The sequence below is a fragment of the Myxocyprinus asiaticus genome, chromosome 10, assembly GCF_019703515.2.
Source record: "Myxocyprinus asiaticus isolate MX2 ecotype Aquarium Trade chromosome 10, UBuf_Myxa_2, whole genome shotgun sequence".
NCBI classification, from domain to species: Eukaryota; Metazoa; Chordata; class Actinopteri; order Cypriniformes; family Catostomidae; genus Myxocyprinus; species Myxocyprinus asiaticus.
Genome location: NC_059353.1, coordinates 14238922 through 14311010, shown reverse-complemented (window position 1 = coordinate 14311010; position 72089 = coordinate 14238922). Strand labels below are relative to the sequence as shown.

The following is a 72089-nucleotide window of genomic DNA, read 5'->3' as shown; positions in this document are numbered from 1 at the left end:
CAAACAAATTAACAAATATAATAAATCAATGTACAATCTAGGTAGCCTATTTCATCTGATGCTTGTTGTTCACTATCTAGAAGGCCTGCTATATTTTCTTATAAGTTTACTTGCAGAGGACTGCTGTGAAACAAATCAAATATAAAATCTTTTGCGTTTAAATGTATTATAGCTACGCCGGCTTTGACTTTATTTTAATTGGAGTGCAGAATTTTACACAATTAGGCCAGATAGGTAAAGATCATTTTACATTTGTATAATGAAGTCAGCTGAAAAGTTGAAAAGTCTCTTTCGTTGAAATTGTTCGGCTTTATTTTTGTAATAAATGTGAATAAACTATGAAACTTTGCTTTTCGTGTTGTTAGTCCCCACATAAAGACAGGCCTTATTTTTAAAAAAATTAATTGTATTTTTATTAATTTCTTTATTTTATTTTATTTATTTTTTTTTTTGAGGGGGAAGGGGGTGTGCATAGGCTACTTAATTTCTACCCCTTAGTTAATGCTGAAATTATTCATGCTTTTATCTGTCTGTTGTTTGCATTGCTTTATCTGCATCTCTCATTTTCATGGCCGCAGCTTGTTCGGCGTTCTGATTTTTCTGTTTTCCTGCTTTTTTTAAATTTTTATTATTATATGCCCCCAGGTAAAATATCATACCCAGTTATAATCATCAGAAAAACCAGTTCAGCTCAATATAAATTCGAGATTACTGAATTATATCAACTTCCTCTTCAGATAGAAGATCTCGCTTTTATTCGTATGTTGACATATCCAAATTAGACATAGCAAATTGCAGCGCCTTGACGTGATCCCTTGGTTTCGAGACTCAAAAGCTGCGCACTGAGATCTGTCACTCTCCCGAAGGATATCCAATGAGCATCAATCTCGCAGAAACTTCCTCGCGGTAATTGGGTGAAGGATGTGGATGGTGTGCGCACGCGGGGGCTGAACGTAAACATTCGCGTGCTCTCGCGCTCAGAAAGAGAGAGAGAGGAACAGAGCGCGCGAGGACAGTGAAAGCTCTCCATTGCGCGTGCATTAATAGAGTTGTGTGCAGCTGAATGCATTGAAGATTAACGTCAGTTGGACTCTGTGAAAGGAAGAAATATGATTACCAAGACTCAATAAGGACAACAGAGAAGTTTACAAAGGAGCATTTTTTTTCTGTTAAGCCTCCACATCAAGTCGAAGTAGCGCGCGATGGTGAAGTTCTGTGTGGGATTTGTTTAATCGTCACGTGAAGTTGGTGTGAAGAATCCGGACTTTTTACATCTCTGTGATCGTTGTTCTTTTTTTTTTTTTTTTTTTTTTTTTTTTTTTTGTTTTGGCCAATAAGATAATGACACTAAGAATGGAATGCAACTGAACATTGTAAAAACAACTTCCAATAATGTGGATTTCTACGTTCAATGTACTTCTTTCTCCTTTTGCTTATGATAAAAGGAGGTTCTGAAGGATTACTGTATTATATATATATATATATATATATATATATATATATATCCATCTTGTGCTGTGTTGTCGGTGGACCAACTCAAAATACCAGGCATACTTTTCCAGTTTGAATAATTCATGAAACAGAACGTGCCTTCTAGGGGTTGGGAAAAAAGTTAAGACGACACGGGGAGGGGAATAATAAGTAGAATTGTTCAAAGTGGTGAGGGGGATGGCCACAGCGGCTTCTAATCCTTACCTGGCCAGCAATAGTATTCTCTCATCAGCCTCCATCGTGCATTCGGAGTCCGGAGGTGGTGGCATGCAGCCGGGAAGTGCTACCGTAACCTCGGTGTCGGGAGGCTACAGAGGAGATCCCACGGTCAAGATGGTACAGAGCGATTTCATGCAAGGAGCCATGGTAGCCAGTAACGGGGGGCACATGCTAAGCCATGCCCATCAATGGGTTACCTCGCTGCCTCATGCTGCTGCCGCAGCCGCCGCCGCCGCAGCCGCCGCCGCAGCTGCTGAAGCCGGCTCCCCGTGGTCCTCCAGCCCTGTTGGCATGGCTGGTAGCCCACAACAGCAAGATGTCAAGAACAATTCAAACAGGGAAGACCTGCACTCTGGCACGGCGCTGCACCACAGACCCACGCATCTTGGTGCTCACCAGTCCCACCAAGGCGCGTGGGGTGGCAGCGCAGCCTCGCATATCCCTACCATCACCGGAGGGCAACAGCAGTCCCAGCAGTCTCTCATTTATTCCCAGCCCGGTGGTTTCACGGTCAACGGGATGTTGAACCCCACCGGGAGTTTGGTCCACCCTGGGTTGATGCGAGGAGATTCTCCAGAAATGGACCACGGGAGCCACCATCATCACCACCACCATCATCAGCAGCACCCTCACCACCATCACCACCAGCACCACGCGGGAGTGAACAGCCACGACTCGCACTCCGACGAGGACACGCCGACCTCCGACGACCTGGAACAGTTCGCTAAGCAGTTCAAACAGCGTCGGATCAAACTGGGTTTTACTCAGGCTGATGTCGGTTTAGCACTAGGAACTCTTTATGGAAATGTCTTCTCCCAGACCACCATTTGCAGGTTCGAGGCCCTCCAGCTGAGCTTTAAAAACATGTGCAAACTCAAGCCACTGTTGAACAAGTGGCTGGAGGAGGCCGACTCCACCACGGGCAGTCCCACCAGCATTGACAAAATAGCAGCCCAAGGCAGGAAACGAAAGAAGCGCACTTCCATCGAGGTGAGCGTAAAGGGAGCCTTGGAAAGTCATTTTTTGAAATGCCCCAAACCCTCTGCACAGGAGATCACCTCGCTCGCAGACAACCTTCAGCTGGAGAAAGAGGTGGTTCGGGTCTGGTTCTGCAACCGAAGGCAGAAAGAGAAGAGGATGACGCCGCCCGGGGTCCCTCAGACGCCCGAGGACGTGTTCACCCACACCGGCAACGTGAGTGCAGACACACCGCCTCCGTCCATGGACTGCAAACGTATGTTCACTGAGACCTAAAACACATTATTTTATGCACACTTCCAGTAATTGGACGATTATCACCAAAAAAAAAATAATAAATAAAATAAAAAAAAATATATTCTATGTTTTGTACGAGAGAAACTAAACTCAAACCCAAAACGCATCTTTAGAAACCTGCCTTCTTATCCTCCAATGTCCCTAACGCTATGACTGTGTTTGCTCTGTGTTTCAGGAGAGTTTTGTGATAGAATACTTAAAAGGTGCAAGTTTGAAAGATGAGCCGGACAACAACTACAACGTGACAACTACGAGCTCCTATGGCCAGGAGATTCTGGTGCACTGACACCGAAATGATAACAAACCCAAAGCCAACGTAGACTTTATGAATTCCCTTTAAGGGAAATTACAAAAGAACTCACAAGGACATGGATCAATGCAGACAAGCATTAAATATTAAACAGTGGAAGAATTTACCCCAGGACGCGCAGGAATTATATTACTCATTTGAACAAAAAGGAATTGTCCACTATGGGAACATTATGTGCAACGAATTACACCTTTTCTACTTCATAGTATTTTTGTGGACCACACTTCTGTGACTAGCTTTTACACAGAGAAAACTTAAGAAAAACAATTTGATTACCCTAAAACTGCACTTATTCTCCAATTTCAGCCTCTCCCTGTAAACACTTTTTGTTGTTGTTTGGCTAAATAATGGTAGATATTGCCCTCCTGCTTTTTCCAGGCAGAAGTTTTTGGTGGGTTTTGATAACACGTCTGTGTACATTTGGCAATATGGATGATCTGTGTTGATTTAAATGATTTGCTTTATATTTTTCACTAAAATCAATCTTTCAAATAGTTTCTGGAGCAATGGCAGATTTGTTGCGCAATGTGATGACTTTCAACCTAGTAGCATTTCTTGTAGGCCTTCATCGTTTCCCCCCTGCCATATTAACTATTGATTATATTTTATACTGTTAGTATCACACTTGTTGTTATATACAGAATTGTACACGAACACATTGACAAAGCTGAAACACACCGTTCCTCGTAATTGTTATTTAAATTCACTATACTCACTCAGCGAGAGGTGAATGAGAACAATAAATCTGATAGCTCTCAGATGCAACTGTGAAATTGTGCAACTTTCTTTCTCTCGTTCTTTTATCAGCGATTTGCTTTCTAAAACTACATTCAAAATGTATGATTCATATTCGTTTGATTTGTTCTGGAAGTGTCTAGACAAATAGTGACACATTGAGTCTCTGGAACATGTACAAAGGGAAGGGGATCTCTTGACCCTTGGCCTGAATATGTTAGTTAGAAAACTTCCCAAATGTTTTCTCATTTTAATATCTTATTTCTTTAAATATTATTGAGGTTATGCGTGTAAGCTTTTCTGTGTATGCTTTCGGGGGTTTTTAAGAGAGAGAGAGAGAGTAAGAGATAAAGAAGAAACATAACCATGTAACTGTTAATACACTATATCTGCTATAAAAGGCGGGTTTCAATAAAAGACTTCACGTCGTTTTTGTAAAACAAATAACGTAGCATAACGGACTTGAAAAAAACAAAAACAAAAAAAAAAACTTTTCCATCAGATTTGCCGAGACTCCAAATAGTCCGGGTGGACGATGTCCCAAACCGGCATAGAGTGGTACTGTAATACATTATACCCGTTGACATGCATTATACTGATTTCAGATTTTTGTTTCCCCTTACTGAATGAAATATAGGCCTATACGTATATATATATATATATATATATATATATATATATATATATATATATATATATATATATATATATATATATATATATATAAACGGAAGCCTTCTTGTTTTAAGACAGTTGTTATTAGCGATGTGGTTTTTGGCCTTCATAGACAAGCCATTTACCGCAACATATATATACATACATACATACATATATATATATTCGGGCAAACATATTTTATTGTTTAGTTTGGATGACAGAAGTAAATAGCTGAAATAGGCTATCTAAACATAAAAACGAACGACAAAATTGCGTACGCAATTATATAATTCAAATAGGCCTTCTAAATATTATATTTAATTGGCGTGACTTCGGCAAACCAAAATGTATTTTGTAAAATTAATTCTTATTTGAATTTGAAAATTGAAGCCTAGGCGTCCTGCACAGCGAGTGACGTAATTTGGAATCCATTCCGTGCGCGCTCTAAAGCAGGGGTGAATTTGTATGCATGGAAATTCGTATGCCTGCCACGTAGCTCTCTGAGTGCAAAAGGGCCTAGATCCTTCCATCAGATTGCAATGTAAAAGCGTGCAAAAACGACGGTGTGACTGAATTGCCTTTTTTTGAAAACCGGCCGTTTCTGCTGGGGAAAAGCAGAACTATTGACCCTTTATTTTCATCAAGACATGTTTGGCTATTTCTCCTATTTTTATTCATTTCATATGTTTGAAACTGCTGGGTTTGCACTCTTTTAGATTAGGCGCAACACTAACCTTACAGCTGAACGACGCTTCTGTTGAGACTTGGGAAAGCAGCAGCAGGTTTTTTTTTTTTAATTTTTAATTTTTATTTTTTATTATTATTATAATGAAGAACTTTTGTGTGGTAGTGACTATTCAGACAAACACACGGCCTTTCTCTCGAAGATTTAAATTTCGCGGATGATTTACCGTACAGCCGTTGCGTGGCAACGAAATTCAACCTGTGGTCATAAGCACGCGCCCCACCCTTCATGCAATATAACCACATTTAATATCATTGTTTACGCACACAGAGTAACTGACTAATACTGTTGTAATGCACTGAGTTTTTGTCAAAACTGTTATTAAACATTTTACTGTTAGTACCATGTGCACTATTAGTAATGACGGGAGCTGAAAATACAATAGCCTAGCAATAAAATAAACTTAAGGTTAATTAATAGGCTGCTGTATTTATTTATTGAATTTTAAATACTAAATTTGCATGTGCAAATTTAAAGCAATAATATATGCACAATTGAACTATATTTTTTGTAAAACTAGCCTATATTTTCAAGGATTCCAAAGGGAAACAAAAACATTAGCTAAAACACTCGTGTCCGTCAATTTTGAGCAGAAGTAAATATATAAATGAAAGACATTCGGCTGCGCATTCTCAATGACACTCTCAACTGTTATAATAGTTGCCTAATGATTCTTATTGGCGTGAAATGAGAGAAATGCGTGGATTCAAAACAAAGGCTATTTCGCTGAACTTTACAGTATCAAAATGATGGACACATTTTTCTTCAACTTTTAGGCCTACCAATTTATTTAGCTATTATTGTTAGCGTCTCTGAAAATGTAAGGTCACAATACATGCATGCTAAAAAAGTAAATAAAAATAAACAGTGTGTATACCATATAAATATATTAATATTTCAAACAAATATTTTTTTCTTTCATATTATTTTCTTCTTCTTCTTCTTCTTCTTCTTCTTCTTCTTCTTCATTATTATTATTATTATTATTATTATTATTATTATTATTATTATTATTATCATGGAAATACAAAAGTTTTTATTTCCACATCTTTTCTATAGCCTATAGGTATTAGTTAATTCTATATATTCTTTGTGGGCTGATGTATATTACATAGCCTACGTAGCCTATGTAATATATTAGCTATCTATATTAGTAATAATAATGATGTCTTGAAGTGTTTATTTAGAGGACTGAAATCTAAATTTGCTCAGTAATTATAGTGAGTGCTATTATAGTTTCTATTATAGTGAGTGGCTGAAATACATTTGTAATTTTTATTTTTTTAATGTATCTAAATATTTTTGAAATAATTATAGACACGCAAACCGAAGAGTTGATATAGGTACTGTATATGTTCCAGACAAGTGAAATCCTCTCTCATATTTCTTTAGCGCCATCTTTTGGAATTCCCTCAGAGCAGGCTATCAATCTCAGTCCATTTTATGGATAAAATATTAAATGAACATTTGTAGACAACATTATTTAACTAATTATTACTAGAAAAAGCTGTGCCTGAGTTGGCCTAAATTTGCTGTGAGCTATGTTTCCTTTTTATTCAACTGATGTACTTAGAATTTACACTGATATTAATAACTAAGGTTAACACTAAGCTTTGAAAATCACTTTGAAAAATAATGAACTTCTTTTGTTTACCTGGTTTCCACAAATGAGAGATTTCGAGAGAGAGAAGATTAAAATGTGATGTATTTATTATTATTATTATTATTATTATTAAAAAGTTGCTTGATATCTCCAGCCTTTAACCTTTTTGTTCCGTGCAAACCTGCTGCTCACCTAACTGTGTCTCACTACACACCATAACATTTTATTTTCTCGCAATTCCCATCAGACCGATAGACGTGGTCAAACAATGTCTGAGGCTGTAGAAGACGACTGGATTATTGGCCAAAGGACCTTCACTGTCACACACCTGCTGCAAGCCCATGGCACGCTGCCAGCTGAGGTCAGTTAGCCCGCCAGGCACATTATTGATAGCAGTTGCCAAGGTGACAGCATGTCATAGCCTGCCTATTGAGTAGTACGGGGGCATCGCTGCCTCTGACCAGTCCCTGAAACTTCAGGAAGTGGAGACCAAAAGCACGCATTCTAACGCTTAGCAACAAACTGACTCTACACATGGCAAGGGCCATATCCCTAAACTCTATTATAGCAACATTACATCTGGTGGCCCGATATGTGATTCTAAGTGAGTTTAACACACTTTTTCATAAGACTTTCACAGTCCGGAAGGGCTTTGAATTACAGTTAATTCTATTTGTAATAATCATGACTATATACATGCAAAACTCATGTTTTTGTGTGAGTGTGGGATAGAGAACGTAAGATAGGGGATGAACAGAAATAAAAGACGTAAGTAGAGAACAAGAGGTGAAAGGTGTTCCCGCTTTGTTGTAGCTATCACATTAACTGGAGGATGTGAAGCAGAGGGGAAATAGGCTGTGGGCTCTGTGGTTTAATAGATTACTTACAATTGGACACAGGTATTTGGAGTTAGCCATTATACCCTTGAGGCCCAAAAGAAGGAAAAAATAAACAGTACATTTCAACAAAATCTGCTACTGCTTCTTATTTAAACACCTTTATGTTTTTATAAAACAAACATTGTTAAATTGCATGCTTAGTGCAAAACTGTTTTGTGTTTTCAAAATGTGCGCACTACGACTGTGAACATTTGCACTGGCTTTTTTTCTTACGTCTGAAGAACACTTACACATTATCACATTATCAAATGTCCTTTCAAGCATCAGCTCTTTTAAATTCAACTCATTGTAGTCATGGCACAATTTGTTAAGGTCAAACCTTTGTCTGCAAGGATTGAGTCAGAATTGTATTGAGGTCGTCAAAAAGCACAAAGCCATTTCTCTTCAAGGGAACACCTGAATTTCAGCTAAGCTCTTAGAGCCTCAATCTCCCTCTGAAAGAATGGGAAAAAGTGTAGACCTAAACCCATTGAATAAGGTCTCAGCATTAGAAAACAGCCTAAACAGGGCCCTCCTGAAATGCTATTACAGTATGCACCTCGGCCCGTCACGGAAACTGATTTCAAAATACACAAGTGGCCTGTTCGACGAGTCATTTGGCAGCTCAAGAAAATCATCCTCAATGCAAATTCAGGATTGTTTGGACTTAATCTTCTATTTTCGAAAATGTCATCCATAGTAAAAGGATTCGATTGGGATGGCAAATACAAATCGTCACTTTAGAGAGATTTCTCCTTGGACCACGACATTATTATAACTGACAACAAAATGGCAAAACAACAAAATCCTTTCATATATGAGAGGATACTTTTCACTTTCTCTGTGCTTATATTTCACTGTACTTATCAGTATTTAGAGGGGATAAGTGCAGGAATTTATGTTGTTCAAACCCTTCCAAACATGTCACATACGACGTAGCAGAGAGTTTGCAGGCTGAAATAAAAGTAGCTAATTGATGCAATACACCAAGGACATAATTATCGCTTTGAATAACTGGCGGTGGTTTAATTGCTGGTAATTGTTCTCCAAACCTTGTTCAGAAGGGATGAACACAAGACTGTTATTATGCATCATGTGTTAATCCTGCTATTCTAGCTTAGTCATTAGGGCTTCTGTTATCAAAGCACCATGATAAGGCAGGCAGAGTGGGAAAAATATCATACACATTCACACAATCTACACTCATAATTGGGACATAATGCATTATCATACAGCCTTCCACCTTTACTAACCCCAGCTAAATGCAAACGGAAACAAACAGAAACTTTATGCCATCCTTTTTCATTTATTCTCTCTTCTCTTTACTGTCACACACACAGACTCCAGTGTAAATTCTCAGTCAGATGTCATATTTATAACAGTGGGGTTTCTGTTATCCTTTGTTTGCTGTTAATTATTGCCACATTGCAACACCAGACTTGGAGCTCCACAGGAAACAAACACTGATTAACGTGATTGGGCCTGCTGAGAATTGCAGTCCGGTTGAAGTGTGTTGATTGCTGAACTGTTCCCACCCTCTCACTCCAGCAGTCTTGCCCTCTTGCCCTCTGAGACTTGAGAGACAGGTCAGTGGCAAATACTTCAAAAGATGTCTAGGGTTCGCATAATGTAAAGTAACCCAAGAACTGAAGTGCTCATAATTGTTCACGCTTTTGAAATTAAAATGAGAAAGTCTGTAACATTTTAACAGCCACTACAAAGATGCTTAAGATCAAATGTTTATTAAATTAAATTATTTTAAAAGGACATTTTCTTAAGTTCTTTTTATTTTATTTTATTTTTATTTTAATTGTAATCTCTTTTTTTATTATTATTATTTTCTTAAAAACGTATTTCAGTAAGTGAAAAAACAGATTGCACTATTTCCATTCAGACCTTTAATACACAACACATTGATCTCAACCAGTCGTTTGAGACGTATTGTGAATTATGTAATATTGTGAGGATGCATTTAAAGATTTAGCTCTCCCTTCAATGTTATAAGGTTCAAAAGATCCAAACAATTCGATTTTCTTTTTTGAATTTTGTGTTTTAATTAAATGGTTTGAAAAAAAAAAAATAATAATAATGATTTGAAAAAAATAATAATAATGGTTAAGTTTATTCAAATAATTTAAAGCAGAGCATATCTAAACAAATAAGACAATAAAAAGTAATGGCACAGCTCATTAACCCTCTTTTTGCTTTGTTATTGGTTTAACCTGTTTTAAAATTCCAGTTCAGCTTAATGTAGATTGATGTGGAACAGGCTGCAGTATTACTGTTTTATATTCAAACTCAGTACTTTGGTTACATGGGGAAGAGTGGGAGAGGAAGTCTATGTGGCTCTTTCCTGCCTCTTTCACCTGCTACATCTGAAGAGTGCAACTAAAACATGTGTGGATGTAAGTGTATTTATCTTTGTGTATCATTTATTTCATTTTTATTTATTTTTTATCAGCAATGAATTCCTTTCTTTAAACATTAGAGTTTTTGACTGAACATGACAAGATGCAGTAGGGGGTGGTGTTATTGATAGGGTTGGAAGTTTTGACCTAAAGTGCTTGAAGTGCATCATATTAAAAGCTGACCTGCAAATATAGCCATCGTTTGTATTGTTCTTATGCCGCTGAGTTTTAAAGTGATAATTTCTCAATCTTCACTGCCCCCTACTGGTTTTGAATTTGGAAAGAGGCTTCATTTCACAAGATCTAAATTATTGACGTGATTTATCAAGATTAACACTTCCTAAACGTGCACTACACCTTTCTAGATTAACTACAAGTAAAGCAGTTCCTCAATGACAACATCTACTTTTAACTGTTCAGCAATACATGGCTGTTAGATGTAGTATACTTTATAATTATTAGATTGTTTCAACAATCTTTTGAAAATGAAATATATCTGTTCAAAGCCACTTCAACATATGTAGCACTGCAAAACTGGATTTGTAGCAACCCGATGATTTAAAGCATAACGGTTAAACCATGTTCTTATAGGCCAAATAACAATATCTGTACAAGGATTTGTATGAGAGGCTATGCTGAATAAATTACATCTAGGCATGAAAGGAATATTCAGAGTGATTTTATTATCCACGACTCAAACCACCAAATCTTTTACAGAATGGGCAATGCCCAGCGAAAGAGATTAAGCCACCAGATCACAAAGTGTTACTAAATGATTCAAGTTCAGCACAGTGTAACAACCACTACAGCCAGTGCTCGAATTGATTCCAGTCTTATGGGGCGTCCAAAAAGTGAAAGTTAAAGTGGAGATTGACTGAGCAGGGAGGAGAATTTGAATGATTTTATACATATGTATCAAAATTACAATTAATTACAATTAATTTGTTTAGGAGTAAAACTTTTTTAATGGGGAAAAAATACTGAGTACACCTTTAAATATTGATCTTTTACTCACCGACACCTATCATATCGCTTCTGAAGACATGGATTTAACCACTGGACCACTGGATGGATTACTTTTATGCTGACTTAAGTGATTTTTGGAGCTTCAAAATTTTGGCACCCATTAACTTGCATTGTGTAGACCAAAACAACTGAGAAATTCATCTAAAAATCTTCATTTGAGTTCAGCAAATGAAAGAACATCATACATTTGTGATGGCATAAGGGTGAGTACATGATGAGAGAATTTTCATTTTTAGGTGAACTATTTCAAGTCAGGGTATCTGCATATATCAGCATTTCAAATGTAATACCTTTTAATACCCTTTTCAAGACCTATACAATTATTCACATACTCTGTTCCTCAGTGGTGGAAAGCGCTTCCAATAGATATCAAATATATATTATACAGATATCACAAACATAGTTGTCTTTTGTTCCCAATTGCATATAGACTGTGTTTGATATGTACAGTTTTACTCTTAAAATTAATCTTTAATTGTTTATATTTTTTGTAAAGCATATGAATATAAAAGTTAATTTCAATGTGAGACTTTTATTTTGAAAGCTCAGGACAGCACCAGTTACAGCAATATATATATATATATATATATATATATATATATATATATATATATATATATATATATATATATATATATATATGCACATATTGTGACATGCTCCATCATTTGAGTCAGATGTAGTTTTTTGGAGTAACACAATTTTAGCCTCAGCTTTCAAATGAAGTCAACTTTATCTCGAAATTCAAACAATAAATTTTGTAATAATAATAATAATAATAATAATAATAATAATAATAATAATAATAATAATAAACTTTATTTATGTAGCACCTTTTATAACATAAAATGCAGCTCAAATTGCTTTACAAGAAAAGGGTATTAAAATGAAATACAGATAAAAACAGAGAGATTAAAAGAGAATTACAGGTAATAAAGAACATCTGATAATAGTAATACCAAGTGTGAAATCTAAAAACCAATCAAAACAAATACAAAAATATCAGATACGTTTTTAGCTGCTTCCTAAAATTATCAACAGATGTTTCTAGTCTAATATGTGGTGGGAGTTTGTTCCAAATCCTCTGTGCATAGCTACAAAAAGCTGCCTCGCCATACTTTTTGCAATTTTTTGTGTCACATTTAGCAAGCCAGTGTTAAGCGACCTAAGTGGGCGGTTTGGAACATACACCGACAAGCAGTCTGAAAGATATGAAGGTGCTAGATCATTTAGGGCTTTAAAACAAAGAAAATAATTTTAAAGTATATCCTCAGTATTACAGGTAGCCAGTGCAAAGATGCTAAAACTGGTGTAATGTGTTCTCTTCTCCTGGTTTTGGTTAAAATTCTTGCTGCTGAATTTTGAACGAGTTGCAGCAAATCAATTATTATTTTTTATTTATTGCATTTTATTTTTTGGGTAAACCAGAATAAAGTGCATTACAGTAATCGTAGCGTGAATATACAAAAGCATAAGTCAGTGTCTTAGCATCTTCCAGAGAAAGGTAGGGTCTGACTCTTGCAATGTTTCTTTAATGTTTCGTTGCTGATGTGACTTTAAATTCAGTTCAGAGTCGAGGATAACACCCTCAGGTTTTTTTTAAAAAATTTTTTTTACTTCAGGCTTAATCTGTAGAGCCAGATTTCCAAGCCTGCTTAAGATTTCTTCTCTCTGTGCATCTGTACCAATTATAAGAACTCCTGTTTTTTCTTCATTTAATTTAAGAAAATTGCCTCTCATCCACTTTACAATGTTAGAGAGGCAATTTATCAAAGGATTTAAGGCCTCCTTGTCATCTGACGCTACAGATATGTATAACTGGGTGTCATCTGCATAACAATTAAAATTTACACCATAGTCATGAACAATTTCTCCAATCGGAAGTATATAAAGGGAGAATAGTAGCGGACCAAGAACTGAACCCTGAGGAACACCATGGAGAAAAACACGCTTGTCAGAGACATGTTCACCAAGGCTAACAAAATAACTTCTGCCAGTGATGTAGGTATTAAACCATTTCAGCGTGGTTCCAGAGAGTCCAATCAAGTCTATTTTTTTATTTATTATGGGGGGGGGTACCTAATGCCTTGTGGGGAGTTAAGTCATTTATTAGCTTCAAGCTGAGGGCAAAGATGTCTGCATATGTCTTTCAACCATGCAAACAACCTACAAAAGGGCAAGAATAATTAACCTGTGCAGCCACCAACAGGCAGGTGTCCCTTCAGTGGTTTGTTAAATGTTCCTTGAAAGGGATCGGCCACCACTCTGCTTCTATTCACATCTGCAATTACAGAGCAGAAATATTGCCCCTAATTGATATGGTTTCGATTTCTCGTCACATCAAGTCATTTTCTCCCTTTACCCACTGGCTGCTAATGAATGGACTCCTTAGGAGGGGGCGTGTCTTAGTGAAAGTGACTCCAAGCATGACTCTGCCAGATGTATGATGGCTGGGAAAAGGGACAGTGTTAAAACAGCAGGAGGTGTAATGGCACCTCAGAGCTGGAGAGACGGGGCACCTGTCCATTAGGCCCCGTGAGGGTGGAAGTGTTAAGTGGCTGGGTTGCAGTCAAACTCTAGAGGGACAGTTGTCATAGAGATGCAGCTGTCAGCCAGTGTGAATGAGTTTGAGAAGTGTGGCTGTGGTGATGAAGATAGCAGATTAGATGATGTAAAAGACTGACTAATGCCTGCACCTCACTTCATTTTCAACCACACCTGAGAGAGACATTTGTCTTCTGATGAGGATTGTGAAGAGAACTGATAAATGAGTACCAGATGAGGACAGATGTAAGTGTGGGATTTTGGATTGCCTCTTGCTGTTGGATAAATCTCCAATATCTGTCCTTGTTTGGACTAGACCATCACATTTAGTGGACCAATTTCTCTTCCGCCTCGTGCTTCCAATCTACCTTTTCATGCCTCTATCTGCAGGGTGCCAGAACAATTGCAAAGGCTATCTTAGCTAATACAAATATAAACGTGTGCTATTTTGTACACAAAGAAAGAGAATGAGAGAAAGACGTGGAATGGGAAAATGTCAGGAACAGTTAAAGTGGGGTTGAAAAGTCTGAAAAAACTTGTGAAGCTGCTTCTATTTAGCATTTTTCTAATTTAATACAAATGTTTTCATAAAAATTATATTATCAACATAAGTTATCTTATGATTTGAGAATGTCCCAAAGAGCATTTAAGTTAGGGAATCTGACCTTTTAAAAGGATAGTTCACCTAAAAATGAAAATTCTCTTATCATTTACTCACCCTCATGCCATCCCAGATGTTTATGACTTTCTTTCTTTTGCAGAACACAAATGAAGATTTTTAGAAGAATATTTCAACTCTGTAAGTCCGTACAATGCAAGTAAATGGTGGCAAGAACTTTGAAGGTCCAAACAGCACATAAAGGCAGCATAAAATTAATCCATATGACTCCAGTAGTTAAACCCATAACTTCAGAAGCAATATGATAGGTGTTGGTGAGAAAAAGATCAATATTTAAGTCTTTTTTTTTACTATAAATTCTCCTCCATGCCCAGTAGGTGGCGATATGCACAAAATAAGAAGAATATGAAAGTGGAGATTTATGTAAAAAAGGACTTAAATATTGATCTGTTTCTCACCAACACTTTTCATAGCACTTCTGAAGATATGGATGTAACCACTGGAGTCATATGGATTACTTTTATGCTGACTTTATATGCTTTTTTGGACTTTCAAAGTTTTGGTCACCATTCACTTGCATTGTATGGACCTACAGAGCTGAAATATTCTTTCAAAAATCTTTGTTTGTGATCTGCTGAAGAAAGAAAGTCATACACATCTGGGATGGTATGAGGGTGAGTAAATGATGAAAGAAATTTCATTTTTGGGTTAAATATCCCTTTAAACAAAGGAGTTAACAGTGTCACAAATTTGCCTTATTTGATTACTGACCTAGAAATAGTGCAGAATCTTACATATTTCATATTCACTTTACAGTTTAACTTTTCTTTGTTTGCATTTTTCAAAATCCTAAAACTTTCTGTTTATTTTCAGATTTTAATGGAATTTTAAATCACAGATTTTCAGTGTGGATTCAGACTTTTGACCCATACTGTATTTTCTCCGAAATAATGCACTATGCTTAAACAGATTCATTTTAACATATTGCTCCTTTTTCTCTAGGATGTTTTATAGGCACTATACGTGAAAAAACATCATATAAGAAAAAAATTTATGAGACTAACAGCTCTCTGAAAAAGAGTCGATTAATTGCATCCCTATTCATTCATATATTCATTAATCCTTCAGTGCACCTGTATCCATTTATACTGAAGAAAATTCTTGTGTTCCTCAAATTCACTTTTTTGAGTAAGGAGTGGCGGATTAGAGCAGCTCTGTTGAAATGGCATTAGAGCAAACAACTGAGAGGTAATTGACAGGGAGATGAGCTCTCGTAGTGCCACTGTCACTCTGCGTGATCAGCATACCTGTACACCAGCTCCGAATGTTGAGTGTGTGCTTGACGGGCATATCAGACTGCTGGATTTGATGCCAGTTTAGGCAAATGTGCCTGCATCCTATCCTTCATAGTCCTCTCACACACAGGAAAGAGTGTATATTATTAGTGTTATTTACACCTAACACTATATGAAACTGTATCTGATTTCCTTTAGAATTTCACTCTTTGAAATCACCCTGGTAATTTAATGGCTTGACAATGGCATGCAAATAATTAGTTTGAAAGTAACCAAAGCTTTGGGGGAAAAGAAGCCACTGAAATTGACAAAAATGCTATACAAAAAAATGCCAACATATTGAATTCCTCTATTTATGTCCTCTTATCTAACATTTTATTTCATAATATTATTTTACAGGTCTGACATTGTAGTGACCTTTATCTGTCAGATATCTGTTCACTGTCTCAAAGTCAAGTGTTGTTGAATGTGCAGCTAATATAAGGACTGTGTGTGTGTGTGTGTGTGTGTGTGTGTGTGTGTGTGTGTGTGTGTGTGTTCAGGTATATATGGTTTACGAGGACTATTTATATGCTATAAACGTGGTTTATGAACCAAAAGATGTAAAAAATTAAATGTTGTTTTTTTTTAAATGTAAAAATGCAGAACATTTTCTGTGAGGGTTAGGTTTAGGGGTAAGGTTAGGGAATAGAATCTATGGTTTGTACAGTATAAAATACATTATGGCTATGGAGAGTCCTCGTAAACCACAAATACCAATGTGTGTGTGTGTGTGTATATATATATATATATATATATATATATATATATATATATATATATATATATATATATATATATATATACATATTTATACTACATTGTGTGGACCAAATGTCCCCACAAGGATAGTAAAACCTGAGATCACCTACCTTGTGGAGCCCAGCCAGCGGTCCCCACAAGGGAAATGGCTTAAACATAATAAACAATGTTTTTTTGAAAATGTAAAAATGCAAAAAGGTTTCTGTGGGGGTTATGTTTAGAGGTAGGGTTAGGGTTAGGGGATAGAAATTACACTGTGTAACACATTTTATTAGGGTGTTATTTCCTAATTGCTTATGCCTCAAAAGTATAGAACATGGCTATTATTCCCCACAAACTTTGCTTTTGTGACCAGGACAGTGATATTTTGAAATGTACCTATTTTCCAGAACATTCCAGATACAGTTGCAATCGAAATTATTCAACCCCCCTGACCAGCAATACATTCTGGTGATGTGAATTAAAACACATCAACTAAAACCTCAGTAAACAGTCAAAGTAAGTTTTTAATACACATTTGAGTGATTTTGAGAACAAAGAGTTCAGTTTACCCAAATTTAAAAATAAAAAATGACTAATTCTCTCCACAGATGTCATGTAAAAAATATTCAACCCCCAAAGTCAATCATTTGTGGAGCATCCTTCATCCTTAATAACAGCAAATAAATGCTTCAGGTAAGTGTTCTCCGGCTTCAGACACATTTCTCATGAGCAAAAGCTTCCAGCTCATTGACATTCTTTGGTTTCTGTGCTGCCACTGCTTCCTTGAAATCCCAACAAAGGTTTGCAATGGGATTTTAAAGATGGACTGAAAGGGCCATTTAAGGACATTCCACGACCTATCCCTGAACCAGATTTTGGACAACTTAGATGTAACCTTGGTGTTATTGTCATGCTGGAAAGTCCAGTGATCACCGAGCTTCAATTTACACACTGAAGGCATCACATTTTTCATGCAAAAATGGCCTGATACCTGAAAGAATCCATGGTGTCAGTCACATAGTCAGGATAGCCATTTCCTGCAGGCACAAAACACCCCCATAACAGGACTGACCCACCTCCATGCTTGACTGTGGGGATGGAGTCGTTCTTGTCATCACCTTATCATCTTACTCCAGATGTACTGCTGACGCTTGGGTCTAAAACTCATTTTCAGTTTAGTGTCATACGTCCATAAAACCTTCTTCCAGGACTCCACAGGTCTTTCCTAATTACTTCTTGAATATTCAAGTCAACATTTCCCTTGGTGAAGTTTTGCTTTCTTCCACACCTCAAGAAGGTTGCTGTTTAACCATATTTAAAAAGTCTATGAATGGTGCTGCCAACTTTGTCTATTGGAAATTGAAGTGCCTTGGAAATGTACTTTTAGCCATGACCTTTCTTGTGTAATCTCCTCTATTAGCTTTTGAGCTTATTTTTAATTGCATTTTTTGCATAGAAATACATTTTTGCTTACAATGCTAAACTTAAATTTTAAAACTTAAATAAGTGCCATTGCAGATTGATGACTTAATTTTGTTTTAAAACAATCACTTGTATAGCCTTACATATTTAAGAAACAGCTACATGCAATAGGGGTTGAATAATTATGACATGGTATTTTTAGAAAAATTCTACTATTTAGAAATATTAGGTTATATATTTACACTATGACTTTGAATGTGTCACTCAACTGATATAGATGTAAAGTTTAAAAATTCTGGGTCATCAGAAAAGCTTATCTTTATAAATCCTTACTGTCTTTGGGGGGTTGAATAATTTCGATTGCAACTGTAGATTCAGTGCTGAGTAAACTTGGAGTAACTTCTAGAACTTTTTCCAGTAATATAAATAGTAGTATAAATACAGGGGCCTTAAGCCCACCAGTTCAGTTTAGTTCCAGCTGCCTAAGTGGATACATATCTGCATTTTTCTGAGACGGTATCAAGAGGCTGCAAGCATCCAGCAGATGCTATGTCTGTGGCCAATTTATCAAGACAAGAGCAAAAAAGTACTACGTGGAAGCATCTGCTAAGATGTGTGAGGCCTACATGGCATATTTCGGCATGCCTGTCGGGGATCAAGACAAACCCTGGGCACCTCATTTCAACTGCGAGCACTGCAAAAAAACTCTGGAAGGTAAGATGGGTAATTGTTGCTCAGAATTTTATGTTATAAATTGTGTTAATATTTTAAATTGTAGAAGTTTTTAATTTTAAAATGTTTTACAATTTTCAATGTTATTGAAAAAATATATCATATATGAAAAATGTTGCAAGAATCTCTTACACATTAGTCATGGGTGAAATAAATGTATTTTTGTAGGATGGTACAGAGGGGAAAAGAGAGCCATGAAGTTCGCTATCCCAAGAATTTGGCGGGAACCCACTGACCACTCAAGCAACTGCTACTTCTGCATTGTGGACCCTTCCAAACGTCGGACTGGCAAGAATGCACCTGCTATCACGTATCTTGACCTTCCTTCATCCGTCGCCCCAGTGCCACACTGCCATGAGCTCCCCGTACCCACTCCTCCGGAGAGAGAGCAGCCATCTTTAGAAGAGAACAGCAAGTCAGAGATCAAGGAAGATGTTGTAGATCCAGATGACAATTTCAGAGGTGGAGCTGAGGAGAGAAACCCATACTCCCCAACCAAAAAGACCTCAATGACTTGATTAGAGATCTTGGTCTCACCAAGTCCAGTGCCGAGCTTTTGATGTCTAGGCTCAAGCAGTGGAACCTGTTGGATGAAAGTGTGCAAGTTGCTGATCAGATGAATTGTCACCAACCTTTTTCCAGCTTCTTCACCCGTCAAGATGGGCTCTGCTTCTGCCACAATGTGACCAGTCTGTTCGAGGCAATCGGAATCGCCTGTAACCAGAATGAGTGGTGCCTCTTCACTGACAGCTCATCCAGGAGCCTCAAAGCCGTGCTGCTCCATAATGGTAACAAGTACCCATCTCTTCCCCTGGCTCACTCGGTACACCTCAAAGAGGATTACAACAGCATCAAGACCTTGCTGGACGCCTTGAAGTATGATGAGTACGGCTGGGAGGTCATAGGAGACTTCAAAATGGTGGCATTCCTGATGGGTCTCCAAGGCGGTTTTACCAAGTTTCCCTGCTATATTTGCCTTTGCTTTTGTATTACTTTAGTATAAATACATGTTCATTTTGGTTCATATGTTGTTTTTTTCTGACTTTATGTGAATGAAAAGACACAAATTCACCCATTTTCTCATTGGAAATAGGTAAATTTCAAAATATCACTGTCCTGGTCACAAAAGCAAAGTTTGTGTGTAATAATAGTCATATTCTATACTTCTGAGGCATAAGCAATTAGGAAATAACACTTACTACTCAGGAACAAAATTTGTGTTACATAGTAATATCGTTAGATCTGTTTAAAATCCATAAAATGCATGGAAGTCTATGGAGAGTCCCCACAATGTTATAAAAACAAGTGTGCATGTGTGTGTGTGTGGGCAGGTTTAAGTGGTTTACGAGGACATTGTTTTAGGTTACAAACTGGTAATTACAAGGGTATTATGCTATAAATGTGGTTTGAGGACATTTCTAGTGTCCCCATAATTCAAATCGCTTAAAGGTTTAGGTTTAGGGGTAAGGTTAGGGTTAGGGGATACAATCTATAGTTTGTACAGTATAAAAATCAATATGTCTATGGAGAGTCCTCATTATGATAGCTGCACCAACACGTGTGTGTGTGTGTGTGTGCGTGTGTGTGTGTGTGTGTGTGTGTGTGTGTGTGTGTGTTTTGATGATGTTGATTATATTTTCATAATTTACAGCGATCATTTTTATGTATTTAAATTATCTGATTCATTTGAAGTATTAAAATACATGGATGGCATGCTGTCTGTGTAATATGGTATGAAAATAATAGGCCCCTGACAATCATAATAATAAATAATAACCAAATATTGCCTTTTAATAAAAAAATATAAATCAAATGTAATTAATAGAAAAGTTCATTTCTGACTCTGTATTGAACTGTTATATTTATGTTTAAAAGCTTGGTCAGTTTTGTGTTTATTGGGCAGTCTGGATTAGGAGATTGTAATTTATACACATTTAAAAGTCTGTCATTAACCTTGTTTAAAGGTGTATTACATTTTTTACATTTCTTATTATTTAATTGAAAGTCTGATTTATTCTAATTAATATAATATTATCATGAAATAATGAATTATATTATGCAATAGAATGTGTACACAAATGTGCATGTTTAATGACATTTGAGGATACTGATGCTGATAATGATGATTATGTATTTTATAAACTGTGAGCGGTATACTGTAGTCTGTTCACCATAAAGATGGAAGAGAACTGTAAAGTTTTCAACTGGACAATGTGGCCATCTTCTGTTCTGAAACAGAATTGCATGCATTATGATTCTAAGAGCATATTCCAGGTCAAATGTGTAAGCATCTCTTCCATTACTTCAATTAGATGATGTCAAAACAAATAGAAAAAGACATCAAACTATACTGATAGCACATTTCAAATTACATAATTTATTATTATAATCTATACGTGAAATTGACTGATTATATTATTCACTTATAAGGCTTTCTTGTAGCAGCATTTTACTTAAGCTATATATACAGTCAATTCAGGTTTGATAAATCAAGATTCACAGTCATATGAATTTGGTCATGTGTAATTAAACACTGCATGGATTACTTGTGTGGTAGAGTGAAGAGAACACAGGCAACACAGTATGAAGGTAAAAATGTTGCAAAACTCAAGAGCTTTTAGATATGATATTTGAGAACTTGCACAATAAATATTTGTACTCGTAAAATTAAATTTACACCCATTGCCCCATTGTGAAAACTTGTCAAATAAAAATCTGAAAATGAATGTTGCAATATTCGTGCCTTGACTTTGGCAACATTTGCGAAAAACCAGTAGCAAAACTCACTTTTGCACTTTTAAGAGTAGGCTGTGTTCCAGTTCAAATTTTTAAGCCCTTCTCTCGCTAACTTCACTCCGTCTCATGGACTCAGATTCACATTATTGCTTACATTGCGCGAGTGCCCACTACTGGCGGAACCCCTGCAAGAACGGGCTAATAACCCCTTCAACACTTCACCCGATTTTTACTTTTATTAAAAGTAAATGGTTGAATAAATGTACTGGAAACAAAATAGTTAAGTTATATGTGACATATCACTTTGTCCTGAACAATAATGAGTGACATGAATACTACTTCGTTTTTGTTTTTTTGTTTTTTGTTTTGACAAAACCGATTTTGCCTGGCTCCCACATCTATGGTTTCACTGTATGCCAAATATAAGAATATAAAATATCAAGGTAACCACCACTTCCCATGAGAGAATATGTATTTTTTGTAATTAACTATTTCAGACTTTTCTAAGAATGCTGGAAAAGAAATACATTATTGTGTAGAGATGGAATGTGAAGAAATTCAGTTTTAGATAGAAAGAAGAACATATGGAAATTTTTATTTTTATACTGAAGAAAAAAAATCAGGTCAAGTGCCTATAGTTACATAATCACCCATTTATCTGAAAAAAGTATTTGTAAAAGTGAAATTAAACAGTTGTTCATAGGGTTAGGAAGCTTAGGGGAGGAAGCTTAAATTTGAAGCCAGGCAGCAGTAATGTAGTTTTTTTTTTTTTTTTTTTTAATTCCTGACTGCAATATTGTGAAGTCCAGTGAACTGATGGTAGCACATAGTCACCCGTGGAACTGAAAATATTTCAAGGTAATTTTATTCATTTTAAAGCAGAACTTGAATTGATTTAATAATATATGCAGACGGATGCATTATTCTAATTTTAAGACAGCAAGGTTGAAAAACAACATTTTTAATTCACAGCTGACAGTGTATTTCTTACTTTTCTGTAAGCTAAGAAATATAAAAACTTAAAATATTTCTTACCATATTCCTAGAAACAGAAATATTTTAGTTCTTTTTTCTACTGTAATTCTACACGTTCACTTTCACTTTAGTGAAAAAAAGGACTTAAATATTTATCTGTTTCTCACCCACATCTATCATATTACTTCTGAAGACACTGATTTAACCACTGGAGTCTTGTGGATTACTTTTATGCTGCCTTTATATGCTTTTTGGACCTTCTGAGTTTTAGTCACCATTCACTTGCATTGTATGGACCTACAGAGCTGAGATAATCTTCTAAAAAAAATCTTCATTTGTGTGCTGCAAAAGAACACCTTGGATGGCATGAGGGTGAGTAAATGATGAGAGAATTTTCATTTTTGGTTGAACTATCACTTTGTTCTAATTGTTAATTTGAAATAATATTCTTTCTAATAAACATGTTATTTACATGACTTTTAATGTCTTGATATTAAGTTTGCTACACAAACACACATCTTGATAATTTAATTTAAGTTTAAACACTCAATAGTTAAACGTTCTATATGATTAAAACTAATAGCAGAATTAATTAATGATAAGAAGTTAAATAAAATAAGTGAGAAATTATGTTACATATCGTATATTGAGGTGTATGTTTTATACTGTTTAGTAAATAGGTCTATCAGTTGTATAGGACAGAAAAGAGTAAAAACACACACACACACACGTTCATACACTGGAAGCTGCGATGTTACATCATCCCCATTATAATATTAATCGACAGGGGTCACGTGATGCCATGTGAGAAGCAGACATGCGAATGACTAGCTCTGCGCATTTTGCTAGTTTTTAATTATTTTCATGTTTAATCCGGTGAGATTCAATACACCCAGTTACATATTTACTCTTTGAGGTAAACATGGCAAAGAAGTAAAAATCCTCAGACTCTGGAGACATTAAAAGACACTTACGTGCTCTAGCTGAAACCTCTGATGGGCCTGCGAGCCGGGGACTCAATTTGGAAGGCACGTTGGGAGAAGAAATTCAGCGTCAACTGTCCAACATCTCGGTGATGCTGACGAAGGTTGTTGCTGACTTGGAGGATCTCGCTGTAATACGTCGATCGATTACGGTGATGGAAACAAAATTCTCTGAGTTGGTCACAAGAGTAGCAGATGTTGAGAAACGAATCGATTATCTGGAGTCATCGGAAAGGGAATTATCCGCTAATCCGCCCATGTCCAAAACAGACTTGGAAAACATTTTGGAAAAATTGGAAGATCTCGAAAATAGGAATCGAAGGAACAACATACGAATTGTTGGAATTCCTGAGCATGAAGGGGGCAGAGATATGGTGAAATTCCTGGACGAGCTCTTCCCGAGTCTGCTCGACATAACAGGCCATAAATTGGAGATCATCCAATAAAGATCTCGTGTTGCGCCAGGCGAGGAGCAAAGGAAAGCTTTCTTGAAAGAATCACAATATTTTCTTGTTCCCGGACTTTGCGAGTTCAACTAGAGAGAAACGCGATCGGTTCAAGGAATGTAAGAAACTCTTACATCAACGGAAGATCGCTTTTGTACTGATGTTTCCGGCCAAACTGAGGATAGACGCCAAAGACGGCCGCAAAGTATTTTTATGCCCCAAAAAAGCACTGTCCTTTATAGAAACTATGGGTGAATAAACCATTGCATGTTACTTATGTGAGTGGACTGACTTGCTGTACATAACTCGACTGTCTAAGGAAGCTGGGTGCCATTTTTGTTTCTTTCTGTGTTGGCTCCGCCTAGCGGCTGGAGTTTGTTTTGTGGAATGACACTTCCTTCAAGAAACTTTTGCATTGACGGAAGATCGCTTTTACACTGAAGTTCCCGGCCAGATTGAGAATGGACACTATAGATGACCGCAAAATATCCACATGCCCACACAAAGGATGTCTTTTATAAAGCTGACGGACTGAGTAAGTCATGATGTATTTTTTTTTTGTGCGGCCTCTGAGTGAATTTGACTCTTGATCACCCGAGGAACTGAGATGTCTGTTTCTTTTTGTGCTAGTTCCGCCTAGCGGCTGGAGTTTGTTTTGTGAAATAACACTGCTTCGGGACAGTTATGGATGAATCTGTTCCTTCTTTGTACTTATGCCTCCTGTTGGCTGGAGTTTGTTTTTGTGAAGTATTTTCACGGGACATTGGAATGATTACGTCATCTCCTGCACTCATAACAGCTGGTTCACTGAACACTTGAAACAATTGTCTGTCTGTCTGAGGAAACTGAATGGCTTTATGTCAGCTGGAATTTGTTTTGTGGAAGAACACACCTTCAAGACAGTTCTGTGAATGAATCTGCTCGTTCTTTCTGTTTATTCTGCCTGTTGGCTAGGGTCTGTTTTACAAAGTATTTTCTTTTATGAACTTTTGCCTCACAAAATCTGTATAGAAGCACCGGACTTGAGCAATCCGATGGCAAAGTTGTCGCGGGGGTTCTCGTATGCATACATGGACCTTCTGAGTTTAGAGGGATTGACGCCGGTTGGCGCTGTCGTGCGCGGGGTTAAAGCGCACGTTTTTCTTTTTTCTGTTTGTTCTGGGGAAAGTTCGGGGTTTGACTGTTGCATTGATGTTGAAATGTGGTCTTTGTAATCTTGTTTTTGACACACAATTTATTTTTAATATGAGTGGGATATCTTTCTCCACGTGGAATGTAAATGGTTTGGGGCACCCCATAAAAAGAAGGAAGGTTATTTATTTTCTTAAACATAAGAACTATGATATAAAATTTGGGAAGATATGGGGTGGACATGTTTTTTTTAGTGCTGGCTCAAGTAAGAGCAGGGGGTCATTATATTGATAAATAAACATCTACAATTCAAATGCCTCAAACAGATTAAAGATAAATTAGGAAGAGTCATTGTTGTTCTAGCAGAATTCAGGGGCAAAGGTTTATTTTGGCTAATATTTACGCACCTATCACTGATGATCAGGGCTTTTTTATAGATCTTGAAGGGAAGTTGCAAGCTGCTGGCACCCCTCATGATATAATATTGGGAGGAGACTTTAATCATTTGATGGACTCAGTCCTTGGTCACAGTGAAGCAAAAGTGTGTAAGCCCCCTAGAGCAACATTGACGCTTCACAGGATGTGTAAAAATCTTGGTCTTACAGATATTTGGAGACTTTTGAACCCATCTGGTAGAGACTATACATTTTTTTCATCAGTCCATATGATTTATTCTAGAATAGATTTTCCTCATTTCATCTGTTGTCGATTGCTCAATTGGAAACATTTTAGTCTCAGATCATGCCCTGGTGAGCTTGGTGGTGTTGCCACATATGAAGAAAAAGAAATCATACAGCTGGCCCTTTAATGTATCCCTTTTGCAAAATCCTGATTTCCAACAAATGCTAAAGACTGAAATCAATGTTTATATGGAGACAAACTGGTCCTCAGTGTCCTCTGTGGGCGTGACTTGGGAGGCACTTAAGGCGGTTCTTAGGGGCAGGATCATACAGTATGCCTCATTCACCAAAAAAATCCAAAGCACAAGAACTAGTGGAAGGGAATATTAAAAGTGCCGAGGCAGAGCTGAAGTGCTGAATGTTGTCTAATGGCCTCAGAGAAGTGACCCATTTGTGGAGTTTTGGTTGATCCAAGTGGAGTTTTGGTTATTCAGGGCAAGACAGTCATATTTTGAGTCAGGGGACAAAGCAGGGAAGCTTTTAGCTAAATATATAAAGCAGAGAGAGTCTTTTTCTACCGTTCCTTTAGTGAAATCTGCTGGTGGTGAAATTTTTACCTCGGCCATTGACATTAATAATACCTTTTAAGAATTCTAACTTGATCTCTATAGTTCAAAGTCTTCATCTACTGATGATGATATTAGACATTTTGTGGAACCATTAGAACTCCCTAAATTGACAACTGAGCAAAAAAACTCTCTTGATTCTGAGATAACCTTGGAGGAACTTGACGAAGTAATTAAGGCCTTACCTACAGGCAAGGCTCCGGGGTCAGATGGTTTTGCTGCTGAATTTTTTAGGTCTTATGCTACAGAACTGGCTCCACTTATGCTAGAAGTTTATATGGAATCATTAAAGAATGGAAAGCTTCCGCCAACCATGACGCAAGCCCGGATCAGTCTGATTCTTAAAAAAGACAAAGATCCAAGTGACTGTAAGTGTTACCGTCCAATTTCCCTAATCCAGCTAGATGTGAAAATTTTGGCAAAAATTTTGGCTAACCGATTATGTAAAGTTATGACATCTCTTATACATATAGATCAGGTGGGGTTTATTCGGGGTTGTAGCTCTTCTGATAACATTAGACATTTCATCAATATCATGTGGTCAGTGGCGAACGATCAGACTCCGGTCGCTGCCATCTTACTTGACGCCGAAAATGCATTTGATACGGTAGAATGGGATTAACTTTTTAAGATTTTGGAAATGTATGGGTTTGGGAGTACATTTATTGGTTGGATCAAGTTACTTTATAGACACCCTGTAGCAGCAGTACAAATAAATGGATTAATTTCAGATTATTTTACTCTGAATAGGGGCACTCGGCAAGGTTGCCCTCTTTCCCCATCATTGTTCTGTCTTGTCCTGGAACCATTAGCAGCCACGATAAGAAAGGAGGATTATTTTCCAGGGGTGGTTGCGGGAGGCGTGGCGCATAAGCTTCTGCTTTATGCAGATGATATTTTATTATTTGTCTCTGACCCTACTAAATCTATGCCTTGCCTCCACAGAATTATTAATTCCTTTTCCAAATTCTCAGGATACAAAGTCAACTGGTCTAAATCCTAAGCTTTGGCTCTGATAGCGTACTGTCCAGTAACAGCCTTCCAGCCAGGTGCCTTCCAATGGCCCAAACAGGGCATTAAGTATTTGGGTATTTTTTTTCCCAACAAATTTGTCTGATTTAGTTAGTTAATTTTGATCCTTTAATACAAAGGATTTCGAGCGATGTAGACAGGTGGGCTTCGTTTCATTTATCGATGATTGGGAAGGTTAATGTTATTAAAATGAACTGTATTCCAAAATTTAACAACCTGCTACAGTCTCTCCCGGTAGATGTCCCCCTCTCTTATTTCAAGCAATTTGAGAGCATAGCGAAGTCTTTTATTTGGAGTGGTAAATGCCCCAGATTACATTTTAGTAAGCTGCATAGACCAATTGACAAAGGTGGGCTAGGCCTACCCAAGATGTTTTTTATTATTATGCATTCAGTCTCAGACATTTGGCTCATTGGTAGCTTCCACCTGAAAGAGCCCCTCCCTGGTTCCGCATTGAACAAGAAGTTCTTGCCCCTATTTTGCCATTGCAAAGCTTTTCTGTCAATCTAACCAGAGAAGTTAAATCACACCCCGTTATTTCACAATTGCACTCAGTACGGACAAAAGTGTCCAGAGTGTAAATTTTGCCTTGAGCCTATGGTTAAACCCCAAACTATGCATTAATAATTCCCCTTTTTGTTGGTCAGAGTGGATTGCGAGGGGGATTAATACACTCGGTGATTTTTATGAGTGGTGTGATGAGATCCTTTAAAAATTTGGTTCAATATTTTGGGATCCCCAGATCTCAGTTTTTTAGGTATCTGCAGCTACGCCACTTGCTCTGTACTATTTTTGGGAACAGCATACATCCCCCTAAAGCAGCAGACACTCTAGGAGAGGTGATTTCTGCTTTTGGAAAAAGTCATGATGCATCAGTGTATTACTCCCTACTAATTTAGAGTCTGGGGCATTCAGGTATCATTCTGCCCCAGACTCTGTATCTTGGGTGATGGGGTGGTCATTGACATTGAAAGTAGACACATAAAGTGTTGGGTCTTAACCAATGTCATGATCGCCAGGCAGATCATTTTGAGGGGCTGAAGGTTGGCTGGAGCACCCTCTTTTCAGGAGTGGTGCTCGGAGATGGGAAGGGTGGCAGCCTTTGAGGAAGTTACATTCAGAGGAACGGGGAGGTATAAAGTGTTCATGGGGAAATGGGGCGGGTATTTGTCATTTGTGGATGTGTGATCATTGTTGTTGTGTTTATCTGTTTATTTATTTATTTTATTTTTTGTGCATGTGTGTGTCTATGTCATGTGGGACCACTGTTATGTTGTTGGGGTTAGGGTGGGATTGGGAGGGGTAATAGTTGGGGTTAAGTTTGATTCTATGTATATATATGTTTTGTCTTATGAGTTACATATATGTGAATCAATAAAAATTGTTAATCTAAATAATATTAATCAACAATGCTGTAAACAGTGTTGGGCCTCATGTATTCAGATAGAAGACAAAGGCAGGCCTAACACAAGTCGTAAAACCTAACTCAGCCCCCACACATTCCATGTCGTAAATCTTACTGATAAAAAATCGCGCCAAAATCAAACAAAGGGAGTCCAAAACAGACTACAAATCCATGAAGCCTTGCTCACTAAAGGATCAAACTCTCAGCTCCTATTGGATGAGGCACACAACAGAACGTCCCTCAAACATGACATCATCAGGAGTTGAAATACCTCTGAAATGTTTCGTGAGTTACGTACAGACGTAGCTGTTTGCTGCTCTCAGGTGCAACCTCGTGGCACAAGGAAGTAACGTCCGACCTGAAACTGTAGCCATACAATCTCCATCTCGCTGGACGAGTTGAGATTACTCTGTGTTCAACCGAATACTCTAACGGATCCGAAGGAGACCGCCGAGCAATTCGAATCTTCGTCCGTTTGCCTACAGAAGTGAAGAGATTAAAGATTTCTCTTCCATCTTCAATCAAATCGACATTTCTGAGTTCTCCGCCAGCCCGCCGAGAATCAACAGCCGTACCGCCCGCCGACAGAGCGAGGAAACGGCCTCCCGTCATCACCCGAGCCTCAAGGAACCGGGTCAGAGTTAAAGGATGGAGGAAAACACATTCTACATGTGTCCTCATGCGATTCAAGTAAGAGGTTTACGTCTGGGCAGAGATAGAATATTATAGTGTGTTATTCTTGTGTTTCAAGGTTTTTGCTTGTACAGTTTACGGACCGCCATGTCCGCTCATTATTAATACTCAGCACGAATCAAGTTCCAAAATCAAAATCATGCCACGATCGAAATCACTGAGATCACATTTTTCCTCCATTCTGATGGTTGATGTGAACATTACCTGAAGCCACTGACCTGTATCTCCATGATTTTATGCGTTGCACTGCTGCCACATGATTGGCTGATTAGATAATTGCATGAATAAGTAGGGGTACAAGTGTTCTTAATAAAGTGCTCAGTGATTGTATGTAGGCTACAAAACCTATTCAAAATTCACTATGTTAGGAAAATGTACGTTACATATATGAAAACAGTGATTTTTTAGGAAATATACTGTATGTTGTTGTATATATGTGCAGGTATGTGACTTTTATAGGTATACTTTTTATGTAATATATTGTGATATTGTGATATCATATTTCTGTTTGGGTTTAACCTGAAAGCTAAATGTCAAAAGGAAGTATGAATTAAACACCAACAACAACCCTGAGATGGCAGTCTGCCTCCTCATTTCAAAAGTCCACTACTACCACCGGGCATTTTAATACCGATGGTTGTACAACAAATGAATGCAGCCCAGCATCGATCTCGCGCTTGTTCCTCATGCTCTGTTCATATAGCCTACGTCAGTGACCTCCTAGAATTAGCGACTATGCAGTTTGTCTCTGTTGCTCTGTGTCTGAAATCCTGATGCTTATACACTGCAGTTTTTTGACTGACTGCTGTTGTCACACCTCCATTCTCTTCACCCCGTCGGATGTTTCATACAGCAAGAATACACATCTGGCAACAACAATAGCAATCCTATGAAATCAAGCTGCTCCTGTCAACATCTTGTCCTTCACCTGTTTCGGATTTTCACGGTTTACCGTCAAACAGATATTCGGAATTCAGTGGATAAAGAGGTAAAATCACTACACAATCAATCGGGCTGTAACACAAATCACAAATCGACCACGCGCGGAAGCGCACGTGAGAATTGATTCAGTTATTCATCAGGAACATGTATCCTGTGGTCAATAGACAGGTCTGCGATATTGGTACGAATTGTCTGCAATATCACACTGAGGCTCTAAATCTGTTCAGTTAAATATATAGCTTTTTTATTTTAGAATGCAGCTAGAATGCAACATTTGTTCTCAAAGTTTTATCGTGATTATGATAGAATAGGTTAAAGTGAAGCAGGTGCACAGTGAAGCAGCATTTATACAGTGATGCAAGACGTCTTGTATCAGTCTCACCCCAACGTGAAATTCTGAGCAAGCAATTCTGTCTCCAAGATCTTCCATGGTTAAATACAGAACCAATGTACTGGACTAGGATGTGTTCTCTGTTAATAACATGTGAACTAATGTCTTCAGCCTGGTACTAAAATTATATAAAGACTTAATTGAATAAACTGCTATGGATAGAGATGTTTGTTTATTTTTACTTTTGGACTAAATTAGTAGCTTTTTTTTTTTTTTCTTCTACTCATTCTAACCTGTGGCATTGGTGATAACATGCAGGATGAGCCCAGGATTGAAGCGACCATGATCACCTTTTTCTGGTAATAGACCTAAATGTTAGGTTGAGGTAAATCCCCACTACGGATCAGAAAGGAATAATTTTCCTCTTGTCTTCTAACATTTTCTCATAATCGGTTTTTGGATCCTATCAGTTGTCAGTCAACGTACTTAATCAACATACTGTACTTGCCATAGTATCTTAGCAACCTCTTGATGATGTAACAAAGAGGCATCTTAGTGTCCTCTTTCTGTATCCTTCAGTTGTACTATTAGCTCTCAGGTTTTGCCTTGTGTGTTTTGAGGTTGGAAATGTTGCATTGACTAATGACTATATATTCACAAATGTGGCTATAGAATTTTTTGCCTGAGGACAAAACGTGTGTTCAAAACCTTTCTTGTCTTCTTCCTGCACTTGTGTTTTACCAGAATAAGGTCTCAGTGAAAGTTCACATGTAGAAAACACTGATAGCACATCTACAACACCTAGACGTCTGTTTGATGTCTATGTGTGTTTACATCTGGAAGACGTATGTTTACAGTTGTTCACTCATCTGCAATACGTCTGTAAGACGAATATCAATAAGTATGTCTTGGATGTCAATAAGACATTCGTCAGATGTCTTTGAGATGTTTATGATTTAGAATATTTGTAAATCTGATCTTTTTAAGAAGTTTAGCAGATGTTAGATTGTGATGCTTTCCAGATGAAAAGATCTAAAACGGGCATCTCAGAGATGTATGCGTGCTATCAGGAAACCTAGCAAATATTTAGCAGTTATAGGGAAATTTTAAAATAGATTTACACTAACATGCCACCCTGATGTCCATTGCCCCACTCAATTTCATAAATGAATTATTTTCAAAGCCTCCATAAGTATGATGGTTATAGAATTGTATAGACATTTACTGTAGGCCTATTTTTTACAGAGTAGAGTTCGGGAGGTAGAAACATTTTTCATATACCATTAAAACCTGACTGGCTAACCCATAATTACCACTTACCCTCCAAGCACTCATTTATCAATATGTTATATATTTCTATAATTATTAATATCAGTCTAATTGTGTGTGTGTGTGTGTGTGTGTGTGTGTGTTATCTTGTCTAGGATTATGGAGGTGTCTCTGTTCTAAGATTAATTCTGCACTATCCTTAGCAAAGCACAGCCCTGAGTAACCATGGCAACAGCAGTATCCTCTGAGTGAGCACCATTTCCTCTTTTATCTGTAAACATGATGTGGTGATAGGATGTTTGCAGATGTTCACCATATTGTGTCATACAGCTTTGAGCAAAAGACAGATTGCTCTGCAGAGGTTTACGCAAAAGAATCATCACAAATATGTTTTGACTGACTGTATGTCTGAAATGAAGTGTTGAATACATACATTGGGGCCCAAAAGTCTGAAACTGTTGGTGCACTGTGTTTTAAATTACAATTTCTAAAACTTTCTCTTCCTTTCCAGGTTTAACTTTGATTTTGAATCTCAGATTTTCAATGTGGTCTTAGACATTTGGACGCCACCGTATTTGTTAATATTCATCATTGATCCCATTATAATTGAGAAAATACTTAAAGGGATAGTCCACCCAAAAATGAAAATTCTGTCATCATTTACTCACCCTCAAGCCATGTGTATGACCATCTTTCTTCTGCAGAACACAAAGATTTTTTGAAGAATATTTCAGCTCTGTTGGTCCATACAATGCAAGTGAATGGTGACCAAAACTTTGAAGCTCCAAAAAGCATATAAAGGCAGCATAAAAGTAATCCATACGACTCCAGTGTTTTAATCCATGTCTTCTGAATCGATCCAGTCTGTTTCTGGTGAGAACACACCAAAACTGTTTTTTTTTGTCACCATTCACTTGCATTGTATGGACCTACAGAGCTGAAATATTCTTCTAAAAATCTTTGTTTCTGTTCTGCAGAAGAAAGAAAGTCATACACATCTGGAATGGCATGAGGGTGAGTAAATGATAAGATAATTGTAATTTTTGGGTGAACTAACCCTTTAATTCATTATGCAGTTTTTTAACTTGTGTCAGAGAAATGTCAATGGTTGAAATCCTGTCACAGATAGAATGTCCATTGTTCTCTGTGCTATTATAATTCACATCTTGAGTGACTAAACAAAGAGCACCTCTCCCTAACAGGTGATTTCTCCAATTTGTTATGGAAGCTGCCAAATAAGGTTGTTAAGTGTATGTTAATTACAAAAATTTTATATAGTGGGTTCTAAATGTCTGAGACAACTAGTGAAAATGCCTTCATTTAGCATTTTTCTTACTTAATACACAATTTTTCATTACAAATTATATTATCAGCAGTTATATTTCTAAGGGCTGGTATGGCCTCCATAAGTTTGTGCAAAAACGATGATGCATGTCATCCCAGCATGATTTGATAATGTTCCAAAGAGCATCTTGTGTGCTTCAATGGAATTTCAATTTCTGCAAAGAGGTTGACATGGTTAATTACACAAATTTGCTTATTTTGTTAGTGAAATAACATAGAATCATTAATATTTTTAAAATCCAAAATCTTTCTGTTCATTTCCAGGTTTAACTGAAATAAATCCCCATTGAAAAAGATTTCAATGTGGTCACAGACTTTTTGACTCCTCTAAGTAAAGATATGCACTGTTATTAATATGGCTCGCACCTGTTATTGTCTTCTGTTTCAGATTTTTACAATGTCGTCAGTGTGGAGAGTAATGCACTCAAAGGCTGCTGACAGGACCATGGCAAAGGTTTAGGTATGAATTTTCATCCTTGGATGGATGATACCTGGTAACAGCTGCCATGTTTGCATGTAATGGCAGCTCACTGGAGGGTTGTGGCCTTCTTGAACCAATGGAAACTGAGATACAAGAGCCTGAGACTCCCCTTATGCCCACCACTCTCAGGGTGGCACTGGCTTCCATCATGATCTTCATGATCACCATTGGTTTTCTTGGCAATGCCATAGTGTGTCTGATTGTTTATCAAAAACCAGCAATGCGTTCGGCAATTAATCTACTCCTGGCCACGTTAGCCTTCTCCGACATCATGCTGTTGCTGTTGTGCATGCCTTTCACTGCCGTTACTCTGGCGACAACGGACTGGAGCTTCGGAGTTGGATTCTGCCGTGTGTCGGTTATGCTTTACTGGCTATTTGTTTTGGAGGGTGTGTCTATCCTTCTTATCATCAGTGTTGATCGCTTCCTCATCATAGTTCAACGGCAAGACAAGCTGACACCCCATCGGGCAAAAATTCTTATTGCAGCATCATGGGCTCTGTCGCTCTGTGTATCCCTGCCATCTGTGGTGGGCTGGAGGACAGCTGGGATTGGGGCGCAAGTACCGCAGTGCATTCTCGGATATAGCGAATCGCTGGCAGACCGGGGTTACACGGTGCTACTGGCGGTAGCTGTATTTTTTGTGCCATTCAGTGTGATGTTGTATTCATACCTGTGTATTCTAAACACAGTCCGGCGCAATGCGTTGCGCATCCACAATCATACCAGTGAAGGCAGTGTTGCGATCAACCAAGTCAGCAAATTGGGTTTAACTGGTCTGCAGCGCCCCCAAGTCAACGTGGACATGAGTTTCAAAACCAGGGCTTTTACCACCATCCTCATCCTTTTTATTGGCTTTTCTGTGTGCTGGTTGCCACATACAGTGGTGAGTCTGCTGGCAGTGTTTAGTAGGCAGTTCTGCCTCAGCTCAGCCTTTTACCCGATCAGCATCGGGGCACTCTGGCTGAGTTACCTAAAAGCAGTCTTCAACCCGGTGATATACTGCTGGAGAATCCGAAAGTTTCGTGAGGCCTGCTTGGAGTTTATGCCCAAGACCTGTCAGCTCTGTCCCAAGATTCCTGGAAGAAGTCGCAGGCGTATAAGACCCAGCAACATTTATGTGTGCAGCAGTGAAACCCAGTCTTCCGTCTAAGATTGCAGCAAATTATATTTAAAGGAATAGTTCACCCAAAAATTATATTTCTCTCATCATTTACTCACCCTCATGCCCTCTCAAACTCAGATGACTTCCTTTCTTCTCTTCTTTTGTTGAACATAAATAAAGATTTTTTAGAAGGGTATCTGATGTTTATATCCATACAATGCAAGTCAATGGGGTCCAAAACTCTCAAGCTCCAAAAGAACATAAAGGCAGCATAAAGGTAATCTCTGCAACTCGAGTGGTTTAATCCATGTCTAATAGAGCAATACAATTGTGTCAGGTGCAAGGAAGTGTAATTGAGCTTCTATCATGAATGTGACAAGGAGACTGCAGTTCCATTTTTGTCTGTTTCTCACCCAAAACCAATTGTATCGCTTAAGAAGACATGGATTAAACCAATCGAGTTGTGTGGATTACCTTTATGTTGCCTTTATGTTCTTTTTTGGAGCCCATTGGCTTGATATGGACAATTGAATTGTATGCACAAAAACACTTCAAATATCCATCAAAATATCTTTGTTTGTGTTCCACAGAAGAAAGATAGTCATACAAGTTTGAGACGGCATAAGGGTGAGTAGATGATGAGAGAATTATAATTTTTGGGTGAACTATTCCTTTAAAATGACCAAGCTAAGAATGGCTTGTTTGTATGTGTTTTTAAATCAAAGTTTTGATATGACACGCTTACGCCAGCAATGGTATTTACTGGCATAGGTTGGTTTTAAAGGACTGTATTTGAAATCCCATGGAGATAAGGAATCTTTTGAATGGAATACTTAACAAATCCAAATACACTTGCAATATACACTTATTGTCCTGAAATGGGTAATTTATTTAGTTTCTGCAAGATTTTACATGTTCTGTAATTGTGTAAAACATGGAAACTGGCAAATAAAGCAACTAAACTGTTGATCACCAGAAAAGTGTTTTAATGTAACTAATGGAAGTAAACATAGAATGTCTGATAGAATTTATTTATGGTTAAGTGGATTTTTTGTTTTGTTTTTTTTGTTAATTAGTTCATTTACATTTTATGCATTTGGCAGACGCTTTTATCTGCGTTCCCTGGTAAAAACCCATGACCTTTGCGTTGACATGCTCTGACAGCTGAGCAACAGGAATAGTTTAATAGATTCTTCAGTCATTTGAATTGCATCAGCTACTCATCAGTTAGTGAAGCATCGACACCCAGAACGTCTATGATGACCACAATTAGTGAACACTTGCATAGCTAATTATGCTGTTATTTGCTGTTATCACATAAGTACAGATAGACTGCTATTGCCTATGACAGCTATACCAGATGTGACTTAAAAAGCCTTTACATATCAATTTCTAACAAACAGAGTTATCCTAAATTCAAGTTACTGTATGATTGACAGTAATTCTTACCAACATGCATTAAAGCTTTCCAAAAAACATAGTCAAAAGTGAAACTGCAGACTGTGGGCCCATAAAGTTTTTTTTCTAACCTAAATAAATGCTTTTGTTTCTAAAGTTTTACAATATATTTCTGATTTTTCTACTGTATATGCCAGTACACAGCCTTTTCCACCAGTTTCACAGATTTACCTATGCACACCTATGCATCTTAATGCCAATGCATGTAGGGCAACTGGGCTGGCTACATGGGTTGGTTGTCACAGGGTTATTTCCTGGTTCATAAATGGATATTATCAAAAAATAACATTGTCTGAATGTTTGCCCTCTTGAACCAAACTAAGTGATTCTATCATGGCATTAAATGATTAAAACCTGTTAAGGTGAGGACAACATTTTTTATGTCAAAATAAAAATTGTGTCGGGGTTGGTTGGCACAAATGCACAACATAGCTTTAGTCCTGAACAAAATTTGTGTTTTTACCCAAGAACTTAAGGAATAATCTGGGATCAATACAAGTTTAGCTCAATTGACAGCATTTGTGACTTGACATGCTGTTGAGTTGTTTAAAGGGGTCATGACATACTCTTTTATATATATATATATATATATATATATATATATATATATATATATATATATATATATATATATATATCATTTTATTATCTTCCCTGAGGTCCACTTCTAATGTTAGTAAGTTTTTTTTTTTGCACCAAAACAGTTAGAATTTATTTATATATAATAATTTGCCACTCTGTCTCTGGCCTTCTAACTGAAATGCTCAGTTTTAAGTTGCCTGGCCCTTTAAGACTTCAATGTAAATGCCCACTGTTGTGATCGGCTAACAGCCATTTTTGAAACTCAGTCTGAAGAGTGAACACGTAATGTACATCCAACACATTTCATCTGAATGTATCAAACTGTTCACTCAAGCAGCACCATAAACTATCAAACAGTCATGACATTTGAAACATTCGTGGATGGAATTCGTTACTTATGGTTTTGCATTCCAATAGTCTAATTTTTACCATCCCATCTTTCAATAACATTTCCTTTGCAAAGCTTGAATTATATTGTGACTGTTTCATGAGCAATCCACGCTGATATGTTCTAAATACGCAAACATAATTCAATCCATGGTGAAGTTGGGGTGCTTCAACCAGTACTGTAGTACTCGAGGGCTCGAGTTGCGATATTGATGACTCTTGGCTCGTCTCGGACTTGAACACTAATGACTCGGACTTGGACTTGGTCTCAAGCATTGAGTGCATTCTGACTCATTTCAACCGTTAACTTTTGCATTCTGCCCCTTTATGGCTTGATATCACATGCATGTCATGCCATGTACCGGTTACACGAGCGCAAATCTCTGCATTCGCACATGGATTTCCTTTGCTTTCACTCAAAACTGGACGTGCACTCTCAAATCTCCCTGCTCTCATTCAGAGAGTGTGTGTGCCACGCAAAACATGTCAAGTGTACTCGCAAATCTATTATAACACAAAATAACTCTGCCTCTGTATATTCATACAAATATTCTGCCTCTGTAGATATGGTATAGCAAGGGAGAATACCAGAGTTTGAGGAATCAACTCGCCATTTGGACGGTGGTGCATAATATATGGTTAAAATCGTACTGTAAGAATGATATTCTGAAGCTCACTGACAATGTAAGCAATACGAGCAAATCAAATTACAGAAACCCTTAACAAAGAACACGTTGTGACTCAAGTCCTCTCAAAACTTTCACCTCAGTAGAAAACTTAACTGCACAAGTTTGTCTAGAACGCATAAAGGATTTTTCAGAATCTATGCACATACATAGAAAATTCGAAAATATGTGGAACAAAATTGTATATCATTATTACGAGTTATAATTATAATGGGAACATAAGATCATGTTGACGTGTGTTTATGCGTTTATGACAGGTGCAGTTTTACATAGAGACAGAGAGTGGCTCGTGTGATGCGAGTTTATCACAAATGTAGGCCAAATCAGTGAAGTAATCCCATTGTTAAAAGGACCATCCATGAAAAATCATGTGAATTGCTCCAATGCCTGAATTATAATGACTTTTGACAATATAACACTAGAGGAAAAAACCTGAGAAAAATAAATAGACTTTTGTTTATATATGTTATTTATGTTGTTTACAGTGGATAGTAATTTTTCTGACATCTCATTTTGTATTTCCTTGATTATAGGCCTATATACAACATTGTGATAGATGAATGTGTGTGCCAATAAACTTAAAATGGAATTGTGATTTTTTTGCTTATTTTATGACATAGACAAGGACTTGTAACTCGGACTTGTATGCAGTTATTTGCGACTCGATATTGGTGATATGGACTTGGACTCGGACTTGAGCAGTGAGGACTCGGACTCGAGATCTAGTGACTTGACTACAACACTGGCTTCAACTGGCCAAAGCCAAGATGCTGGTCTTCACCAGAGCGACATCTTGCATTTTCCCAGTTTGTTTACACACAGAATGGCATGTGTTTCTCCTAGTCGGTGGCAGCAACACAATGAGACGCATTTTTAAAAGTTACCATTTTGCACGGAAATGCATCAATACGATCAAAGACATCCATCTAGTGCGTGTTTACAAAAGACCAACAATTAAAAATAGCACAGATGGGTGCAAAAACAGTCCAGGACTCCTGACGAAACAGAAGGTGGGGGGGGGATCTCTTTTTTTAGAGTTATAACTTGACATTGTGTCTTTTAAAAGCGGCACGATAGGCATGATATCGGTCAAATTATTTCTTAACATTTTTATGTAGAAAAACATTTAAATCCAGATGTAAGACGTAGATGAATCTCCCATGACAGGCACATCTCTCTCCTCTTCACCTGTGTGACTGACTGAGCACCAGTGGATGGGGCCAAGGGTGCAATGATGTAAAATAGGTGTTTATTTCTTGCTGAAGAGGCAGTCATATGCAGATGTATTTGGTCCTTGTGACGTCACAAGTTCCACGAATTCCAAACAAGCCCTTTTTGCGGCTTGGTTTAAATAAATGTTCTTTTTCTATTAAGGAGGAAGTTTTCAGTTCTGAAACTTATAGTATGTTTTTATAGTACAAAGACCTCTTATTTGTCTAAAGATCAAGGAAAATTAGATTCCTCATGTCATGACCCCTTTAAATCATCATTTTTATGATCGTTTTAGGGTTAAATTGAATTTTTTCATCATGACCACTCACATTAAAATGAAGACTCCAGTCATATCAGTAACCTTATAAAATCTGTTTTATTCTACATGGAGAGGGTCCACACATGGGGGCAGCCATGTTAGAATCACATGACCAGCTGACTACTACTCGCTTAATCTCAATATCTGTCCTGTTATTTGACACTTTCACTCATTGATTAAAGTCAGTATGGCTGACTGTGAATACTACATTTCTACAATGTCATCTGAAACTGAAAACTATTGATTTTAAATGATGCTGCATCCAAGCCGCTAGGTGTCAGTGTAAGTCCAAGATGACACAAAGATCAAAGTTTCTGAGTGTTACGTCATCATGGCAACAAAGTTGTAATATTGGATATAACTTTACAAAGAAAAGGTTAGTAAGCTATTTTATCACATTAAAATAATTTTACCACACGCATATTGTGTATGTCTTTTGGCTATACATTTGAAACAGTTTTTTTTTTTTTTTTTTTTTTTTTACGGATTCACTTCCATTGAAATTTTTATTTTATTTATTTTTTTTAGTTTTAGTTTTTAAGAAAAGAAGGAACGAGTCAAATTTTTTTTTTTTTTTTTTTTTTTTTTTTTTTTTTTTGTGGTAATCACATTACACCTCAAATGCTGTTGATTTAGCTTAACTTGTATTAAACCTGGATATTCCTTCAAGCTTACAATTTGTACCTAGTTGGGCTATCGTAATATTTTTTTTCCACCAGAGATATTCAACACAGAATTAAAAATAATTTTCCAATGAATGTTTGAAATGACTTTGCCAGATAACTACAAGTTCTACTGAAAAAGTACATTAAGTCAAATTGAATCATGCACTGTAATTAATCAAAATGCATATTGTCCTCATTTTGTGGTCGATTCTGTCCTAACGCACATTTGGCTGTAGGTGGCAGTAAAGGTTTTTCTGTTGTTAAACGTTCCTGCGCTCTTCGGAAATGGCATGACAAACATGGCGTCGCACAGGGAAGACAGAACGGGAAATCCCAGATCAAATGCTGGAGATATTTCTAAAATCGACCTTCTGCTTCACCCTGAGCTCCTTTCTCATGGGTTCATTCAGCTCGTGTTACATGAGGTGAGACGAGGAGGCACGTGTGCTTAAATTTACCGAGACTGGTTATTATGTACAGGTTAATGTGCTTGTACTTTGAATATTGATGTTAATATTTGGGTTCTTATTAGCCAGATCAGGCTTTTTCTTTAATTTTATAAGATCTAGAAACTTCTCCGAAGTCTGAATGAGTAAAGCAGCAGTCATTGTTTACAGCAGTAACTCAATCTGTTTTAGAGGGGGATAACGGTGGATGATGCCGTGGACCGTGACCGGCTCACAGATCTGTACCTGCGGCATGTCATTCCTCTCCCGCAAAGAGATCTGCCCAACACACGCTGGGGAAAGAGAATGGAGAGGACCAGAGCGTGGCAGAGCTCCACTAGTGCACACAGGTGACCGACGAAGGCAATCTATGCATGCATACAAGTAGTGCTGGTGCAGCCAGGTAGTTAAAGGGATAGTACACCCAAAAATACAAAAATCTCTCATCATTTACTCACCTTCATACCATCCCAGATGTGTATGATATTCTGTCTTCTGCTGAACACAAATTAAGATTTTTTTAGAAGAATATTTCAGCTCTGTAGGTCCACACAATGCAAGTGAATGGTGACCAGAACTTTGAAGCTAAAAAAAGCACAAAGGCAGCATAAAAGTAATGCATTAGATTCTGCTTGTTAAATTCATAACTTTAGAAGTGATATAAGTGTGGGTGAAAAACAGAACAATATTTAAGTCCTTTTTTCTATAAATTCTCCTCCCTGCCCAGTAGTATACAACATACAAGAATGTGAATCGCCATAAACAAAATCAGAAGAAAGTAAAAGGGGAGATTTATATTAAAAAAGGACTTAAATGTGTGCTGAGTGACTCCAGCCAGGTCTCCTAAGCAACCAAATTGGCCCGGTTGCTAGGGAGGGTAGAGTCACATGGGGTAACCTCCTCGTGGTCGCGATTAGTGGTTCTCGCTCTCAATGGAGCGTGTGGTAAGTTGTGCGTGGATCGCGGAGAGTAGCATGAGCCTCCACATGCTGTGAGTGTCCGCGGTGTCGTGCGCAACGAGCCACGTGATGAGATGTGTAGATTGACGGTCTCAGAAGCGGAGGCAACTGAGACTTGTCCTCCGCCACCCGGATTGAGGTGAGTAACCGCACCACCACGAGGACCTACTAAGTAGTGGGTATTGGCCACTCCAAAATTGGGAGAAAAAGGGGATAAAAAGGACTTAAATATTGATCTGTTTCTCTCCCACACTCAATAATCATCGCTTCTGAAGATATGGATTTAACCACTTGAGTCTTATGGATTACTTTTATGCTGCCTTTATCTGCCTTTGTCTTCCTATACACTGAAGCTCTTGAATCATATTTGCGTTCATATGCATGCAGTCATAAAAACTAGTGGTGGGAAGTCCGATTCATTTCTGCGAACTGGTTCTTTTGGACAGTTCGTTTTCCATGAACCGGTTCAAAAAACTATTCAGCGGTTCTTTTACGTCATCATGTAATGACGTCCCTAGCGCGTAATTCTAACATCTCGGATTCATGGTTTTCACGCTCAAACATTTAAATAAAGCCATATGTGAATGCACATTGCTAATTATTAACTTTTATTCAGTTAAGTTATTATCTTAATGGCATTTATTGTCATCAGTTTCATTCTTTGATCCTGCATGTCGAATGCGACTGATATTGATTACATCTTGGATAAGTTTCCTACATTAAAGTTTTGCACTTTACAGACACTGTGCACCAACGCGGATGTTCTACGTGTCTTAAATTTTATGTAATAAAACTAGTCATAAGAATGTTTCCAGTACGTTTTGGTTGAAACTTGCAGTTCGCCCCAGGCTCGTTCATGTCCTCGGTACATGTTTGCTCATAGTATCAGCAGCTCACTCATCAGACTCATCGGTAATCCTTGGCAAACTTTGACAGTTCATGAACCAGCTCTTTTGGTTCTTTTTGAGTCGGACACGACTGCAGAGCTAACTTTCTATTCTGCCTGTAGGTTTGATTCCTTCATTTTGAGCGAGTTCTTTGGTTCAATAATCGGTCTAGTAACTCGTAAGAGCTGCCTGCCAATATTTGTAACATCATCGTGAAAAAATGCCTACTTAAATCTCTAGACCTTAATTTGCAAATAATTAAAAAATAACACAGAAACAAACATCTGTAGGATCTAAATGTTTTATTCGGCTACTGCCATTACCATCTCAACACAGCAAGTCCTCTGTAATACTCAGCAAACTTCGACAGTCAGTGGGACCGGCTCATTCGGTTCTTTTTGAGTCGGACATTTCGACGTGCTGCTTAGCCAGTACATTTACTCAGGGGGTCAGGAATTGGCTGGTTAGCAGGTCCATGTAAGCTCCTACTAGTAGATGCTGGAACAACACCACCCTTTTATTTTATAGTTCCATGAATTTACTTCAGCTGTGCGTCTTGCGTCATCAACACGGAACTAAAGTTCGATTCAGTTCGATGTTGTGAACCGGCTCAACCATTGACTTGCTGAGAATCGTCTCAAAAGAAACGATTCGTTCAAGAATCGGACATCACTAAAACAAACAGTCTTTGTTTGGAAAAGAGCTCCATAAAGTTTTTTGTGTTCTACAGAAAAATGAAAGCGTACAGTTTTGGAGTGTGAATTATAATGATGATAGAATTGTCCTTGTTTTGGTCGAATTCTTGCAAGGTATCTAACACCATGTTGCAAAAGGTGACTATCCCTGTAAAAAGTCTATTTTAAGAAACTTTGAATAAAGCATGAATTGCAGGACAGATTAATAGACTGCCCTTTTGCTCAGTAACTTATTAGTATTTTAGAAAAGTCATGATTTTTGCAGGGATGTCATGTAGCTGGGCATGATTTGATGTTAGCTTTTGTAACTGTTATGTAATTGAATTAAAATGTCCAAACATTTTTGGTTTTCTTATTGCTTCTTTTAAATGACTTTGTTTTGTTTCAGTTCAAGCTCAGATAGTGGCAGAAAGAGGCCATTGATTGTGTTTGACGGCAGCTCAACTAGCACTGGCAGTGTTAAGCTGAAGAAACCCGACACTTTGCTAGCACCTGTCGCCACAGATCGCCTGAAGCCCCCAGTTTCCAGTGTCAGTCTCTCAAACCCCATTCGCAAGCTGTCTGGATCCTTTTCAAATGGCTCTTCGAACTCGTCCTCAAATTCCTACAATAGAACCCCAGTATCAGAACTACGAGCCAGCTGCAAGAGCCCTTCAGTCACCTGTAATAATTCTAACACTGCCGATTCCCCGGTACATTCTAATAATACGACATCCAAGCTAAAGCGCACGGCCCCCAGTGATGGAGAACCACACACTGCTGTGAGTATGACATTAATATTGCGGAAACTGTTTATTAAGCTTCACAGGTGTTGTGTGATATTCAGTGCCCCCAAAAAGTATTTGGACAATTCAGCCACAATTAAGTTAATACATTTTGTAGCATTAGATATTGAAATAAGAAGAGAAATAATCAAAAACATATATCAAACTTTGTGGCATCTCAGATGCAACAAATGATGCTAGACCTTTTCTAATTAATTTTTGCAATTAATTTGTACTTTTAACCAACTGGTCTAGAGATGGACCGATATATCGGTTTTACCGATTAATCAGTGCTGATAGTTGCTTTTTGGAACTATCGGTTATCTGCAAAAATCTATGCTGATAGTTGCCGGTAGTTCTTTTTTATTATTCCTCCGTGTTCCTCTGTGGCCGGCGCTATTTAAATTAGATCATTTTTAATTTAATCTGCCTTTTCCACCACCTTAGTTATCATTATCGGCAAAATCCACTATCAACCTCTAGAAGTCTGTATACAGTATATATTTCTTGAGGTTAAATGAGGTTTATTATTATTAACTAGATATGAAGTTGGAGACACAATGTATGTGCTGATAGGGCATGTTTCCATATAGTCGCATTTTTATTTGCATGCCTATTATTTGCAGCTATCGGCATAGATTTTTGCAGATAACCAATAGTTCCAATCAGCACCGATTAATGGGTAAAACCTATATATCGGTCTACCTCTAAACTAAGGGTTGTAATGGTTTATCGTGGCACGGTACATAGCGGTTCAAAAATGTGACGATGCGCACTGTGGAGATGGGAAATTCTTTTACATTTTTTAAAAATTAATTTAGCGCCTGTTCTTTACAATACGAGCGACGCCCTATGCCTGCGTAATGCGGGAATACAAATGGAAATCTCTTCATTGCACACAAGGAGCACTAAAATATGATTGCACACTAGCAGGCACATATTTTTCAATGAGTTTGGCTGAAACAAACTGTGAAAGTGAAACCAGGAGCGGGAGAGAGACGCGCCTTTTCAGCACAAGGGATCGAATGTCCATTTGAGGCGCAAGAGTAATAGATATGCTCTGACTGCGCGAGAGAACAGAGCATATTAAGTTTACAGAGGTTAAATGGTATCGCCATATTAATCTACTAGATATAGTGCTGAATATTATGTAAACTCAGCAAAAAAATAAATGTCCTCTCACTTTCAACTGCTTTTATTTTCAGCAAACTTAACATGCGTAAATATTTGTATGAACATAAAAAGATTCAACAACTAAGACATAAACTGAACAAGTTTCACAGACATGTGACAAACAGAAATGGAATAATGTGTCCCTGAACTAAAGGGGGGTCAAAATCAAAAGTAACAGTCAGTATCTGGTGTGGCCACCAGCTGCATTAAGTACTGCAGTGCATCTCCTCCTCATGGACTGCACCAGATGTGCCAGTTCTTGCTGTGAGTTGTTACCCCACTCTTCCACCAAGGCACTTGCAAGTTCCCGGACATTTCTGGGGGGAATGGCCCTAGCCCTCACCCTCCGATCCAACAGGTCCCAGACGTGCTCAAGGGGATTGAGATCTGGGCTCTTCGCTGGCCATGGCAGAACACATGACATTGTCATGCTGGAGGGTCATGTCAGGATGAGCCTGCAGGAAGGGCACCACATGAGGGAGAGGATGTCTTCCCTGTAATGCACAGCATTGAGATTGCCTGCAGTGACAACAAGCTCAGTCCGATGATGCTGTGACACACCACCCCAGACCATGAAGGACCCTCCACCTGCAAATCGATCCCGCTCCAGAGTACAGGCTACCCTGTACAGTGTAACGCTCATTCCTACGGCAATAAACGTGAGTCTGACCATCACCCCTGGTGAGACAAAACCGCAACTTAACAGTGAAGAGCACTTTTAGCCAGTCCTGTCTGGTCCAGTGAAGGTGGGTTTGTGCCCATAGGCGACGTTGTTGCTGGTGATGTCTGGTAAGGACCTGCCTTACAACAGCCCTACAAGCCCTCAGTCCAGCATCTCTCAGCCTATTGCGGACAGTCTGAGCACTGATGGAGGGATTGTGCGTTCCTGGTGTAACTCGGGCAGTTGTTGTTGCCATCCTGTACCTGTCCCGCAGGTGTGACATTCGGATGTACCGATCCTGTGCAGGTGTTGTTACACGTGGTCTGCCACTGCGAGGACGATCAGCTGTCCTTCCTGTCTCCCTGTAGCGCTGTCTTAGGAGTCTCACAGTACGGACATTGCAATTTATTGCCCTGGCCATATCTGCAGTCCTCATGCCTCCATGCAGCATGCCTAAGGCATGTTCATACAGATGAGCAGGGACCCTGGACATCTTTCTTCTAGTGTTTTTCAGAGTCAGTAGAAAGGTCTCTTTAGGCTCCTAAGTTATTATAACTGTGACCTTAATTCCTACCGTCTGTAAGCTGTTAGTGTCTTAACAACCGTTCCACAGGTGCATGTTCATTAATTGTTTATGGTTCATTGAACAAGCATGGAAAACGTTGTTTAAACCCTTTACAATAAAGATCTGTAAAGTTATTTGGATTTTTACAAAATTATCTTTAAAATACAGTGTCCTGAAAAAGGGACATTTCTGTTTTTTGCTGAGTTTATAATAATGCAATGGGGCAATACAATCCTTATGTCAAATGTCATGTTTGATTTGATGTCATCAGTAAATTATTATTGTTTATAATAATTGAAATGTATATTTTTATAAAGAAGATTTAAAAAAAAATTCCAATTTTAATTTAAAATATTTTAAATGTATGTAATCAGTGACGGTGTGTAAGCAGCATATGTATCTAACATAATTCTTTATTGTCAGTAAGCAGAATTATTAGATATTTTCATTTGGTGTCACCATGTTCTGGGCTGATTTTTAGTCCCAGTACATCTCTGATGGATCATTTAGCACTTTTAAGAACAGTATTTATAGCTACATTTAAAAGGAAAGGAACTGTTTTGCATATGTCTTTAAAGTAATAATAATAATAATAACTTTCAATCTGAATTTTTCTTGATTCAGGTTTAAAGAATCGTAAAACAAAGAGTTCAGTATCGTGAACCGAATCGTGAGATGAGTGTATCGTTACACCCCTACTCTAAACATCATATGGTGAATATATATATATAGACTATAAAAAACGTAATTTGCTAAAAACGTAAATATAGAGCATTTTAATGGAGCCAAGTCACCGTCATTTCAAAATAAGAGTCCCTTGTGCGTTTTGGGATTTGTTTATAGTTAAAAATTCTGTATTATGCACCAAATCTTCTTATTTGTTGATGTTATTATTAGGATTTTGGTTGAACAATAAACTGAATTTGGAATTTTATTCATATTGGACTCTTGTAGCCTCTATGTCTGCGCCTTTTATAGTATAGTAATTTTTTTTTAACATTCTTTAAATCTAATTTAAACTATCAGCCAATTAATCTGTTATTGTTCTTTTCCACCACCTTAGTTGTAGTTATTGCCGAAAGCTACTATCGATCTAAACTGGTCCCAATTACACTTTAGTGTGTTTTGTGTCCAAATACTTTTTGAGGCCACTGTAGTTAAGAATTTTGTGCATTGTTTCTTATTAGGTTCTCCTATATTTATTTTAATTCTCTCTTTTTTTTTAAGCAGAAGGACATCAAGTCACCGGATATAAAGAAAAAGATTCAGCATGTCACATGGCCATAAGCTCTGATCACTTCTGATCTACTAAGATGGACAGTTGAACTCTAAAGATTGGTTCTCCCCAGTACTTCACACAACTCCAGCTGACACTAACCAGATCTTCCCTCTCAACCTTACTAACCATCCACAGGAAAAGTGAAATTAGAAATGTGACCCTTCGGTTAATTTCACACCAGGGGACTCATCAGCTTTAGACTTTTAAGTAGTGGTGAAGAAACTGAGATAATCCTGGCAGTTGTATGTTAGACTAATCAACTGACCAACAAGTGTCAACTGTGTACCCCGTGCTTCCCCTTTTTGGCAATATGTTCTTATGTAGAATTTGGCAATTTGTATCTTCCTTGCGGTGAATAAACTTTCCGAGTGTGACTTTGTGTTGTCAAATCAAACCAGCCAAGAGAAAGTGGATTGCAAATGGGAATGCTCTTGACCGGTGTTGGACTGTGTCCTAACCTGGCGCAGTGTGACCATTTTCCAGTGACAAGCAATTTGTCTGTCCACACTTATGGTGAAACTGCTATGTGACGTGACCCAGACACAGCCAATCAGAACTGATGTTTAACGTAAAGTTATGAGGAACAGGATTTTTGGACCAATGAGATTTCACAGTTGATGAAGCTACCAGCACAGTGCCGCAGAAATAGAAACCTACAGCTGGTTAGGACAAAAAATGTATAGAAAAGATGGCTTTCATGATCATGTCACTTTATCATATCGCACCTGGTTAGGAAATGCTGTTAGAGATGGTTGCTGTGTTTTTACTGGCATAGGACAATTCAGAGTAACTGAATAAAGTTGCACTCTGAAGTTCTCTTTTCTCTAAATGTTTGCAAGTTGATGAATGCCTTGGATAGGAATGGCAATGTGTTTTGGCCAATGAACTGACTGTTTTTGAAAGCACGTTTTGTATTTATGGTCCCCACAAGGCTGTTCTGAAGTTCTTAACTATGAAAGGAAAATTAAAGACCCCAGGAATTTGCTTGACAAGCACCGTTTTCTTTCCTGTATTGATGTACAGAAGGGGTGGGACATATTGAAAGGCTTGTTCTCTTTAAAAAAAAATTTTAAAAAAATAGCTTAGTCCTATTTTTACTTATTTTTATTTTGAATTGCTACTTTATATTGCTAGTCAGCAGATATTAAGATTGCATTTTAAATGTGTATATTAAATAAAAATAAATCTTGTCAACTTTTATGAGTACACAAGCATAGGTGTCCTCAAAGCTAATAGACGAGGATTAAAAGCTACAAAACTAATTTTAAATTAATTGGGTTTTTCAAGGGTGTTCACACGTTACTGTTTTATTAATTTCTCGAAATATTATTGTCATAAAAAACAATCCTAGTCCCTGCAATGTTCTTTACCAGGCATTGTAAATTATGGAGGGTTATATTGAACTGCGTGAAACTTTCCCTCAATTGCAACAAGCCTGATAAAATAAATTGCTGAGAGCATTGATAATTGTGTTTGCAATGAGGATCAGAAGTGTTCAAGTGCATTTATTAATAAAATGATTAATAATTAAACCCCCAAAAAGTCGAGTACAAGTATAAAACGACTGCAGCAGTAAAGCGTGTCATCAAATAACAAAGTGTTCGCAAGTTCGAATCCAGGGCGTGCTGAGTGACTCCAGTCAGGCTTCCTAAGCAACCGATTGGCCTGGTTGCTAGGGAGGGTAGGGTCACGTTGGGTTAACCTCCTTATAGTTCTATAATATGGTTCTCACTGTTGGTGGGGCACATGGTGAGTTGTGCGGGGATGCCGCGGTGAATAGCGTGAAGCCTCCACACATGTTAGGTCTCCGCTCCAGACGTGGAGGCAACTGAGATTCGTCCTCCGCCACCCGGATTGAGGGGAGTCACTACGCCGCCATGAGAACCTACGCGCATTGGGAATTGGACATACCAAATTGGGGAGAAAATCCAAAAAAACAAAGTGGGCTTGCTCAGAGTACAACACACAAGTTGATACTGGACCAGTCAAAATAGTTTTCTATTCTGATTTCAAACACTCCATCCTAACAAGGTTAATAGTAGAATGCAATGCTTGAGGTTAAAGTCATAGTAACCTGTCACATTAAAGTCATAGTGTCTCATTTATTAAACATGAACAGATCAAACTTATCTTAAAGCTGAAGTATGTAACATTTTCAGTGTTAAAATACTTTCTTCAATGCCAGCTTTAGCCTAGTGGACACTACACAGTTTGAAGCTGGCACCCTGCGATTCAGTCTTGTTTCTTGTCGTGCTCGATGGAGGCCCTGTGTACACCTGATATTAAGATGTGTTTTGGGTGATACCATCACAAATGTACAAGTGAGACACATCACTGTTACACCTGGTTGTCCCTTTTGACCCCGTGCGTTCCGATTTCAAGGAGTGTCTCTGATTTCATGAGGACATACTGTACATAAATCTGTATATTTCTGAATGACAATAAAGCACAAAAAAAAGAAGTAAGAGTTTAGTGCAGAAAATAATAAAGACAGTGGGTAGGGAGAAGTGGGTGATTTTTTTATTTTTTCTAATTATTTTTTGTTTCCTGCTTCCCAATACATTGCTCTCCTCTTGTGCGCTCTCTCTGTATTTCATTGGCTGTGGCTCGTTGTCTCTTGCTCGTCTGGAATGTGCGCAAACCTTACAACAAGACATCTAGATATCAAGCTGGTTTGAAATCTGTCGTAGCATCTGCGACTTGTCGTGGTATGTCGCAAGAGTGCGCACACTCCAAGGCTATTTGTCGTGGGATCTGAGACTTCTCGTCGGGGACCAGTCGTCGACTCAAAACATCAAAAGAGACAAGCAGGAGTCATGTAGTGTACACTTGGCTTTAATATGCAAAGACAACTAATGACAAGTAAGCCATTCATAGGTACATTTTTTTCGAAAACTGTAAACACTGTGTGTCTGTGGCACTATAGAAATTCCCGTGTTTGCTTTGAGAGACCCGTTTAGACCCGTTAACAACATTACTCAACCAATGGCATGAATTGGGGGTGGGACTCTGACTGTTTGAACAACTGCAGTGTGTATTGATTTGTACTTCGAATACAATAGGCAGTATTTTCTATTTGTCCACCTTAAAATCATTTTAAAACCCCAAAAGACAACACTGAGTCAATTTGTTTTGATAAGCTTTATTAATATTGGTATTTAGATTTAGGTATTTTATTTAGATTTCATCCATCGACTGTTGGACACATGAAAGACCAAAATACTTTGTTTGCAAGTTAAACAGGTTATGCAACACATCAGAAAATCAGTCAGACATTTTTTAAAGAGATAGTAATGCATATTATCCTTCCATGTTTTCAGTTTAATCTTTAAAGGTGCACTCAGTACTTTTTCCTCATAAAAAAAGAAATGAATTGTAATTTTGAAACTTATGTCTTAAATCGTGAGATGAAGACTCCAGTCATATCAGTAACCTTATAAAATCTTTTTGAATCTTTATGGAGAGGGTCTCCTCATGGGGGCAGCCATGTTAGGATCACATGACCAGCCAAATGCTACTCGCTTAATCTCAGTAACCACCCTGTTATTGGACACTTTCACTCATAGATTCAATTAATCATTACTGACTGTGACTAGTGAATTTCTACAATGGGATTGATAACTGAATACTATTGTGTTTGAATGATGCTGCACCCAGGACACCAGGTGTCAGTGTAAGTCCAAGATGACATATTCAAAAGATTACTGAGTGCACATTTAATATTCTTTCATCAATCTTCCCAATTTAATGCAAGCTCAAATACCTCTCTTCAATTAAAGAAAATTTGCATCTTGCTATGCATACACTAATATACTCCTTGCTACTATTATGGGCACTATGTTTTCAAGGAGCACCTAAATGTATTACTCACACATTGTTTCATGCTTTGCCATTCATCAATGCTTTGGTTTATTAAAATTGTAAGTGTCATGCGTGCCTGGATTCTTCAGAGCACTCTTTCAGATGTCTTTGCCACACTCAGGACACAGGATGTCATCTCTCTCGGTCAGGAAACCTCTGCCCACCAGAGACACTGAGCACTTCTTGCAGTTGAAACAGTCATTGTGCCACTGACGCTCCTCAAAGGAGATGTACTTGCTTCCCCCGAGTCCTACAGCAAACATGTAATGACAAACATTTTATGTCACCTTGACACCAGTTGGTTAAATGTCATGTCAAAAACGGCTCCGAAAAGTGAATTTCTGCATCAGTTGTTTGCGGATATCAGTTGCTTTGAAATGTTATCTAATCATGCAATGAAGCTTATAAATTTCCACAGTATGTTGGTTTGTGCATACCACTGATGGGAGTGGTGCAGGAGGCACATTTCTTGGCATATAAGTTGCAGAAGCAATTAAGGCAGTAGGCGAAGTCATCACGAGAGGTGAAGCGCTGGCCAGACAGCTGCAGCTTACAGCCAGTGCACAAGAAGCAGTCCTTATGCCATGGTTGGTCATGATAGGTCACACCCCCAGTGGTGATAGGCTAGAGAGACAATAAAGAGAAGGATTTATCCTAAAATAGATTCATACTGAATTGTCAAATGTGTTTATACTTGATTTAATATTCAAATATGTTTTATGCACTTCTTGTAGCCTAGTAAACCATTAAATAGCTTGTCTTAGTTATCTTGGCTGTCTTTAACAAGGGATGTACCTTCTTGCAGTGAACACACTGCATGGCAAACTGCTTTTCATAGCAGGGCACGCAATAGTTATGGTTGTCTTTAGGGATGAAACTCTTCGTGCCAATCGGCTGCTGGCAGCGCTGGCAGGTAAAGCAGGTCTCATGCCAGCTGTTTCCTTTATGCTCCATCTTCCTTGAGCCTGAGGGAGAGGAAGAGAGAGACATATGAATATACTAATTTAATCCCAATTAACACAATGTTCTGGTCATGAAGTGAGTTTTTGCCATATTCCAAATAAATGTTTGTTATTAATATATTTACATCTGTAGACAAGATGGGATATTGAGACAAAGATGTGTATATCTTTTTAATCTAATGCACTTTATAAAAAAATAAATAAAAAAATAAAAGTAATTGCCCTTAATTAATTGAATTTGAGAAAGATTTTGCAAGATATTACATTTTTTCATTCGGAGTGAGTCAGTTTTAGTGAGCCGACATAATTTAGTTGGATCAGGTCAAATCAATGTAACACTAACTCAACTTTATTAGGTTCGTCAATTTAATAAAGTTCAATTTAATCAATTTCTTTATGTTGGTCCAACTTAATTAATTTTATTAATCATTGATATATGCCAGGTGAGCATGAGTAAGAACAGTGCAACTGTTGCACTGCACTATCAATTTGATAACAACTGCTTGTAGGGCTTAGCAGCATTCAAGTAATAGTGAAAGTCCATCCTCAAGCTAAGCACAGGTGCCAATCTTCACCGCAATGGTAACTCCAAAATTCCAGTCTAACAGGCACTTTTTAAATGCCAGTATAACAGAACATGAACAAATGTCCTATTATCATCCTGCTCAAAAATGCATAAAATAACACTTAATTTGTTCACCCTATCTAGCCCCATGCAAAGCATGCTGGGAAATAGAAATCCCCTGCCCAGTTTCACCGCTGCTACAAAAAGTGTTCATGTAGTCCAAACTGAAATGGTTAAGTAAACTTAAATTTTACTTTTATAATTGGATAAAACACAATGAAATCAAGTTGTGACAAAATGTTATAGAATTGTGTTGCTATAGTTTATTTTAATTAAATAAACTGAACAACCTGCACATTTTTTTTGTTGTTTTTTTTTTTTTTTTTTTTTTTTTTGTAGTGTATATTCTTATTAGATGCTGATAATAATGTACAGTAAAAGCAAAGTATTTTATACAGGGTTGAGAAGAATTCAGAATTTAGGAATTGGCTCCCTTTTGATTCATGTGTTGAAATTTGAATTGAATTGGCCATGCCCACAGGCTTTTGCAATCATGACTTGCGATTTAAAAAAAAACAAAAATCAACAGTCATACACCAGGAATTGCATGCAAAAAATCCACCATATTGTTTCGGGTAACTTTATAAAAATGTATACGTATGGACATTTTGAATCTATTGATAATAAATTAAAGCATTTTGGGAAATGAAATGTTCATTGTTCATTTATGTTTAAATTTAATAACATTTTATAAAGGTGCCATTTCAACCATAGATTATTAATATAAAGTTTATTAATGCCATCTAATATTTAAGGAAATATCCCATATGTTGTGTGTATGATAATGTTTATGGGCAATTCATACTGAAAAAAAAATTTGACTTATCCAAATATCTGGCCACTGTGAATGAAAGACATTTTATTTTGCTTTGATGAAAAGAATGGGGTGCTAAATGAATTTTTGTAGCAGTGTTGACTATAAAAAAAACTTAGTGATATGAGGTAATAGTTGAATGTTTCTCCCACAGTGAAGAATCTCCTACCAGGCATGATGGTCTTCTTGCATTCATGGCATTTGGAGGAGTACTCATTAGAATAGCACTCAGTGCACAGAAGCTGCTCGTCTTTGGTGGAGAAGGGTTTGTCCACCAGTGAGCGCTTGCACTGGAAGCAGTGGAAACAGTCCTCATGCCAGTGACGATCCTTGTAGGACAGATCCTACAGCAGCACAAGAGAAAGAGAACATGTTCTGACAACAGTTCGGGTGACATTAGAGGAACAAAACCACCCACAGTTTGATTCATATTGCACACAATACTGGAAATCACCTTCTCAGTCTGACAAGCACTAATCTGATTGGCTGGCTTTATTTATGGGGGGGGGGAGGCGGGGGGTCTGGGACATATCAAACACAGTCTATATGCAATTGGGAACAAAAGACAACTATGTTTGTGATATCTGTATAATATATATTTGATATCTATTGGAAGCGCTTTCCACCACTGAGGAACAGAGTATGTGAATAATTGTATAGGTCTTGAAAAGGGTATTAAAATGTATTACATTTGAAATGCTGATATATGCAGATACCCTGACTTAAAGAAATAGTTCACCTAAAAATGAAAATTCTCTCATCATGTACTCACTCTTATGCCATCACAAATGTATGATGTTCTTTCATTTGCTGAACTCAAATGAAGATTTTTAGATGAATTTCTCAGTTGTTTTGGTCTACACAATGCAAGTTAATGGGTGCCAAAATTTTGAAGCTCCAAAAATCACTTAAGTTGGCATAAAAGTAATCCATCTGACTCCAGTGATTAAATCCATGTCTTCAGAAGCGATATGATAGGTGTGGGTGAGTAACAGATCAATATTTAAAGGTGCACTCAGTATTTTTTCCCCATTAAAAAAGTTTTATTCCTAAACAAATTAATTGTAATTTTGAAACATATGTATAAAATCATGAGCACTCACATGAGATGAAGACTCCAGTCATATCAGTAACCTTATAAATGCTGTTTTATTCTACATGGGGCAGGGGCGCCCTCATGGGGACTGCCAATTTAGAATCACATGACCGGCTGAATACTACTCAGTAACCGTCTTGTTATTGGACACTTTCACTTTTGGATTAAATTAATCATGGCCGATTGTGAATAATGAATTTCTACAGTTGCATCTGTAACTGTCTGATTTTGAATTATGCTGCATTTACTCCACTAGGTGTCACTGTAAGTCCAAGATGACATGTGCAAAAAATTACTGAGTGCACCTTTAAATGCTTTTTTACTATAAATTCTCCTCCCTGTTCAGTCAATCTCCACTTTAACTTTCATTTTCTTCTTGTGTTTTTGGTGACTCACATTCTTCATGCATATCACCCCCTGCTGGGCAGGGAGAAAAAAAAGGACTTAAATATTGATCTGTTTCACCCACACCTATAATATCACTTCTAAAGATATGGATTAAAACACTGGAGTCGTATGGATTACTTTTATGATGCTTTTATGTGCATTTTGGAGCATAAAAAATTTGCCACCATTTACTTGCATTGTATGGACCTACAGAGCTTATATTCTTCTAAAAATCTTCATTTGTGTTCAGCTAAAGAAAGAAAGTCTCAAGACATCTGGGATGGCATGAGGGTGAGTAAATGATGAGAGAATTTCATTTTTGGGTGAACCATTCTTTTAACATATAAAGTGTACAAAGGGGTGGGGACCCCCCATAAGACTGGGATTAATTTGAGCACTGGTTAGAGACATCAAATGTTTGAAGAACTCAAGAGTTTTGGTAGATGCGCTTAGTAGCAAGTTAACTGGATTTTCACAAGCAGAACTGTATTTTTCACTGGGAATGTTGGTTTCAGAGTACTTATTACAACTGGATGGACAGAGATTATGATCACAGAATCTAAACACATTTTCTGATATTATTTTGGTTTTCTCTAAACTTGTTCATGGACTCTGCTGCACCATTACTTTACCAGTTTATTATTGTGGTATAATTAAGCAATATCACACGAGCAAGAGATATCCGGAATATACGTAACAAGAGCATAATTGCGAGTGAGATATTGCTTTTATACAACAGTTCAACAAACAAGTAATTTTTATTAAATAACTTATGTTTCACACAAAAAACTGGCCAGTTTGTGCATTCTTCTACGCCAGAGAAAATAGTTCCAAGAGAAGCCAATGCATCAAGCACAACTCCGGTCTTTGCACTGTATGAACTATAGTGGTGTTTTATTCATAAACAAATGACTAATTTTGAACAAATCTTTTAGGTGAACAAATTATTCTCACTCACGTCCATTGTTTCAGTGGCGCATTACTCTGTGTTTTAATTAATCAGTTGAGTCAATGCATCTGAATATCCATACTTCCCTACTATATAGGATGCCAAAAAAAGTATGCCAATGGAGTAGTATGTCCGAATCCTCAGCAAGAAATACCCAGATGACCTACTATATTTGGCAAGATTTTGAAGCGCATATCAATTGGACACTTTACGATCCCATAATCCAGGGGTGTCAAATTCGGTTCCTGGAGGGCCACAGTCCAGCAGAGTTTAGCTCCAACCCTAATTAAACACACCTGAAGCAGCTAATCAAGGTCTTCAGGAGTGCTTGAAGATTACAAGGAGGCATTTTGGAGCAGGGCTGGAACTAAACTCTGCAGGACTGCAGCCCTCCAGGAACTGAGTTTGACACCCCTCAGGAAACGTCACATTTAAAAGGCTGGATTTAAAAGAAAGGTGATGAACCGCGAGTCGGGCGGCTCTTTCAAACTGTAAGTGCTATATTCCAAGAAAGTTGTTTATTGTGCTTATATGGTGCATGTTTAGCCAAACCTGTTGTTGTTCTTACATCTTATATTCGGATCACAAGATAATACCCATGTCCATAGATGAAGTATGTCTGAAATCTATTCATACTACTCGCATGCATACCTAAAGAATTGTTTTACTGGCAAATGAAGTGTCCTACAGTACATACTGTGACAGTATGCGGTTTCGAACACAGGTTGTGATTGAATGACTCACTCATATCATAAAATCCTTCATTTGTAGCCACCTACTGGCAGAAATATGCAATCTCCAGAAATGGTCACTGAACGTATCAGTGAATGAAATCGAAATGGAGGACCGGGACTAATTGTTGTATAATATATTTCATGATATACCGTAATAACAAACCGAACTGTGGATGGTCATTTTACATGACATTCAGATGGTTTCATCCTGTCAAAGTCTGACCACGTGAGACTACATTAAAGGTTACTTTTACCCTCACTGGGTCTGTATTTAAAAATATTTTTTGTAAGGGGTTTAATTAATGTTACCCTGCTGTTGCAGCCGATGGGTTTCTTGCACTCCTCACAGGTGTTGGAGTACAGGCTCTCATAGCACTTCACACAGTATGGGTTCTCCTCACGAAGGACATACTTCTTCCCAAATAGGGATTCCTTACAGTAGTGACAATCATAACGCTCAGTCATCTTTACTTCTGCCTTTCAGTCCTGAATTAGAGGAGAAAGAGAGATAGAGAGAATTTGAGTTGACAAGAGAAAACTTTAGACCTTTTGATGAGGTGATTGTAATGGAGGGCCAAATCACTCAAAATCGAATCATGAAATAAATATTTATAATAAAAAAAATAAAATAAAAAAAAATTAAAAAAAATTCATAATGAATTAATAAAATAATCAAATCAGTGTTTTTATTTTATTTAATTCTTTTACATTTTTTATTATGTATTATAGCAATTTGGCCGGCCATATATTGTAATCAGTTTTGATATGATGGCACAAACCCTCACAAACTTTGTTGTGAGACAAAATTGCCTTTTTCTTTTTTTTTTTTTTTCTTTTTTTTTTATACAGCGGGGTCCAAAAAATCTGAGATCACACTGAAAATCTGTGATTCAAAATTGTATTTAACCTTAATTAAAAAAAAAAATAAAGAAAAACAAACAAATGTTAAGCATTTTACACTATTTCTCATGTTACACAGATTTTGCACTTTCTCTAGGTCAAGCAGAATTATTTTATTGACTATGATAATGTTAACTCCCTTGTACAAGAAATTGTGAAATTCATGTTGATTTCTTAATTCAACTTTTTCACTCAAATTGTTATGCTGATAATAACATAAGTTATAATGAAAAATGCAAAAAAATAAAAAAAATTTTTTTTTAAATACAGTATATATATAATAATTTTGAAAAGGCCAAGTTGTGAAAGAAAGAAAGAAAGAAAGGATGAAGGTAAAAATTTTCCTTAGTATGCAAGGAGATACATAAGATCTTTTCAACCACAACATCAGTATTACAAGCTTTCAAGAGTGCTATATATCACTAATTGTTCTTCAGTCAATTCTCATCAGTCACCAGTCATTCTCAGTGTTGGATAGAGTGTACTGGAATTCCATAATGTATGACATCATACCATCGTAACCAGCCTATAATCTCACCTCCAGCTGTCAGCGATTACATAGTGTGTATCTGATTGTGTAAGTGTGTGTATGTAAATGCATATGCTGGCATAGATTTCATTTGCAATAAACCAATAAAATCACCATGAATGGACCTTTTCTGAGAGCAATCTGTTTTTCCCACATAGGCCACACAATTACTGTTAAAACAAACTTTAGTCTGATATCTATCTGAAAGCCAATAAAGAAGAGTTGGTGTCCAGTGTGTTTCTTTGCTGTTAAGACAGTTATTGACAGGAAGTAACAGAGAGCTGTAGAGTTTGTGATTTCTGCTAAATGGAATAAATTCTACTCACGCATCTGTTTGTGTCTTGGACCTGTTAAGCCCCTGTGTGTATTGTTCCCATGAGCCCTGTGGTGCTGTGTGCCGCCTCACTCAATGCCAGCTGTCCTGCTTTGACTGTACCACTGCCTCAGGAGTCCCCAGTGGCCCTTGCACGCTGCCTCACTGCTCCCCAGCGCCCTGCTATCCTGTGTCTGACAGAGCCTGGTCCAGCTCGGGCTTTACTACTGTACCAAATTCCCCTCCAGAGTTTGACCATAAAAGGCAGCAGATGGTGGAAACCAGGAGAAGCACGCGTCTAAAATCCTTCTAAGAAAATTCTTTTCAGTCTTTTTCAGTCAGTCCTTCACTCCTCCCTCCACTACTTCCTGTTTGTCTTGCCCTTTTTTGCTCTTTCACTCCTTCAGGCATTCTCCCGTTCTTCATCCAACTGGCAAGCCATCTCAGTTCTTTCCATTTCCATCAAAATAACAAACTGCAGGTCATTCTAGCCATATTTTTTCTTATATTGTCTAACCCCAATTCATCAGTTCCGCCTCCCACACTCTGAAGTCATGGAAATAGGTTCTCCATGGCTCTTAGCACAGAGATGGCTCTTGAGCCTTACAATGATTGTTCAAAACATGTTTTGCATTAAAGGAATTGGTCACCCAAAATAACTATCATAAGTTAAAATAACTCATAAAATAACTGTCATAATTTACTCACACTCATGTTGTCCCAAACCCATTTAGCTTTCTTTTTTTTATAAGGAACACAAAAGGAGATGTTTTAATGAATATACCATCTGATCTTTTCAAGACAGCAGTGGATAGTGTCTCAGATTTAAGCTTAAAAATACACCCAAAGGCATCATAAAAGTATGCAGCTCGTGCGTCAAATTGCAAGAACATTTTGGTGAGATATGATGAAAGTCATTCATTTGTTCACAGCGGCATGCATGTTTACTTGAGAACTTGAGTTTTTTAGTGCTAAACCTCAAGTTTGTTTCTCACCATAAACTATTGTCTGTATTCAGAAGACCTGGAATATGACGTACAAGTGACAAGCCTCATGGACTACTTTTATTATATTTTTGGGTCCATTTTAAGCTGTAAAGTCAGTCGCTGGGTTTACATCGAAATGTTTAGCATTGTTTAAGCACATTTCTAAAAATTAGACTAAAGAAAATACAAATTGTTGGGCGTTTCATCCACTGCATCATGCGCATTGTCTTAGGGAGCCCGCCTTGTCTTGATGGAACAACTGAATAACCTCCTTGTTTGAGGAATGTCTTAGTTGCAAGATTGGAGCATTTTATTAAATGCTGCCAGGAGACACCACAGAATAAGTAGGCGAAAAAAGAAATATCTGATATAATGAGGGCTGAAATGGCTGCTATGCCAACATGCCACCAGCCTCCACATACCTGAGAGCGCCCACGCTCAAAACTGCTCTGGCAGATGATGACTGTTGAGGACCCACTTTAACGACCAGCTGTGGGTTAAACACTTGTGAATGTCAAGGGTTATGTTAGAAGAATTGTGTGCCAAGGTCTGACCTTTTGTTTAGCCAGTCACATCAAGCTATCGCACACTCATAACATGGCACCAATCAAAACACTTAATCGGTTTGAGAATAAAGTGTTTCTATCACTATTGCGCATTTTAACAAATGCAAATATCTAGAAAATCCACCTCCTATTAGCGCATTCAATTTTAAGAAATACATTTTGAGAGTTTATTTGCATGTCAGGCATTTCCATTCAGGATTTCTTATGCGCAATTTAAAAATGTGCATAAAAATAGTTGGATGGTAACCCAGCTAGTATCAACAGCCATTGAATTGAAAAGACAGACTGAGATAATCAATAAAACATTTCCTTTTGTGTTCTGCATAAGAAAGATAGTCATGTGAGTTTAAAATGAGGGAGTAAATTATAACCAAATTTTACATTTTGGGTGAATTATGCCTTTAATATTCTGTCTGTTGAATAAAAAAATAAAAAATAAAATAAAATGTTTTGCTCAGCACTAGCCTATTTGCTGTAATTGTATTCAATTAGAAAAAAGAAAAAAAAAACTGGCTTTTCATACAGGACGAATTAAAGGTGCTATAAGAGATTTTGGAGAGGAATACACCACACATAACATTTCCCTATTATCTGACAGTTATCACTGAAATAGGTGTCCACAATCACACCTGTGACAATCCTAGGCTTTGTAAACAGCAAAAAAGTCAAGGGAGCAGTCCCTTATATAGACAACTTGCCAGTCAGTCAATCAGCAAACTATTACTATTTTGTGGCATTTTGGCAGTGGTCATTGCTTGTGACATACTTTATGAGCCTTATATTAAGAGAACTAGTGCTAAGAGCAAAACTACAGTATGCCATGAGTCATACACTCAAAGTCAATGGGCCATGAAGTTTTGTTATTTTTCGTGCAAGCATACGCTAAGTCTAGACGCAAGTGAGTTTAGCGAAATTGCACATGCAAAGCGCTAATGGGCTGGGTCAAGTGCCATTTATGGTTCTTCTCTGGCACTGTCTGCGTCCTATTATATAGTCCATTCCCTGCCAAGCACCAGCGATATAAACAAAGACAGCACATTCATAAGAAGTTGGTAGTGTAAATGGACTTTATGCAATGAATTAGAAGAATAGAAATATGGACTTACGTTTTTTTGTGCATTAACTGCATCTCTGTTGAATGTCAGGCATATTTCTATGACAGTGACATGCTCCTTCTGTACGTGTGGAAAATGTAGTTCTCGTAAGGATTTGGATTTATGGTCCAATAAATTCTAGGGAATGTAAGTATTGTTAATAATTTTCATCTACTGACACACAAATCATGGCTAGTATTAACAGTGATTGTATCGGAATGCACTTCACTTCTATCGGTCAATTTTGATTTTGAAATGTAATTTCATTTATTGAAACACAATTTTTCTAAATTCAAATGACACTTCAAAGGAAACAAAAATATAATCCAAATAACAAAGTGGTCAGAAAAATCATATCAAGTCCAAATATTTTATACAGATAGCGCAAACACTCCCACCCACGCCCATTTGCGTTTTGCACTGGCACGAAAATTTCGCTTAGTATTAGCAAAATCTCACAAAAATTGGATGAGATGTAGTGCTGCACTTTGCGCCCTCGCGAGCACACAGACTCATCAAAGAAATAAGATGATCAATTTACTAATTCAAGGTTTATTTTTTTCAATGATGTTTGCATTGTTTTTTTTACGATAACAGTGAAACTGCATCAACTGAGTAAAGCACAAATAAAAGAAAACATTATTTTGAGAGAAAACTTTTTTCTTTATTCATAAATTCAACTTTGTTGTTTATTTTCATCTTTTCTTTAGTTCATTCCTCTGTCTTCTCTCATATTCTCAAAGGAAATCTTATTTTAATCTAATTTTTCATTATTGCTCTTATTGAAACAGCCCCCATAGGTCTGGTGGGAGGAGTTGAACTGGCTAGTAAAAACTCCATATCAAGTGATCACTGATTTAAATATTGAATATAACACTTAAATCCACTAATAGACTGAAAATACAGAACCCTTACTATGATATTCTCCATCTTATATGTAATTTAATCATTCTTGATCTTTCTTGATCTTTATTTCTCTTGCAATTCAATCCCATAAATTTTGGTGTTTGAAATTTTGAGTTGGTCACCAACACACTTGGTAGCCCCCAATTCAGATCTCAAGATCTACTCTCTTTGACATGAACTGGTATTTGTCTAATTTATATATTTGTTTTAATCCTAAACTATGTTCAGAGACATTTACAAGTGCTACCACACATACATATCACAAAACGCCAATTATAACAGAGTATAACGGATGTCTGAAATATAAATGGAATGCTTTTAGAGATCACTAAAAAGAGATCGCAGACAGGTGGAGGGAAGACTATCTCCCCTGAGATTAAGACCTTGTGTTCGCATCCCCCACACACAAGACCTTCACACCCCATTCATGCGCCGGCACAATCCATATCCATTGGAGAGAGTGAGACAAAGGTCTGACCACCCATCATGACTCTATAAATGCCTTTTATCCTTCCATAAATGCTTTTAGAGGGACTTATAGCTATCATATACACTGAGTATCACATACGTACAATGGCTATTGCAACTTGTTAACACAATTCCAAGCCACTGTAAAATGAATTCTTTCCCGTTGCATAATATCTTTTACATCTTTATGTACTTAATAGTGAAAGTGAATATTATCATGCTAAATACATGCTGGTTGGAAGCACTACAGAGTGTAGTTTAGTAACTAGCTATGATTAGCACAGCATTTGCTCAATTTACTCAAACTACTCACCTTTCAGCTAAAGTAACATTTCCTAAAGCTAATTTGCCCAAATCATTTGCTGGAATCTTCTACATTTTCCTTATAAAAATCACTTGAAAAAGGTTACTTTAAAGGTTGCTTTAAATGCAACAGAAAGCTTTAAATACAACAAACATATCAACATTTTTACGTTTGGAACACCTGCTATGACTTTCTCACCTTTTTCACCACTCATGAGTTTGCATCCCTGTTCTAACCCTATTAAAACAACATTCAGCTCATTTTATTTTTATTATACGTGTAGCTGTGATATTAATTAAGAGACTACATGGGTTATTTTCAGTTTTTAAAATCCATTTGTCACACTCCAGAACCATTTAAAATATACTAGAAGGCATAAGATGATTATAAATTATTAAAAACTTAAATGGTGGTCAGCCACAGCACCTAAAACACACAACTTCCCTTATACATTTATATACATTTTAAGAAAAAAAGTTCATGGGCATGTTATTACTATCAATGTCTTTTAAAAAAATGCTAAATGACCACCCAGACTTTGATCCAACTTTGAAAAAGTTACTTTGGAGAGATAAAATAAGTTGCCTGGAGGAGAGACTTATTCAGCTGTTACAAGCAATTTCACAGAATGACAAATGTTTTAAAAGCATGAAAAATTGGATGGGAGAAGAGAGAGGGAGTATCTCCGTAACACAAAAGAAAGCAGTGCACTTGAGGATAGAGGTATTCTCTTAACGCACACACATGATCTTGTAATTTTGACAGATAACACACAAATTTAGTGATGGTGGTCACACGATTGTGGTCTGCTGTAGCAGTGAGGTTAGGTGTTAGTAATATACTTGTATGGGCACAAGTACCTATGGTTCTTACCTCAGGAGTAGTGCAGCCTTTCTGTGTGAAGAGTCTGGTCAGACTGAATGTGATGGCTCTTGGTTGTGGCTGTAAGTACTCCTGATTAAATTACTCCACCTATGGGTCAACTAATTGGAGTGGTAGGGTTTGGGGAGCCTCTTTCTATCAAGATGAGCTATAAATACTACACAGCAGCACCAAAAGCACTGCCACAGAAGATAAAGCCCACTTGCGTATGTACTCACAAATACACACACATATTTACACTTTCCTCTTCAGTGCTGTGTCCTTTTAAGGCCTTGTATTGTTGTGCAATAATTACATGCATGCCGGAATGCACTACCAGTCAAATGTTTTGATACAATTGACTGATTGCATATTTTTCATGATCTTTAAAACACTCTGATCTAAAGGCTTATGCTTAAATGCTTTTTTTTTATTTTTATGGATGTGCTGATCCAGATAGTGTTCAGTATATTTGGGAATTCCTTTAATATGGTTTCAAAAGGTGGTGGATACCTCATGAAGTTGATTGAGAAAATGTCCCGAATGTGTGTAACCGGTCCTGCTCGACCTACTCCGAGCAGGATCTGAACCGGTGTCTCCGGCATGGGAGGCGGATGCGCTAACAAATAGGCTACAGCCTCTAGCGTCGGTTGCTAGTGCGCCTCTTGAGGCCAGGGGAGTGAGGTTTATACACTGCACAGCTATCTACCAGCTGGCTACCATTACACTCACCCCCCCTAAACCTCACTCCCATCTGGGTCATGGCACCACTGTCACCAGTCCTGCTCAAACTTCTCCGAGCGGGTTTTGAACCGAGGTCTCCTGCATGGGAGGTGGGCATGCTAACAAGGAGGCTAAAGGTCACAGCCTCTAGCGTCAATCGCTAGTGTGCCTCTTGAGGCCAGGGGAGTGAGGTTTATACACTGCACAGCTACCTACCAGCTGGCTACCGTTACACTCACCCCACTAAACCTCACTCCCATCTGGGTCATGGCACCACTGTAACCAGTCCTGCTCAAACTTCTCCAAGCAGGATTCGAACCGGCGTCTCCTGCATGGGAGGTGGGCACGCTAACAAGGAGGCTAAAGGCTACAGCCTCTAGCATCAGTCACTAGTGCACCTCTTGAGGCCAGGGGAGTGAAGTTTACACACTGCACAGCTACCTACCAGCTGTCTACCGTTACATGTGCAGAGGTGTAATCTAGTCAAAAAGTGGCTAAATACAGTACTGATTCAGTCTGACATCTTCAAAAACTATTGTCACAAAGCTAATTCATGAAAAATGAAAAAGGGCTTGGACCCAATAGCATTGCCTCACTGTAAGATATTCTGCCTCATAGTAATAACTCCTGTCTTCATCATCTGCCTCTTATTCCCTCACTTCATTTCTGCCCTCTAGCATTTGTGAGAAAGAAGGGAGCCAGAACAAACAAACATCTTGGGGGATGTTTACAGACCTCCCTCCATGTTCGCATTGCAATAGGCATTTTTCTGCTTTTGTTTCTGAAAGAGTTTTCAAGTGAGGAAATGCATTCATATGTGGCTTCTGAACACTTTCCATTGCAGTGGGACATTTAGTAAATGGTGTGTGTGTGTCCATACGTCTGGATAAGTATAGCCTATACAGTGGGCTCCAAAAGTCTGAGACTTTTTACAAACATTTCTTTTATTATTATATATCGATCTCTACAAGTAAGCTACTGAAATAATAATAATAAACATTTGAACTAAAATCACTGCTTCATGTCCTTTTATTTATTTATTTGGCAAGAGGTCTTGTAATAAACAGGATAATGAGCAGTCAGATGGTAATTTTCTCAAAATATATCACATATTAACATATTATTAACACAAATAAATATTTAATGTCCATTTATTTATTTGTGAGGTAACTGTGTAATAAGCAGGATAATGTACAGTCAATGTACTGTACTTTATGCCTTACTTAAATGTTGCTGCATCAGATAACAAAATATCAAAGGAAGTGGCAACTAACAAGTTGTAGCATAATATTTTACAAAAAACAAGTCTGTGAGGTTTGAAATGACAATGCAATAGAAATAATGTTCAAAATTAAGACAAAAAGTATTTGGACACTTTCTGGTTGTCAAAAGTTAGTAGGACATGTCCATATTTGATGTGATAAACTACGCATGTGTTTACTCTGCTAGGACACCTATGTAAACTTGATGGGAACTGACTTCATACATCCACTAAAAATCACATTGACATCATTCGATTAACAGTAATTGCAATCACGAGTAAGAGAAAAGCTCTATGAAAAGCTCTCTCTGTATCTACCTCTCCCTCTCTCTCTCTTTTCTGACCCCCGCTTTTGGGGGTTGTGTTTGGAATGCTTTCCAGGCATACTGATAACAGACCCTCTGGTTTCTGTGAATATTCTGGAGCTATTTTCTACGCCTTTCCATCTCTCACTCTTCGCCTCTCTCCATTCTAATCATGTACTTCTGCCACGTACTTTCAGGAATCTATTCGTTTTGTTCGTCAAACAAGTCCTACTTAAAAATGTGTTGATTTGTCAGTAGCTTTTATCCCAAAAATACATTTAAAAGTCTATCAGTTGGGGATTCCCTCTCTTGTGGAAAGAAAGTGATGATGAATGATATTCAATAGGAAGTGAGTGTGGAGCCTGGGAAGTCATCTCATCATCACAGCAACAGATGGACTAATGACGGCAAGCACACTACACATCTGTCACCTCAAGGCTTAATCTATTACCAGCCATCCAGCTTGTGTTTCATATGCAAAAGAGTGGATAAATTCACTGCAGTGTGTGGGGAACCATCAATGCTGAACATTTGGCATTTCAAATAGTTGTTTGTTGCAACCATTCTGGCAGTGCACACTCAAAATCAAATCAGATGAAATGAGGTGAGGAATTAAAGGGATAGTTCACCCAGAAATAACAATTCTCTCATCATTTACTCACCTTCATGTCATTCCAAACCTGTATGACATTCTTTCTTCTGTGAAACACAAAAGGATAAATTAAGTAGAATTGATTATGTTGCTCTTTTGCATTAAATGAGTCCATATGACTTGTGTGCTGTATTCCAAGTTATCTGAAGCCATACGACAGCTTTGTGTGGTGCCGATACATTGGCAAAAGTGATTTGAGAGCTGCAGCAGAGAAGATTATCAGTGAACCTTAAATGTACACTCACTAAACACTTTATTAGGAACACTACGGTCCAAATAAAGTTCCCGACATGGTCTTCTGTTGTTGTAGCCTATCCGCCTCAAGGTTCGATGAGTAGTGCATTCTGAGATGCAATTCTGCTCGCTACAATTGTACAGAGGGGTTATCTGTGTTACCGTAGCCTTTCCATCAGCTCAAACCAGTCTGGCCATTATCCGTTGACCTGGCGCTCACTGGATGTTTTTTTGTTTTTGTTTTTGGCACCATTCTTAGTAAACTGTGTGACTGTTGTGAGTGAAAATCCCAGGAGATCAACATTTACAGAAATACTTTTACCAGCCCGTCTGCCGCAAACAATCATGCAACGGTCGAAATCACTGAGATCATATTGTTTCCACCTTTCTGATGGTTGATGTGAACATTAACTGAAGCTCCTGACCCGTATTTTCATGATTTTATCCATTGCACTGCTGCCACCTGATTGGCTGATCTGATAATCGCATGAATAAGTAGGCCTACAGCTGTACCTAATATAGTGCTCAGTGAGTGTATGTCTTCCTCACACAAAGCTACATAGCGCATAAGTAGCAAACGTCATATGGACTACATTTATGGTGCTTTTGTCATTTTTGGAGATTTATGTCACATTTTTATGCAGATTTTTTTTTTTCCCCCTTTGGTCTGATCCAGAAAGATATCCATTTTCCCAGTAGAGCACAATGCTACATTCAAGGCAGATGGAAGTCTGTATAACTTGCGTGTGATTTATATTTAAGATTAATAATAACTTTTATTGAAAAGAATTGCTCCTCTTGTCAGGATCACCGTTACGCTGGTTATTGAGTAGACAAATGGTCTGAGGGAAGATGTCATCTGAGGAGAGGATCTGTAAGGTAGCTGGATCACACTGAACTGGTTTGAAGAGCAGGTAATTTAAGTCATATGTCTGTCCTCAATCCTGCACTCTTCACTCAGTTATTTCATGAACTCCTTCCTTGTTCTTCCAATGCTAAAACTTCCTTAGAAGAAAATATTCCTTTGAAGGAATATTTTTTTTTTCTCACAAATTAAGTTTTTATGTTTTTGTTTTTGTTTTCGGAAAAGAACCATACATATTCATCATACATATTTCCATCTTGAACTAAGTGGTTGTGAAGAGCTGAGATTTTGCATGCTACATTTCAAAAGGACAAAATATTCCCTTAGATATCACCAAAAATGATAAAATGACAAACAGAAAATTTTCCAAAGATACACAATACAAATTTCCTAAAAATAACTGTTTGGAAAAATGACATGTGGTCCTTGGCGAAGTGTGTTCTGCATGGTGTGAGCTCTGCCATAATGTAGTATTTACTTTTCTCATTTCAGGACACATTGAGGAAGGCCTGTGCGCTGAAACGTCTGTCTATTCCACTAATATTTATGTAATTAAAAAAAAAACAGAAGTTTATCATCCGAGTGCAATATGGTACAATACAGTCCAGAGTGCATGCTGTTTAACAGCAGCCACTTAGCCGTGCATGAACTAAACATGGCGTTCTGTTGACAGCAGCTGACTAAACATTGTCAGATGATAAAACATCTCTGGTGGATAATCTTTTTTTTTTTTTTCAAGAAAGCTAACACAAAACGGGTTAATCTGGTGGCATTCTTGTTTCTTGTTCACAGGCATGAGATGCTGCAGCGTTGCTATGATTATCACTTGTCAATCATCGCAATTGCGGGAGTCAGTCCTGTATTCCGTACACACATTGAATGAAGATTCAGGGGATTCACTCCAGCATTTAAATGTGGTTGTAACTCCAAAAACATTGTACTGTATACGTGGCCAAAGAGTGCCTTTCAGATTGTATGATTAAAAGGTACAGATAGTACCTGTATATTGGCGAAGCTGATCAGGGTTTTTCAAAATCCTTTAAGCAAAGACCAAAATTTCTGACTGTTACTCCTACAGCTTTTATCCACTAAACTCTGCACAGACCTTCAGATTGTTCTGACTCGTGTGGCTCTCTTTTCAAACTAATCGGAAAAATGGTTTTTAAACAGTGGACAATCAAAACTCCCAAAAGTCCATTATCGACTTACATTGATGGAATGTTCAAATGGGCCAAGACTTTTCCAAACACAAGTAATGTTAATTCCCAAGTTGAAGTACCTCAGTAGATGGGTGTAGAGTATATAATATATAATTAAAGTACACCTGTAAAATCTATTTTCTTTTCTCTTTACATCATTATAACTCTCCTAAAATTTACCCCATGCATTCCCTTCTAAAGGGACTTTGTTCCCTTCTCACTCAAAGCGCTCGTGCTTGTTAAAGAGTGGCATGCTGTCACAGCAACCATGATAAGTTCTGTTTCCGTTTGCCCTACGAAGGCTGTCTCATTTAAATGAGGCTTGTTTAAAGGAGGACGATCGTATACCACTGCTTTCAAAGGACACATCCTAGCTCAATAACCTTTTAGAATCAGATATTGTCTGTCAATCAACTCAAGAACGTGCATTAATTACTGTATACAAGCCGGGAAAATTGCATTTTTTTAGTGTAATCTGAGGTAAAGAAGCACAATTTATGATTCCAGTGTAGTTAGATTTCACTGCTGATTTGAAATATCTTCTTTAATCATAATCTTGACCAACCATTTTGTAGATTTAGGTCTTTCCCCATTCAAGATGATAGAAGGTGCTCTTGTATGCTACTTTTTACATAGAAAAATAGCTGCCCGAGAGCATTGCAAAAATGGCTGCCACTGGACTGACTTGCTGGAAGGACTTTGGAAATACCGATAGATCTGGCTATTTTAACAACAAGAAACATGATGAAAAGCTGTTGTGTAGTTTCTGGCACTTCAGACAAAGTCAAAAAACCTGGAACTGATTTTTTTATCACCTTCCCATTTTTCTAATAGGAATGAATGAGGAACTATTTTCGTACGATTTTTCATAGCACAAAAGTGCTTTGCTGCCAAAGTGAAGTCAAATGTGTCCACTGTTTCTCTACAACTTGAGCGAAGCGCTGTTATCAATGAATGGTGTCACACTGTACATTTGTGGCATCAATAAAAGGGGTTGTTGACTCATTATGCTAATATTTTCACCAGACATTGTGTCCGACAATGTTTGCATTTGTTGGACATTAGGATATTTTAACGGTCAAATAACAGTTATATACGGATATACAGAAACCCTAGTATGAAATATTTATAAACACTACCGTTCAAAAGTTTAGGGTCACTTACTCATTCATTCTTTATTTTTATTTTTTTTTTCACATTTTAGAATAATAGTAAAGTCATCACAACTATGGAATAATAGAAATGGAACTATGGGAATTATGTTGTGACTAAAATCCAAAATAAATAAAATGTGTTATATTTTAGCATCTTCAAAGTAGTCACCCTTTGCCTAGACTTTGCAGAAATGTACTCTTGACATTTTCTCAACCAACTTCTTGAGGTATCACCCTGGGATGCTTTTTAAACAGTATTGAAGGAGTTCCCATCTATATGTTGGGCACTTATTGGCTGCTTTTCTTTATTATTTGGTCCAAGTCATCAATTTAAAAAAAAAAAAAAAAAGTTTTGTAATGAAATAAATTAATATAGTGGCACAATTATATTTTTGTCTACAAAACTAATTTCAAACATTTAAGCATACGCCTTCAGATCAAAAGATTTTTAAGATCATGAGAAACATTTCAGGCAAGTGACACCAAACTTTTGAACAGTAGTGTATATATATATATATATATACTGTATATAGCTATACAGTGCATCCGGAAAGTATTCACAGCGCTTCACTTTTTCCACATTTTGTTATGTTACAGCCTTATTCCAAAATGGATTAAATTCATTATTTTCCTCAAAATTCTACAAACAATACCCCATAATGACAATGTGAAAGAAGTTTGTTTGAAATCTTTGCAAATTTATTAAAAATAAAAAACGAAAAAATAAATCACATGTACATACATATTCACAGCCTTTGCCATGACACTCAAAATTGAGCTCAGGTGCATCCTGTTTCCACTGATCAACCTTGAGATGTTTCTACAACTTGATTGGAGTCCACCTGTGGTAAATTCAGTTGATTGGACATGATTTGGAAAGGCACACACCTGTCTGTATAAGGTCCCACAGTTAACAGTGCATGTCAGAGCACAAACCAAGCCATGAAGTCCAAGGAATTGTCTGTAGACCGCCAAGACAGGATCATATCGAGGCACAGATCTGGGGAAGGGTACAGAAAAATTTCTGCAGCATTGAAGGTCCCAGTGAGCACAGTGGCCTCCATCATCCGTAAATGGAAGAAGTTTGGAACCACAAGGACTCTTCCTAGAGCTGGCCGCCCGGCCAAACTGAGCGATCAGGGGAGAAGGGCCTTAGTCAGGGAGGTGACCAAGAACCCAATGGTCACTCTGACAGAGCTCCAGCATTTCTCTGTGGAGAGAGGAGAACCTTCCAGAAGAACAACCATCTCTGCAGCACTCCACCAATCAGGCCTGTATGGTAGAGTGGCCAGACGGAAGCCACTCCTCAGTAAAAGGCACATGACAGCCCACCTGGAGTTTGTCAAAAGGCACTTGAAGGACTCTCAGACCATGAGAAACAAAGATTGAACTCTTTGGCCTGAATGGCAAGCATCATGCCTGGAGGAAACCAGGCACCACTCATCACCTGGCCAATACCTGTGGGGATGTGTTTCAGCGGCAGGAACTGTGAGACTAGTCAGGATCGAGGGAAAGATGAATGCAGCAATGTACAGAGACATCCTTGATGAAAACCTGCTCCAGAGCGCTCTGGACCTCAGACTGGGGCGAAGGTTCATCTTCCAACAGGACAACGACCCTGAGCACACAGCCAAGATAACAAAGGAGTGGCTACGGGACAACTCCGTGAATGTCCTTGAGTGGCCCAGCCAGAGCCCAGACTTGAACCCGATTGAACATCTCTGGAGAGATCTGAAAATGGC

The 72089-nt window shown here is 37.7% G+C and overlaps 4 protein-coding genes across 7 annotated transcripts; 3 read left to right on the top strand and 1 right to left on the bottom strand.

Moving 5' to 3' along the window:
- Positions 1-915: 915 nt before the first annotated feature.
- On the top strand, positions 916-4055 carry LOC127446784 (POU domain, class 3, transcription factor 3-A). 2 transcript variants are annotated; one of them, XM_051707992.1, is made up of 2 exons: positions 916-2904; positions 3161-4055. In XM_051707992.1, the coding sequence occupies exons 1-2, from the start codon at positions 1669-1671 to the stop codon at positions 3269-3271; spliced, it is 1347 nt and encodes a 448-aa protein (XP_051563952.1). In that variant the 5' UTR covers positions 916-1668; the 3' UTR covers positions 3272-4055. The 2 variants fall into 2 exon arrangements, with proteins under 2 accessions (XP_051563952.1, XP_051563953.1); XM_051707993.1 differs by having other exon boundaries at positions 916-2944.
- Positions 4056-30184: 26129 nt separating this feature from the next.
- On the top strand, positions 30185-35818 carry LOC127446790 (high-affinity lysophosphatidic acid receptor-like). The gene is made up of 3 exons (XM_051708002.1): positions 30185-30377; positions 32087-32179; positions 33664-35818. Exon 3 carries the CDS (start codon positions 33782-33784, stop codon positions 34907-34909), a length of 1128 nt encoding a protein of 375 aa, XP_051563962.1. The 5' UTR covers positions 30185-30377; positions 32087-32179; positions 33664-33781; the 3' UTR covers positions 34910-35818.
- A 4621-nt stretch (positions 35819-40439) lies between these two features.
- Positions 40440-48636, top strand: LOC127446794 (ashwin-like). Its single transcript, XM_051708008.1, has 4 exons — positions 40440-40595; positions 40809-40966; positions 43546-43918; positions 47551-48636. Exons 1-4 carry the CDS (start codon positions 40461-40463, stop codon positions 47605-47607), a joined length of 723 nt encoding a protein of 240 aa, XP_051563968.1. The 5' UTR covers positions 40440-40460; the 3' UTR covers positions 47608-48636.
- A 2089-nt stretch (positions 48637-50725) lies between these two features.
- LOC127446791 (four and a half LIM domains protein 2-like) lies at positions 50726-64116 on the bottom strand. 3 transcript variants are annotated; one of them, XM_051708005.1, is made up of 7 exons: positions 63967-63991; positions 61428-61553; positions 57337-57513; positions 54031-54205; positions 52256-52425; positions 51898-52084; positions 50726-51710 (listed from the first exon to the last, which is right to left on the bottom strand). In XM_051708005.1, the coding sequence occupies exons 3-7, from the start codon at positions 57490-57492 to the stop codon at positions 51559-51561; spliced, it is 840 nt and encodes a 279-aa protein (XP_051563965.1). In that variant the 5' UTR covers positions 57493-57513; positions 61428-61553; positions 63967-63991; the 3' UTR covers positions 50726-51558. The 3 variants fall into 3 exon arrangements, with proteins under 3 accessions (XP_051563965.1, XP_051563964.1, XP_051563963.1); XM_051708004.1 differs by lacking the exon at positions 61428-61553 and having other exon boundaries at positions 63967-64116; XM_051708003.1 differs by lacking the exons at positions 61428-61553; positions 63967-63991 and adding an exon at positions 58783-59047.
- Between the last annotated feature and the right edge of the window lie 7973 nt (positions 64117-72089).

Bases quoted from the DNA above. Each gene is read 5' to 3' on its own strand.
- LOC127446791 (XM_051708004.1), bottom strand. From the start codon at position 57,492: ATGACTGAGCGTTATGATTGTCACTACTGTAAGGAATCCCTATTTGGG. The intron at 52,085-52,255 runs GTACATCCCTTG...TTGTCTCTCTAG, and splicing joins AGTGTGTTCACTGCAAGAAG to CCTATCACCACTGGGGGTGT. The intron at 51,711-51,897 runs GTATGCACAAAC...TGTTTGCTGTAG, and splicing joins CTGCACCACTCCCATCAGTG to GACTCGGGGGAAGCAAGTAC.
- LOC127446784 (XM_051707992.1), top strand. From the start codon at position 1,669: ATGGCCACAGCGGCTTCTAATCCTTACCTGGCCAGCAATAGTATTCTC. The intron at 2,905-3,160 runs GTGAGTGCAGAC...TCTGTGTTTCAG, and splicing joins TGTTCACCCACACCGGCAAC to GAGAGTTTTGTGATAGAATA.
- LOC127446790 (XM_051708002.1), top strand. From the start codon at position 33,782: ATGTTTGCATGTAATGGCAGCTCACTGGAGGGTTGTGGCCTTCTTGAA.
- LOC127446794 (XM_051708008.1), top strand. From the start codon at position 40,461: ATGACAAACATGGCGTCGCACAGGGAAGACAGAACGGGAAATCCCAGA. The intron at 40,967-43,545 runs GTGACCGACGAA...GTTTTGTTTCAG, and splicing joins AGCTCCACTAGTGCACACAG to TTCAAGCTCAGATAGTGGCA. The intron at 43,919-47,550 runs GTGAGTATGACA...TTTTTTAAGCAG, and splicing joins ATGGAGAACCACACACTGCT to AAGGACATCAAGTCACCGGA.